This window comes from Lissotriton vulgaris, chromosome 3_2 (genome assembly GCF_964263255.1).
Source record: "Lissotriton vulgaris chromosome 3_2, aLisVul1.2, whole genome shotgun sequence".
Classification (NCBI taxonomy): domain Eukaryota; kingdom Metazoa; phylum Chordata; class Amphibia; order Caudata; family Salamandridae; genus Lissotriton; species Lissotriton vulgaris.
The window spans coordinates 62,525,556-62,597,644 of NC_141690.1; positions in this window are offsets into that span (position 1 = coordinate 62,525,556).

Genomic DNA, 72,089 nt, shown 5'->3' on the forward strand with positions numbered 1-72,089 from the left:
CTGAGGCCTGCGCGCAAGGTGCAGCGCAAACGCAGAGGGCGAACCACGCAGCAATCACTCCCATGTGCCCAGATGGCGGATAATACTTTGAAAATCCTTACATTGAATGGGTCTCAACAACCCCATCAAGTGGCGAGCTGTCCTGTCATATCTAGAGAACTCGGGCGCCGCGATCTGCTTACTTCAAGAAACACATTTACTTTCTAAAGATTGGCGCAGGATGAGGTCCTTGGCGTTCCCTCAACAGTTCTTCTCCTCCACTCCTAACAAAAAGCGGGGGTAGCGATTCTGGTTGCAAGGCCCTTCCATGGGCAGGTTGGAGACAGAACTGGGGAGATCAAAGGCAGACTTCTGGCCCAAAGTATCACAGTGGGAAACATGACAATGACGATGAGATCCCTTTATGCCCCTAACACGGGTCAGGAGCCCTTTCTAAAAAATGCCTTGTCAGAGGCCTTGTGCTCCCTCGATCCCTTCCTACTCCTAGGGGGGACCTCAACTTAGTGATGGCTAAAGAGAAGGATAGATTGGGCCATCGCTATGGCAGTGCAGGCGCTATCTCGGCAGCAGGGAAAGAGTGGTTGACGCAAAGAGGGCGGAGGGACATGTGGCAGGCTAAGCATCCTAAAGCATCACATTACACCTTCTATTCCCCGGTGCACCACACATATGCTAGATTCGACCACTTCATAGGCTCCTCTGAGCTGGGGACCCGGGTGGTGGATGTGGACATTAGCCCGGCGGCCATTTCTGACAACGAAGCAGTGGAACTTACACTCAGAGACCCTAGCATCAAGAGATTGCCTGGTCGATGGATGTTGAGGGAACCCCTCTTGCAGCGTAGAGAGATAGTCCAGCAACTCCGTAAACGCATCACCGATTACATTGATGTTAATGACCAACCAGTTACGCCTACGACAGCAGTGTGGGGGGCGCTAAAAGCGACCAACAAATAGCCATAACAGAGGCGGAGGTCAAGGACCGCAAAACCAAATGAGAATCCCTAACTGCCAAGGTAATGGAGCTGGAACGAGTGCACAGCCGTACGGGATCCCCAAGAATCTGGAAACAATTAAAGGTCGCCAGAGCACAATTAGCGAGTCTGGACACAGATCGGGCCGAATATGCGCCTCTCCGCCTACGACACACGTATTAAGTATGGGGAAACAGAGCGGGACGCCTCCTAGAAAGCACGCTGCGAGCCTAGGTTCAACACTCAAAAAAGTTAACCTTACGCAACGAGGTGGGGGATGAGATACACGATGAGGCACAAATAGCGGGGGCGTTTAGGTACTATTATGCATCCCTCTACAAAGAAGATCCCACACCAGTAGATAGTGCCGACACTTACCTGCGTGGCGCGGCCACTACCGCGCTGAACTCAGCGAACACAAACGCCTAGGATGCACCTATCCAAATTGAAGAGGTGGTCAGTGCCATCTCCCGCCTCAAATCCCTAAAGTCACCAGGAGCAGACGGTTTTTCCGCCGGTTTTTGTAAAGGTTTTAGCCAGCTGCTTGCCCTGAGTCTTACTAAGCTTTTTAATTCCTTTCTGGGCCCCGGTTCCATTTCACCTGATATGCTGAAGGCTGACGTAATAGTGCTACCTAAGCCGGGCAAAGACGCTACTCAGTGCTCCGCTTACGGGCTGATTTCCCTACTTAATCTTGACCTCAAACTTTTTACGGGTGTGCTGGCCTCGAGGCTTGGACCTTGTCTCCCGGGGACCATAGATCCGGACCAATCAGGCTTTATCCCCGGCAGACAATGCAGTGACAATACCAAACGTATCCTCCACTTAATCGACAAAGCCCATTTTCAGCAATCAGACTTGGTACTCCTAACCATCGACGCTGAGAAGGCGTTCGACCGTGTCGATTGGGGCTTTCTAGGGAAGGTTCTAACACATTTTGGGGTGGGTGAGCGTTTGCAAGCATGGGTTGCAAGCTGCTACCATCGCCCGCATGTGCGGATCTGTCTCAATGGCTTATGCTCTAGTCCCTTCTAAATCCAACGCGGCACCATGCAGGGGTGCCCCCTCTCCACCCTCCTATTTGCACTCTATGTTGAGCTGCTGGCACAGAGAGTGCGCGACCACCCTGATATCCGAGGCATAAATTTCGGCTGGGAGCCACACCCAATCGGCCTGTACGCTGATGATATTTTAGCGGCTCTCGACAATCCTGAACGCTCAGTGCCAGCCTTCCTGGAGGAGATGGAGGTCTTCGGTAGGGTGCCAGGCCTCAAGATGAATAGAGGAAAATCACTGATATTACCACTGGGTAAAAACGCTCACACTCAGCATGGAGCACCCGCGTATGGAGGGGGACTGCTAACCCAGATGCAACTCCCCTACCTAGGCATTAACCTTACGCCGTCGACAGAACAGACAGTAGGTTTGAATTATGCCAATGTAACATCGCAGATCCCCAAGATACTATATATCTTTCAGACCATTCCGTGTTCCCCCTGGCCGGGACTATTAAAACACTGCAAGCTGCGATCCAGCACTTTATCTGGGGAGAAAAGAGACAGCGAATGAACAAACAGCTAGCCTTTCGAGGGATAGACGAGGAGGGTCTAGTTATTCCCAATCTACGACAATACTTTCAAGTGGCACAGCTGAGATATCTAATAGAGTGGTACAGGCCCGAATCGGAGAAGAGGTGGCTCTTCCAAGACAGAGTCATGGCCCAAACATCTTTGTGGAAAATACCATTCCTTCATCGCATACACAGACCACGCTGTCTCCAGAAATCGCCCATCACACCTGCCATACTGAGTGTGTGGGACTCTGTGGCTATCAGGCGGGAGCTCACAACTTTACCATCGCTGCTAACTCCTTTATAGGACAACCCTGAGTTCCCCCTGACACCAACGCCCGATCGTTCCCACAATGGCAAAGCTCCAGCTGTAGATTAGCCGGGCATCTCTTCGATTTAGAGGGCTTTCTACCACTCTCCTCTCTGTCCCAGGGGTATGATATCAACTCGCCACAGCTTTTTCAATATTTTCAACTAAGGCATTGGCTCACACAACCCGAGATTAGTCCCTTAGTTGGTAGGCTCATGACGGGGTTTGAGAAATGGCTGGTTACAAAGGACTCAGACGAGGCCTAATTACAGACCTTTATAAGATGCTCTCTCCTCCATCTAAGACACATCGCTCGGCCGGGCAGAGACGCTGGGAAGGGGAGTTAGGGTGAACATTGACCCTTCGGGATTGACAGTCAATATGCTACAGCGCCAATCACACAGCTAGGAATACAGCGGGTAGAGAATCAGCTGTGAAGGTAGCCACGTATTGGTACCTCACCCCTGCTAGGCTGCATAGGGGCAATCCATCCAGGAGCTCGTCCTGCTGGAGAGGGTGTGGTGAAACAGGCACTGACACACCTTCTATGGGATTGCACAGAAGTCAAGGCATATTAGACAGCAGTCCTTAACTAAATAGACAGTTCCCTAGATACTGAAATCCCACGGTTCCCAACCTACACCATTCTAGGACTCCCGAACACGCTCACTTTCCCTCTGAAATCCATTAGGGGGCGACAGATGGGTCTAGCGATGCAGGCGGCCTCCCAACACATCCTATCCCTGTTGGGGACTAGCACGAGGCCCACTCACACGGGCTGGTTGCACAAACATTGGTGTACACTAGGGATGGAACGCATCCAAGCCACACTCACACAGTCCACAGCCACATTCCACACAGTCTGGCAACCACTGCTAGTGCATTTATCTCAGGAATTTAACGAAATAACGCGCACAAGATACCTCCGCCTATTACGCCTAACAGACACAAACCACGCCACCACAGAATCTGAGACAGAAGCCCCGTGAGCACGCCGCACCCACGATACACCCTATTCACACTGATCGGCACACTGGTTGGGGAGGGGATTTCTCGGGGATGGGAGGGGGGGGGTTTGTTAATTTTGTTATTACTAACTTGGATTCATGGAAGATCGTTGTTCAGTGCCATAATTCACCATAGCGGCGCAACAGGAGAACGAAGGTGGGACCCGACGACCTTTGCAGGTTATGTGCTACCGTATACAAAGTGGCTATTCCAGCCCGTCATTTACTTTTTCTCGTGGACTCAATATTGCATTGTATTATCTATGTTTTTCTCTGAAACCAATAAAATAAATTTAAACATAAAAGTAATGCTGGGGGTGTCTCAAGTATGCCACAGGCGAGTTTGCAGGTCAAGGAGGAGGAAGACAGCATCCTGCTCCCCACAGTGAGAGATATTGAAGCAGTGAATAAAGGCTTGATAAGTTCAAGAGCTAGATAGCATTTCTTCTGACATTATCAAACTTAACCGCCACCTCTGAGCACAGACCCTGGTACTGCTATTTGGTGAAATAATTGGAGGCCAAAACTTGCTGGAAACCTGAAAACGGAGCATTAGGGCTCTTTATTTAAAAAGGGTGATAGGGCATTGTGATCTAATTATCTTATAATTACCCTGTTTGACATCCCAAATAAAAACTATACGAGGCATTTGTTGGGTCTAGTAGAAGATTGGGTGAGTGCTGCTAGAATTCTACCGCTGACCCAAATGGGCTTTCATAAAGGGTATCAACTATGGATGGCTGAATGATATTAAAGCTGTTGGTGGAGGTTTATGCCTTCAAACAGAAACAGCCCCATTATGTGTCTTACATCGACTTGTCAACTGCGTTTTACATCGTAAACAGATCTATTATATGGGAAATGATGACCACATGGAACTTCCCACTGAGGCTTTTGAAACTGGTAGTCCAATTGCCTGAGAGCTCATGGACCAGAGTGATCCATGAGCTCACAGCGGCCTTGTCAAAAAAGATCAGCAACCCAAAAGGGTTAGCCTCATAGGAGCGTCGAACGTTCAGCGCCCAGTGCTGAACGTTCGAAGAACGAATGCTGGCCCGTCGGCCAACGGTCGTGCGCAGCACTGGAAAGGTAGTGCTCGCGACGACCGTTGACCGACGGCAGCACTTAAGGGGCTAGAATAAAGCTGTATTGTGGCTCCTCACTTGTTTTCAATTTACATAGTGGATTCTATGGTAGGCCTAAGTCAGGTCAGGCCCTTTCCTCCTAAATTGGGGGTCGAAATCTATAACTGCATTATTTTATGTGGATGACACTTGTTATTAGATCTTACGCCGGTCAGGTTGGAGTGGCAACTTGACACGTTCTCACATTATTGCAATGGAAACGATCCTAAGATCAATGAGGCCAAAACAAAGATCATGGTTTTTATAAAAAGTAAGAGGCAAACCCTGAGATTTAGGTAGTGGCTGGCCGGTGCTCAAGTGGAGGTGATAAACAAATAGAGATAAAAAGGAGTGCTGTTTCGCACAACCTAGAGTTCTGAGCTCATGTCTCGCTGCAAGAATCAAGTGTCAAGTCCATCTTAGGTATCCTTCAGAGATTGGATTTTTCTAAGGGTCATAAGTCTGCAGAAATGTTGTGAGAGGTGTGTAAAGCTGAAATTGTTACTCTATTACTTTAAGGTTGCAAAGTCTTGCTAGATTAATATGTCAAGTGCTTGCAAATCATTGAAACAATCATCTGGAAAAAATGGTTAGGATTGCCCCCAGGCTCAGTGGGTAGCGCCCTGAGGTTTGAGGTGGGCATTACTAATATTCTTTTTAAATATAGCCAGAGTCTGCTCAGCTAATGGACAGGTCTTTTAAAATCCGAAGAAGGTTCCTCGAGGCATCTCATAAAACTCCCCTTACACAGGAAGCATAAAGGATGATGGGTAAACAACACAGGTTGTCACGGCTTCCCTAAATCTCTCTGCTTGGTATTCCTTCTTTAAAACGTCTGTGCGCCAACATAAATAAATGTTAAAATATTTCATAAAAGAATGCTTGTACCAAGCAACTTGGCTGATGTCCGTAAGAGAATCAACTTGAGCATTTATTCAGAGGGATATCATATTAAGAGTAGATCTGTTAGGCGATGGGCCCTGAAGGTCCGGTTGGGTCAGGTACCCACCTGTATTGGATGGACAGGGATTAATCAGGCGGCGCGGGACAAGGGGGCATATTACCAACAACTAGCGATAATTTTTGTCTCTAACTTGTTTAGAGACAAAATTTATCGCCGCACATCGGCGATTTTTATCGCAGATAAACCTTGCTATTAGCAAGGTTTATCGCAAATGCGATAAAAAACGGCCGCAATGCATGAATATCGCTGAAAAGTCCGCGATATTCATGCATTATCGAGCAAATGCTCTTAGCCATGTTATCCACCTCCCATTGGATAACATGGCTAAGAACTGCTCAGGGCAGGTGTTAGCTTTTGGAGATATTCGCGCTTAGCGCAAATATCTCCAAAAGTTGGTAATAGGAGATAGCGATGTTAGCGACTGTTTCCAGTCTCTGACATCTTGGCACGCCCACTTTGCATCTCATTAGTGATAAATATCACTGACATGCAAAGCGGGGCCCAAGATGGTCGCTATCTCCTTTTAGCTGTCACTAACTGGTGTTAGCGACAGCTTGGTAATAGGGAGATAATTTTATCTCCGCTTTCTTGGCTTTTAAAGCCAAAAAAGCGGAGATAAACCCCCTTGATAATATGCCCCAAGGATTCTTGGCCTTTTCGTCAGCATGAAGCATTGCCACTTTCGCGCATTATGGTTTTTTGTGCTTCTTTCACTTAAACAAGACACTTCCTGGTATTGACCGTTTTTAGAGAGCTGCAGGTTCATTGCATTAGTGATCTAGTGAGGATAACCCTGCTTTGTAATAATATACCAGTATGTTGACCCGTGGCCAAATTTCTGTCAGTTGTAGCCAAAAATAGTGTCATTTGCTCTTTGTACTACAGTGTTGACAGTAGGTATGTATGTACTTTATTATGTTGGTATTTCCTTTTAAATTTAAGAGGTGAATTTTTATGAGTCTTGCACATTTTACCTGTATTGCACGATTCGTTGTTATAGTCAATTCTCCTCTTTGTGATATTTTTTAACTCTACCAGAGTGACTTTTCATTCAGTTTTGCACTTTGCTGGTATTGCACAATTTGGTTTTATAGGTCACTTTTTTTATTGTCGTTTGCCTGTATAGTACATATCGGGCATTCTCAGTCCTTGATCTGTGCCGTTTGAGTAGCTACATGCCCAATATCGGGGCTGGGCTCTGTACTGTAATTATCTCTACATGTTCTATGTAAGTGCGTTTTTTTAATCCCGGCTCCAGTTTATAGCTCCTTAGTCGGGGGTTTTGAGCGGTTTGTTAATAGGAGTTGTTTTATTGTTGATTTTTTGAGATGTATATCTTGTATTGCCTAATTGCCATGAGATCAAACTAATAAAATATACGATACAGTACATATCAGTATCAGTGACATATTCTAGAGAAGATAAAACTCATTACACCAGAAAATGGCTTGAAGCAAGTAGTTTATGCTTTGATACTTTAGCAAAGATGGTGCCAGGGCCTTTTTAGCAAGTCTACCCAAGTTTTGTGCAGTACACAAAAAAATGTTGCATTTAGATGCACGGGTGGTAACTGAGGCCAAACAAAGTCAACAGTTAACTAATTTGACCCCTACTGGCTTCCATAGAAGAAACACATTTAGGATATACTATATAATACTTAAGGTCCTACATCTCTAGCACCCTCTTTAGCTCTACAATAAACATCCAATTGCAGGTGACACCAATAAAAGGAATCAGAATTGAGCCAAAGTTGAGACTGAGAAAAAAATACATCATTAGCCTATTGCTGTCATGTCCAAAATGCTATGAAACTAGTTACACAAGAATCTAATACGAACATCCTCCATACTCTCTTTCAGAACAGTCTTAACTGCAGCATACTGATATCATGTGCACTAGGACACTTGTGGTTCTGGGAAGACTCTGAACAGGAAGTACGCAATATGTGGGCAGGTGTTAGGGTGTGGTTAATAGAAAGTATGATGTAATGTGCAGTGTGTGAGTATGCTGAAGAATAAAGTAATGCTTAACTGCAGCTCCCATGTGGCGTAATTCATCTGCATGTTCCTGGGCTGGGGAAGACGCCACAATCGATGACAAGTAGGGGACACGATTGTGAAGACTGCACTTCCTGAGCGTTTGAAACTATACAACAAACTGTTCTTGCGTGCCACATGTGCCCAGGATCGATGTAGAGCAGTCTGTGGCCGGCATATGTGGAGTCAAAGCTGTGCTGCAGCCCATACACGGCCCCAGAAGAGATCAAAGGCCTTGCAGAGTAGCATTTTCAAAAAACCTGCCAAAACCACGGATGAGGTGGTCAACAGAGACGCTGCACTGTGTTACAAATACAGAACGATTATTCAGACAAAGCAAAATAAAATAACAACAGCCGCAACAAGGTACGCGAAACAGAGAACTTGCTCACCATCAAGAGCCATAGAAGCATCATTCTGCAACTCAAGTTCAAGCTCAAGCTCAAGCAAGTGCTTGCAGAAGAAGTTTTTGGTGTCACCCTGCACAGCAAAAACTGTCTGTACCGCACATCCTTTCAAAGGGGGCAGAACGGAGTGTGAAATACAATGCAGCCATGTTTCTAAGGCTGCCTTTCTACTACTTCTAAGAAGCAGAACATTGGTGACAGGTGAGCTGAATGGATCAAAATATTAGATGACTTCCTAGATGTGCTAGAGGAAGACAATGAAAAGAAGATCATTAAATATTTGAAAAACCTTGCTGGGGAAGGAGTAAAAGAAGTACTGAGGAAAATCTCACAAACTGATATAAAATTGTACCAAAAAGTAAAAGGAGTTTTGGAGGCCACGTTAAATCCAATGTCAAATGTCGACTATGAAAGGTATATCTCAACTAAGCACAGTAACAGGTTGGTTAAACAATGTCAAGTTTGTTAAAAGACTTGATGCACTCATTAAACATTGCAAGTTCGGTGACTTCACTGATGAAGAAGCCATGCGCATCAGAATCATTTATGGCTGTCTTTCATATTCGTTTAGAAGGCACATGCTGAGAGAAACACACAGTCAAGAGAAAATACTGATAGCTTTGAGAGCAGAATAAAAAGCAGACCGACAAGCTGCTGGCATGGAAGTAGGAACAGCACACAATGAATCCGCTTTGACCATAAAAAAGAAGCACAGGTATAAACAACAAACGTCATCAAAGAAAATTAAAGCTATGCTTCCAATGTGGATTTTCTTTTCTCATGAAGGTAAATGTCCAGTCCTAGAACAAGTCTGTAAAGGTTGTGAGAGAGAACACCATTTCACAACTGTGTGCCAAGCTAAAGCAACACAAAGAAATTATGGATGCAAGAACATTCCAGAAGTATTTTCCCCATGCCCCTAAAACCAAAAAGCTAAATCAGCTATGGCAAGTAGAAACCAGGCAAAATCAATAGTCATGAAGTTCATTATTCAAAGGTTCTTCAACATCACTATTGAGTACCAACGAAGAAGATGGGTGTGCACTGATGTTATCTACCAAAGGACAGCGTGCGCATGTGGGGTTAGATGCCTGTAAAGAAGACCACAGTTCCAAGAAAGCTCACCAAACAAAGTGAAAAACTTCATTTGGACAATGTCTCAAAATCACATTGAAAGTGAATGATCACCGAATAATTTTCATCATAGATAGAGGTGTGTCACTAATATCATGCCATTGGAAAGTTTTAACAGCCTATCCCCTGTGCCTCACCCTCACCTCACACCATAAGGCACAAAGGCATATTCCTGGGCCACTTCCGAGCCATTGTAAAGCCAAGGGTCATTCACAATGATAATGCAACATAAAACATCAGTGCAAGCCATCATTCATGTTCTAAAGGAACTTTTTCGAGTGCCTGTTTGCTCTGTTTTGTCACCCCTGCTGACATGGGGCTGATACCCCTCAACTACAATCTCTGTGCTCAGTCTGGGATCATGAGGCAATTCCTTTTGTTGTTCCATGGCCTAGAAAAACTTAAGAAAATGAAAGTCCAGTTTCGTATCAATGAAGACATTTGCACTGTTGCTCAGCGGCACTGAGCACAGAGATTGCAGTTGTGAGTTCACTGTGGGTGAAACCACAGTGAACTCAGCCTCTGGAAGACTGGGGGACCACAATAACATTGTTGGCCCACTTCAACTCTGGCTTGGAGCGACAGATACAGTGGTGTCTTTAGGTTTCTGGGTTCTGCAGTCACAAAGTCCTCACAGAAGCCTCTGGATGCCTGCAGGATCCAGGGAAGCAGGTCCGCTACTTCTCGGAGGTCTTGGTTCCTGGGTGAAGTGCTGGCAGGTCTCCTGGGGTTTGGGGACTCAGCGGCTGCAAGACAAGTCTTTTGATGCAATTGTCTAAGTCAGAAGGCAGGCCGGCAGGGTTGGCGCCAAGTCAGTTGCTGGGTCTTGAGTTTTTGCAGGGTGCAACTCTTCACGTCCTTCTTGGTCTTTTAGGTTGGCTGGATCAGATTTTATAGTGCCAGGGGCTCCCCTGAATACTGAATTTAGAGGCATTAGGCATGTGTAGGGTGGTAGCCAATGACCTATTCACCCCTGGGGTCACTACACACACTATATTATCAGTTCCTGTGGGTAGTGAACATAACCATGGGAAGTGAACATAACCATGTCCCAGAGTTCGTAAGTATGCCAACACAGAGATGGCCACTTGAGAAAATTTGTATCCACATCAGTTTAGGCCATTTTAGGGGTGGTACTAGCCTGAAGTTGGGCACGGCTACCTGGCTAGCTAAGTTCCTACCTGTCCAGGTGCCAAAGGCTCTGGAGAAAAGGGATTGGCCTCTTCTCCTGAGAAGGGGAGCCAGACTCGCATTTCAAAAGTAGGAGCATCTTTGCAGCGCGCTGGCTTGGAGTGCTAATCATCAGGTCATCCTAAGGGAGGGGGTTTGAACACCCTCTTCCCATGCAGACTTTGTTTCTGACCTCCTGAGACCTAAGGCCCTCACTCTGGGAGGACAGCAATCTGTCTCAGGCAGCAGACTGGCAGAGACCAGCGAGCCAAAATATCAGAGGCTGGGAGGTTTCCAGGGGCCACCTCTAAGGTGTGCTCTGGGTGCATGTATCAATAAATCTAACTGGAATCAGTGTGGGTTTATGAATACAAGATGTTTGATACCAAAAATCCACATCTTCAGTGAAGCCATCATGTAGCTGGGTATCTCGTTTTCACCAGTGTCCAGCACATGTTCTAAAATGGCTTCCCTGTTCACTGGCACTGGCAGTAATGGAACTGACCAGCATAGAGACATATCTGCTCATGCAGATATGCCCTCACATGTAGTATTAGGCACCCTGGCTTAGGGCATTAAGGCCTACTCTAGGGGTGACTTACAAATACTACATGCTGTGTTAGGGGACATGCCACAAAGAAATGTGTGGTATGTCGTGTTTTCACCTAGGACTGCATGTGTTTGGTGAAGGGTCCTTTAGGGTGCCAACATTCATGCTGCAGCCCCTGGGGAACCCTATTTAATACATCAGGCCATAGGTAGCATGGGTACCCTTTACTATGAGGGTGCTAAAGGTATTGCTAATTTGGGAAACAATTGTACAATTTTAGGAAAAGAACAATGGTACTGGGGACTTGGTTAGCAAGAATGCAGAACACTTCAGTCAAAGTTGCATCAGGCAAAAAGTGGGGGGTGGTGCAGCAACAAAAACCCAGTTTCCTTCAGCATACTTAACTTACCTAACTGTCCCTCGTATATGGTGTCAAAGTGTACCCAGGGCCTGTTCATTAAACCTGGACTTTACATGTCTCAATTGGACTGCAGCACATATAGTGCCACCTCTAAAGTAACAATACAGAGCATGTCTCCGGGCCTGCCCCTCCAGCTTGGGGAGGCTTTTTAAAACTGTTAATTTAATTTGGCAAATACACCATTTACCAGGCCTAAACCTTCCTTTTTAAAACTTGCAAGTCACTCTTAAAGTAGACACTATATGATTAGGGCTCCCTGTTATCCGTTTTTATTGATTTTTACAGATAAATACAAGCAGAAAACTATTGGTTTTCCTGTCTGTATTTATTTTTAAATACAGAAAAATATAGAAAATAGGTCTTCTTTGGATGAATTTTTCTACAGTAAATCATGAGTAACAGGTCAGTAGGAGTACAGATTGAGAATGGAGATCATATCGGAACCATCAGTGAGTTTTCCCCATTCAGAATGATTGGAAATTATGAAGTCATATTCGGAATTCCAAGTTGGCCGCCATCCCTGAAATCAGGCTAGCGGTCTAGTGGTTTTGCAGTCTGCAGGTGTTGGAGTTGAGGTGAAGCGTGCGAGCCCAAACGGTTGCCCACTTCACCTAAAGATTTCCCGGAGTCGGTAGAGTGTTCTTGAGCCCTCAAAAAAATATCTTTCATGAGCTGTTTAGCGCATTTGAGTTTCCAGAGAATATGAGTAGTTGGAGTATAAAGCTATCTCGCGCGGGCACAAGAAGCAGTTACTACTTGCCCGTCAAGTCAAGACGTCCAGAATCTTTCTCAGAGGTCTCCACCGGCAGCTCTATCTCCGAGGACGACGCCAGAGAGACAGAGAGAACTCAGAAGAAAAGAGATAAGTCAAAGAACAGTTAGAATTGTAACTCGAATGTTTTAGAAAAGACTGTTAAGAATTGAGCAAGAGTTCAATGGTAAAGAGAACTGTACTTACCTGAGTGCAAACAGCTACAGAGTCTTGAGAAATACAAGAGAAAGATATGAGTATAGATGTTAGTGATAACTAGGTTAGAGCTACATACATAGAGCTACATACATAGAGTAGGCATAGCAATTAGTAAGACATAAATAGAATTTAATTAGACTTAGGCGGGTTACACATAGGTACATATAAAATTAGAATTTAGGCAATTAGATAAATTGGTGTTATCTACAAGGAAATACAGAAGAAGATTTACAACTGATAACTAATGAGAGATGGTAAGAGACTAATGCAGATACAATTAATTAGAGTTAAGGATAGGCAGAGTAACTAAAGTCCTAACCTTGTTTAACAGGTTTCCCTCATTACCAGAAGATAGGTGAATCACTAAAACGAAATAAGAGAAGAGAAGCAACACCTCTGGGCAATTAAGTAAAGAAAGTTAAGAGTAGAATTGGATAGAAGGTTAGAGTAGAATAGGAAATGTGATTAATTTCTTGTCACTATAATTTAGGTTTCTCTGAATACGAACGACGGACTACACAAGAGAAGCAGAGGAAGAGTTCCAGAGCAGTCTCTTCAATATTTGTTTGTTATTTTATCCACTCCCCCTTCCCCGTTCGGGGTTTCAGAGAGCCAAGTTTCCTAATGGGCTCTAGGGAATCCTTGAGAGGGAGTTGGGAACTATCGACTTCTGCTCCTGTTCAAGATCCAGCGGTAAGAACTCACTTTAGTCTCTGACAGCTGTGATGTAACAGCATATATTGTGTATATTTCCGTTACGTCATTTGACAAATCTGACTCCAGGTCAAATATCAGTTCAACCCTTGTGAGTGCAAAAAGGGGTTCAGGATTTCCTTTCTGCAAAGTACCTCTTTCCTCATTTCAAGGGACTGCAGTACAGCGCTTGCAAGTGGTGAGTGTGACATGACAACCGTTTTGTATAATTGATCCTGGTTATGTTTTTTTCTCTACTCCCTGGCTTCCTATCTCCTATACCTATAATAGAACATCCTACGCTTCCATGCTGATGTGTTCTTTCTGAAGAGAAAAGCAGGATTGGGAAGAGCTGTTTTGTCTGCAGTGTTTATTGTTTTATCCCCTTCCCTTTTCCCCGGGGTGCATTTGTTCATAGTAGTGTCGATTTCGCTCTATGTGGGGTTGCACCCAGGGGAATAGTGAGGCTTATCATCGTGCCATCGCTCCTGCTGATTATCTTCAGAGGTTAGTGGCGTTATATTATCTTGAGCTACTGCTACACTGACAGATTGTCAAACTGACGACTTTTGTCAGCCTGAGCGATGGATACCAATCAGGTCTTAGCCCCGCTGTTGGAGAGCCTTTCCGCTCTTCAGCAGGAAGTACATACCTCACGTCAGGAAACCCAGGAGTTGAGGAATGAGATGGGAAAACTATGTTGGGAGGTAGCGGGCATCTCCAAGTGGCAAGAGCTACGCTTTTGGGAAGGGCTCATATATTAAGGAGTCGACTCTTCCCCCACCTACATCTTCCACAGGGGGTGGTTCACCAGGTACAGGTTTCTTCTCTACACCTGCAGCCACTCTTGCTTCCCAGGGAATTCCTCCCACAGTCCATGTTATACAGAACCCTGACATACCTTTGGCTCCTCCTGAGCGTTTTTATGGGGATCCGAAAAAATGTGAAACCTTCCTGAATCAAATGCAGGCTCCACCTTCTTTGTAAAATAGCCATATTTCAAGAGGACGCATCCAAGACATCCTTCATGATGTCATACATGGGAGGCAATGCAGCCAGCTGGACTATTCCCTTGATGGAACGGAATGACCCCATCCTCCATAATTTTCCGAATTTCTGTATAGACATGCGGAACCATATGGGTCACCGCCGCTACTCCCCTTATTGTGTCCGCTTTACTCGATTCTGGAGCCACTGGGAACTTCATCAACCAGCAGTGCGCTTGGAACATTGGAGTCCCTTATGAGAGCAAGAAAATCCCTGAAATAGTGAAGGCAGTAGACGGGACTGAGCTGACTTCTGGACCCGTCAGATATCACAAAGTTCCTCTATCAATGAGGTTTGGGAAAGACCATTCCGAAACCATCCAATTCGACCTCATTGATGCGCTCCACTTTCGCCTGATCCTTGGAATGCCCTGGTTGACATTGACGGATCCTGTTATTCGGTGGACGGAACACACTGTTTCATTGTCGTCCCCATTTTGTAAGGAACATTGTACCAAGCGGTTCTTGATCCAGGAAGGCGCAATGGAAACACAGGCAGAGCTGCTGGCCACAGGACCTGAAGAGGATGGATACTGCTGCGCTATCTTACTGTCTGAAGTGTATGGTGACAATCAATCAGTTTTTGATAAACAAAAAGCCACCCAACTACCACCCCATCGACCCTACGGCTGTTGCATTGATCTTATCCCAGGAGCCGATATCCCCTGCAGTAGGGTATATGCACTCACAGAACCAGAGACACACTACCTCAAGACTTACCTGGAATAAAACCTTGCTTCTGGATTTATCAGACACTCCACCTCTCCAGCTTCATCACCACTCTTCTTCATTTCGAAGAAGGACTGCGATGAGTTAAGGACATGCATTGACTACAGAGCGATAAACAAGGTAACTGTAAAAAAACAGATACCCTTTACCCCTAATACCAGTGTTGTTGGACCAATTGAAGGGGGCACGAATCTTCACCAAACTAGACCGGCGAGGCCCCTATCACCTGGTACGAGTCAAAACAGGCGACGAGTGGAAAGCGGCCTTCAGGACCAAATTTGGGCTTTATGATTACCAGGTGATGCCTTTCGGGTTGTATAACGCCCCTGCGGCATTTCAATTCTTTATGGATGAAGTGTTACGTGGGCTTGCTGCGACCCATACCTATACCTCCTTTTCCATGGCACACAGTATCTATGGATTTCATAGTTGAAATGCCCCCCTGTGAAGGATACACTAGTATCCTGGTAATCATCAACCACTTGACCAAGATGGGGCATTTCATTCCACGAAAAAGACTACCTACCTCTTCCGAACTGGCAGCGGTTTTCTTACAGCATGTGGTGAGAGCACATGGAATTCCAAGAATCCTTATTATGGACCGGGGAGCACAGTTTACTTCCCGTTTCTGGAGAGCACTATGCACTACAATGAATATATCGACGCTCATTTATCTACTAGCTACCATCCCCAGACTGACGGGAAAACAGGAAGGCTCAATCAAACCTTGGAGCAATACCTACGTTGTTTCATTCTCCAAAACACATCAGACTGGTATCCCCTTCTCTGGATGGCAGTATTTACGTACAACAATGCGGAACAGTCCACATTGGGTTGTTCAACCTTCTTTTGTCTTTATGGGCTACATCCAAACATGCTTCCCTTCGACTGGCCCGTTGTGTCCAAACACCCCTCCATACAGGAACACCATGCCCATCTAAGAGCAGTACTCATAGATGCTGAACATCAGTTAGCCCTATCCCAAGCAGCACAAAAACGTTTTGCAGACACGAAAAGGGCTCTGGAACCTGTATACCAAGTGGGGGAAAAGATCTGGTTGTCCACAAAGAATCTGCATCTCAAAGGGGTAGTCAAATTGGCTCCCAAGTACATTGGGCCTTATGGGATTGAGGAAGTCATCAACCGTGTATCGCTTCCTCCCTCTTGGCACATACACCCTGTATTCCACGTATCCTTGCTACAACCTTGTCCAGTGAATATGAGATTACCAGCTAGACCCATTCCCCTTGAGAGAGACGGGCAGGAAGAATACGAAGCCAGAGAACTACTAGACACCCGATTAGTTCGAGGACATGGGCAGTACTTAGTGGACTGGAAGGGGTATGGGGTAGAGGACAGGACCCGGGAACCCACCGGCAACCTGCATTGCCCTCTCTTGTTGGACCGCTTCCATGCTCGGTATCCCGGTAAGCCGGGTCAACTGCCGAGACAGGGGGCCTCAAGGGGGGGGTTCAATTCAATTAACCAATTATCAATTCATGAAGCTTTATGCGGTACATACAAGATGACCATAAAAGCACAACAATAAATTATAAAACAGATAAAACATGATTACAATCAAGGATTAAAACATGAATCTTAAAATAACATACATTTACGTGCCCTAATAGATTGATTTAAAAATGTAGCAGTAAAAAAACAAATATCAGCAGTTTCCAGATTAAATAACAAACTCATTGCCTGGTTCCCTGTACATTTACAACAAGGGGTGGTGAGGGACAGAGTCTCTGAATTAAGCAGAAATCTCTCACCCAGTCAAGAGATCAGGGCTAGATCCAACACCGTTTTTTAGCTCACTGCACCATCCCAGTTTCAGAACCTGGCTGTATGCAAATTAGTCTGTTCCTGTCCCAGTGCATGATGGGAACAGGGCAAACCAAACTACAAAAGCCAATTCTTACACTGGGAAGGAAACAAGCTCCCGGGGACCGGTTTCTGGCATTACAGCCGTCTTCGGCCCGGTTTGCTTGAATCCTGATGGTGCAATGAGCAAGGGTCTCACATCTGAGAATACCCTTCCACGCTTAGGGTGGACAAAAATATTTACAACAAGGGGTGGTGAGGGACAGAGTCTCTGAATTAAGCAGAAATCTCTCACCCAGTCAAGAGATCAGGGCTAGATCCAACACCGTTTTTTAGCTCACTGCACCATCCCAGTTTCAGAACCTGGCTGTATGCAAATTAGTCTGTTCCTGTCCCAGTGCATGATGGGAACAGGGCAAACCAAACTACAAAAGCCAATTCTTACACTGGGAAGGAAACAAGCTCCCGGGGACCGGTTTCTGGCATTACAGCCGTCTTCGGCCCGGTTTGCTTGAATCCTGATGGTGCAATGAGCAAGGGTCTCACATCTGAGAATACCCTTCCAAGCTTAGGGTGGACAAAAATATTTACAACAAGGGGTGGTGAGGGACAGAGTCTCTGAATTAAGCAGAAATCTCTCACCCAGTCAAGAGATCAGGGCTAGATCCAACACCGTTTTTTAGCTCACTGCACCATCCCAGTTTCAGAACCTGGCTGTATGCAAATTAGTCTGTTCCTGTCCCAGTGCATGATAGGAACAGGGCAAACCAAACTACAAAAGCCAATTCTTACACTGGGAAGGAAACAAGCTCCCGGGGACCGGTTTCTGGCATTACAGCCGTCTTCGGCCCGGTTTGCTTGAATCCTGATGGTGCAATGAGCAAGGGTCTCACATCTGAGAATACCCTTCCACGCTTAGGGTGACCAAAAATATTTACAACAAGGGGTGGTGAGGGACAGAGTCTCTGAATTAAGCAGAAATCTCTCACCCAGTCAAGAGATCAGGGCTAGATCCAACACCGTTTTTTAGCTCACTGCACCATCCCAGTTTCAGAACCTGGCTGTATGCAAATTAGTCTGTTCCTGTCCCAGTGCATGATGGGAAGCTTTATGCGGTACATACAAGATGACCATAAAAGCACAACAATAAATTATAAAACAGATAAAACATGATTACAATCAAGGATTAAAACATGAATCTTAAAATAACATACATTTACGTGCCCTAATAGATTGATTTAAAAATGTAGCAGTAAAAAAACAAATATCAGCAGTTTCCAGATTAAATAACAAACTCATTGCCTGGTTCACTGTACATACACCATGTTTTACAAACAAGGGCTTCAGGTAGGCTATCCTAAAACTCATATACAATTTACAGATCAATAAAAAGTGCAAGGTGCTTTGTTTGGTGATGCCATTGCATTGACACAGCCCTGTTGGATGTTTCTTGATACTCGGCTGGGCCACTAAGTGATGTGCTACTCCAAACCTCAGTCTTGTTAGCACAAACTTGTGGGATGGTCTTGTCACCAAACATAAATATCTGAGAAAACCTTCATTGATTTTATATTTGCTAAAGAACGTGACTGTGGACAGGGAACCATTTACTGACCCCCGTTTCCCAGCCTGATGTGCCATAAAAGTTGCTTTCAACTCTGCTTTAGGGATCAAAGAAGCGGCACCCGGGTCAGTCAATACATTTAAATAAAACATTTCTGAGAAACAATCAGCCAGATATCTTAACCAAGGGATATTGCGAAATGTATCCAGAGATAAACAATCCTCAATAACTGATCTATTAAACAACTTCTCATCCTGTAGCCAAATTGACCGCCAAATCATAAGTGGCCTCAGAGATAAGACATCGGCTAGATAGTTAATATCCAGTTCCCGGTGAATCAGCTCCGTAGGGGCAGATGTTGGCAAACATAAAAGCTTTTTTAGAAAGGTATTTTCCTCCACCTGTAACGTATGATTATATGTATGGCCCCATACTCCTGCTCCATACGTTGCGATGCTGACACATCTAGATTGATAGATATGGAGCATGTCCTTGGTTCGTCAGTCCCCGACTTTTGCCGTAAATCTAAAAACACCATGTGCATTTTTAGCCATTTTATTGCTAATATTCATAAATTCGTTAGTCCACTTCCTGTCCTTTGAAAAAGTGATACCAAGATAGCAGAATTTACCTACATCTTGCACCTTTTCCCCTCTATAAAAAAGGCCTTAGAAGTCCTATTTCTGTGCCCATAGACCATAGTATGCGTTTTCCCCTTATTGATGGACAGTTTCCTATCCCTAATAAAGGTAGAAAATCTGTCCATCAGACGCTGTAGTCCAATAGGGGTTCTAGAGAGAAGAACAGCGTCATCGGCATACAATAACACTGGGACAGAATTGCCTTTAATCTTGGGTGCATCCGCATTTATAGTTTTTAAAATAGTATCTATTTAATTATTAAACAGTATAAAAAGAAGAGGGGCTAGTACACACCCCTGCCTTATCCCTCGCTTGACATTGAACTTAGGGGTGCATTCACCTTTAGTGCCGTAGCGCACACAGGTTTCTAGCTTTCCGTATAACCTAGCTAGAAAAAACGATTATACCCTCCGGTGCTCCAAGCAGTAGCAGTGTTGGCCATAGTATAGAACGGTCCACCATATCAAAGGCACTACTAAGGTCGGCGAAACAAAGATATAATGAACCCTCCTTAGCTTCCGTATATTTGCCAATCATTAATTCAAGGTTAATGCACTGGTCGAGAGTACCCCCGACCCTTCCTAAATCCGTCTGCCAGGATACCTTCTTGTTCAACCCATTCTTCTAATCTAACCAACATAACTCGACTCATGATCTTTACTGACGAGTCAAGGAGAGAGATTGGGAGATAGTTTTTTGCGACTGCCCTTTTTATATATTGGTATTATGATGGATTCCCCCCACATATTTGGCGCCTCTGCACACACAGCCGCATTAAATACTTTGGTCAGCACAGGGCTCCACATCGTTGGGGCGGCTTTATAAACATCAATCGGTACCCCATCGGGTCCCTGGGCCTTGCCCCCTTACTAGCTCTAATGCCGGATTCAACCTCTTGGACAGAGATATCCAATGAAATGAAAGGCCAGACATTATTACTGCTAGCATCGCAGTTGGCAGAACCAAAAATCTGAGAAAAATGGGTAACCCAACCCTCACTAGATACATTTGATGTTAATTCGGGTATATTATCCTCTTTAAGGAAGGCAGAGTTTACCGTTGCCCAAAACAGTGTATTATCGGATAGCTCTGCGGCCTGGTTAAGTGAATCCCAGGCCTGCTGCTGTAGTTCACCCTTTCTCCTTTTTAAAGCATGCTTGTACTCTAACCTTATTTTGATAATATGATCAGGGTCCCTAGGCTTTTTTGTAAGAGCCTGTTTTAACATATTTAGCAGGCTAGTAAATGCATGGTCAAACCAACCCGGCCTTTTCCACAGTGGGCATTTTTAGGTCTAGTAAACTTGGCATTAATAGATTTGTTAATGGATTTAAAAGCAGCTAAAACCCGCTCGTTGTCAGTGCCGTGATCCAATATGAGGGTAATATCTGTCAGACTCTCATTGACAATGGAGTTTAGCAGTTCACTGGCTTTCTCCCCTATCCATCTAATCCTTACACCATTTATTCTATGGGGCTCTACATTGGTAAGTATGTTACCTACTTTAACAGTGCTACTCCCCCATAAAGTACAATCTAGGACTACATACTTATGGTCACTTAGGGAGCTGACCTCTATCCTGGGAGAGGCACAGTGAGGGATGATATGATGAGACAATCACATGGTCTATAACTGAACTACTCAGCCTATTTTTAAAGGTAGGGATAGTCTGGCCAAATTCATCTTTAACAAAATCCAAAATTTCCAGGTTATGACATCCATAAACTTGTTCAGTATTTCGCCATAACTATTATGTCTAAAATGTAAATCATCCACACCATCATTATTAAGAACCCCACAGACTTTCTGGGTAGACAATTCACATAAAGATTGGTTGAAATCACCCACCCAGATAAACTCAAAAACGACATTAAGTTCTGTAATGAAATTCTCGATAGCACTGGCCAAGTTATGGACTACTGTCGTCCTAGAGTTATCAAACAGATTATTATAGTAGTTAACCAGTAGTACATTACGGCCCTGGTCTGCAATTAGCCAAAGGATCTGTACATGTGCTCCCACACACCAATACCTTTTCACTATAATCTGTCGCCTGATAGAGACCAAGATCAGGAGACCGCCCTTGGCTCTCCCCGAGGTAGAATCTTGTGCCGACAGATTGTATGAGACAAAACCATCATAATAAACTTCCTCCCTGCACCAAGTTTCCTGAAAACAAAGTATATCATAGCTATTGATAAAATCCTTCCAACCCAAAACATTCCCCTTGGACTTAGGTCCAGCAAGATTCAAAATGACAATTTTAATACCATTGGTATGCGTTATATTATGCATTGTGCTAGGAGCAACTGGGGCGGCTATTACCATAGGACTATCCCTCACCATTACATTCCCCTTTGCTATACCCCCACATCTATTAGTCTCAGATCGTTCACCCGGTTGGATTAGCTCCACATCTAAATTTTTATTATTTAATTCAGTCTCCGGGCTTATAGAGCTTGCCCTTTTAGATAACCCCGGGCCTTCGGTATGTCAATCATTAGAATCCAACGAACTTAAGGCCTGGAATCTGTTGTGCGTAGAGATTTCAAAGTCAGTATGTTGTAAAGGTAAATTGCGTCTGTAGTGTCTGCTCCCATCATTATTGGGGGTGCGTTGATAAATTGACTATAAAAGTAGCCTAGTGGGCATACACAAACACTATTCTCAGCATAAACTAGAGAAGCTGCCCTTAACAAGACGGTAGCTACATGTTGAGGATATTTAAAATTTACTATAACGCAATCACCCCTACAGGTCTTTCTAGACTGACCTATCCAATTCGTCCTTCTCGTGGATAAAATGAGGTCAGAAAATTTTATCGGGAAGCCACATTGCTTATTCAGCCACGAAACTGTCTTGTTTTTAACTGAACTGTGGGTTTCCTGATGGGGCTGGGTTGAATGACTATCTAGGGGGGGACGTTTGTCAAGACAACCACATATGGGGCACAATCAGGTGGCAGAATGGTGGGGCGATTATTCCTTTTTTCTCTTATGGGTGGAGTGTTCTCTGGAACTACGGAGCTCTGTGGGTTCGGACACATCAGTGGTCTCGAGTCAGGCATAGCAGGTTCAATTTCCGTTGTTCGGTTACTAAGTGGCTTAGGTACGACTTTGGAAGTGCCCTGATTAATTTCAGCTGTACCCTTGGTGCCACATTTAGGTCTTTCAGTCCTGGCCAGATATGTGTCCATAAGACCGCCTAGTCTTTTAACTTCAGCAGAGATGGAATCAAATTTGGACACTAGAGGTTCAATGAGCCCTTCCAATTTTGCATCAATAATACTGGCTAGAAGTTCCATTTGATCAACATTAATATTAATTGAGCCTTTACTTCCCAACGGCTCAGGATCCCCCAATGGGCGTTTCGGTGGAGTCTCCAATCTCTTTTTACTACGATTTCCCCCTCGTTTGACTTGTGTCTTCCTACATGCCCTTATAGCCCTGGAAGCTCTAGGGGGGGGGGGGGGGGGGGGGGGGGGGTGAATACTGCTCCTGAATATCATTGTTTGAGGTGTCATGAATTTCATTATTGGATGTGACTGAGGTGTCCTGAACATTTTCTGCATGGACCAGAACATCCACGGATACCCCTGCCTGGTTCCCCGGGCCACAACTATCCAAAATATTGGTGCGCCCACTGGTGTAGATGAAGTTGGGATAGTGACAGGAGAACTCCCCTGCCCTAATGGTGCTCTCCTATCACTATTAATTTTGTTAACCATTTTCACCAAATAGTTGTCTAATGTGGCTAGAGAAGTAGGAGTCTTATCAGCGTTATGCTTAGACATGGTTGATACTTATAGTTAAAACCACAAAATTTAAACTTTAAAAAATATAGACTATCATGAATTAGCAGATACTTGGGTATGATACTTAGATAACTCTCCTATTAGCATAGTATTTTGAATTCCTAAAGATAAAAACAATGACCCAAGTCAATAGATATATAAAGAAAGAGTCTCACTTCCGAGGGTTTTAGACTTCAGCAGCAGGATCAAAATATGTGGCCCAGCCCAGCCTCGTTCAGCCACGGACTGCCCGCCCTTTGCCCGGGTTTCGCCAGGCGTCCCACGGTGCGGAGTGCTCGCTGGTTAAATGCACCTCCTGGCGCTGAACTCGTGTCTCTGGTGCACGCCGCCGCTTGGCCTGCCGGGGAATGTAGTCCCAGGGTGGCGACGCGAAAGGAATGCACCCGGTGACTCCTGGCGGTGTCGGCGAAGCAGCCCTCTCTCTCGCTGCCTCCCAGCTTAGGCGGCGTCCGCTATTGCCAGGTAAGGCACCCAAGGGGGGGTTCTGTAGCACTCACTGGCCATGTACAAGGTCGTAGAGTGTTGGGAACACATCCCTCTTCCATCCTGACCAAAGGAATGCATGGGTATGAAAGCGCTGTGTTTATAAGGTCAATCGGGGGCACACAGAAAACGAGGGACTACAACTCCCATAATCCTTGAGCTCGGAGCACCGGAAACAGACTCCGTTGTTACCGCCCATGCAGAAACTACAAAGCCCCTCCTCTAGAGAGGATCGGGGCTTGACAAACTTCCCGTTCCTGTCTGGAGTCCAAGCAAGCGGAATGTATTCCCGCGGATTGCTGGAGACTCAGTGCCCTGTTGCAAGCTGTTTCCCAGAGCTGTCGTACCTTTGTTCTCGCTTTTGTCTTCCTTCCGTTCCGAGTGGTGTCTGGTTGCGGAGCTCGGCATAGCGGAAGGTATTTCCCCACTGGATTTTGCCGAGGCTTCGTGTTAATTCACTCGAGCGCCTTTATCCAAGTATTGTTGGGAGGAGAGAGTATTTCTGCCGCATTTCCAAGGCGCCTTCAGCTCGCGACACATTCAGGTATTTAGGTGTACACACTGTAGGAGAGCGCAGGAGCGCCCTCCTGTGGTTATTGATCTTTTTTCCGTACATTATAGTATGTGCTGTGATGTAACAGCATATAAGTGTATATTTCCGTTACGTCATTTGACTAATCTGACTCCAGGTGAAATATCATTTCAACCCTTGTGAGTGCAAACAGGGGTTCAGGATTTCCTTTCCGCAAAGTACCTCTTTCCTGATTTCAAGGGACTGCAGTACAGCGCTTGTAAGTGGTGAGAGTGACATGACAACAGTTTTGTATAATTGATCCTGGTTATGTTTTTTCTATAATCCCTATCTTCCTATCTCCTATAGCTATATAGAACCTCCTACGCTTCCATGCTGATGTGGTCTCTCTGAAGAGAGAAGCAGGATTGGGAAGAGCTGTTCTGTCTGCAGTGTTTATTGTTTTAAACCCTTCCCTTTTCCCCGGGGTGCATTTGTGCATAGTAGTGTCTACTTTGCTCTATGTGGGGTTGTACCCAGGGGACTAGTGTGGCTTATCAGCGTGCCATCGCTCCTGCTGACGATCTTCAGAGGTTAGTGGCATTATCTTATCTTGAGCTACTGATACCCGACAACTATTACATACATCTTCCTTCCCCTTTACCAATTCATATTTGTTAACCCAAAAAGGTTCCACAGCCGTATTTGGTACTCTCCCATGAAAAAGCAAAAATGGGCTTTTCTCCGTTGTAGAATGAGGGGTAAGCCTGTATTCTTCTACCTTTACCATGACACTTTTTTTTCCAATCTAAAGACATACTCTTTGCTAATCCAATAGTTTCCTTAATTACTTTATTGAATCTCTCGACCATGCCATTGGCCTCTGGGTGGTAAAGAGAAGAAGTTTTATGAACTAGTCCTTTAGAAGATAAAAATTGTTCCATTTCTTTAGAAACGAGATGAGCCCCGTAGTCAGACAAAATTGTAGCAATCCTTCTCTGGAAAAACAGTTCTTTCAAGCACTAAATCACTCTATTGGCATCCACCCCAGAGAAAAAGAAAACTTCTGGCCATCTAGAATGCATGTCAATAACCACTAATAAGAAAACTTGTGATTCCTTGACATGTATTGGCCCAACCAAATCAAGAGATATATCTTGCCAAGGACCACTAGGACGTCTCCTCAAAAGCATGGCTTGTACACATGTGGAATACGACTTGTCACTAATGTTACAAGGAACACAATCTCTTACAACACGCTCTATCATCTTGTCCATCCCAGGCCACCAGTAAGACATGCGCAGCCTTACCTTGCTTTTAGATAGACCTGAGTGTGAAACATGCACTAAATCGATCAATTCTTTCCTAAGACTAGTCGGTGGAACTAATCTAATGCCACAAAATAATAAGTCATTCTCCACTGATAGCTCATTCTGTATAACCCAAAATGATTTAGTTAATACAGACCCATCCTTATTGTTTTTCCATCCATTCTTAACTAAAGACATCACTCCGCATAACAGTTCATCATTTTTTAACTCTTCTGACCAAATTTTTCAGATATAAACTCATAACCCACAACACATACCAAATCCTCATCACGTCAGTAACATCATCTTCCATTTGCTCTCTAGAGCCTAAAAGTGAAAGCACATCTGCAACACCATTCTCAATACCAGGAATGTATTTAATTTCACAATTATTTTCTTGTAATCCAATAATCCATTTGATTATCCTCCCAGAGACCAAATCTAATCCTTTCTTGCTAAAAATCTCTATCAAAGGTTTATGATCCGTATGAACATCAAAATCTAAACCCCAAAGAATTTTTTTTATTTCTTTAGTGCCCAAAAAAAAGCTAGGCTTCTCTCTCAACAACTGAGTACCGAGTCTCAGCATCTCTTAAACTACTAGACAAGAACATAATAGTTTGCATCCCATTTGGACAATTTTGTTTCAGCACGGCACCCAACCCTTTTTCACTTGCATCAGTGAGTAAAATGGACTTATTTCTAGGGTTGAAACTTTTCAGAGAAGGAGCTTGACTTAACTTCTCCTTAATGGCAATAAATTCTTTCTCACAGAGACTAGACCACCAAAAATAAACACCTCATATTGACAGTTAAATCTGCAAATCCCTTTACAAATTTTGCATAGTACTCAATCATTCCTAAGAATTTCATCAATTCTGCCTTATTTTCAGGAGAACTCATTTTAGTTATAGTATCAATGAAATCTATCTTAGGTCTCACACCATGAACTGAAATGTTATGCCCCAAGTAATTTATTGAGCTAGACCTAAATCTACAATTCCCCACTTTCACAGTAAGATTATGTTTACTAAATCTTTCCAATACCCTCTTTATTCTTTAATCATGTTCCAAATCATCCTTTGCAAAAATTAAAACATCATCCCGATATATATATATATATATGCATACACCAGGAACATATTTTAAAACTCTTTCCATCACCCGTTGAAAAACGGAAGAGGCAGATACTACGCCAAAAGGCATCCTCTTGAACCTAAAAGTGCTGAATGGTGTGATAAAAGATGGATAATCCCTGCATAACTCCTCTAACTCAATCTGATGATACGCAGATGTGAGGTCAATCGTGCTAAATACCTTCGCATCATCAAGTAACACCAACAATTCAGCATTGTTGGGCAAAGGATATCTGTCAACAACCACACATCTGTTAAGTTGTCTCAGGTCAATGCAGAGGCACAAATCGCCATTCGGTTTTCATGCTGCGACGACCGGAGCAATCCACTCACAACCTTCAGTCTCTTCAATTATTCCACTATCTTTTAATTTTTCAATTTCCTTTTTCATATCATCTTTGACAGATAAAGGCACATTTCGCAACTTGCAACTCACTGGAGCAGCATGACTTTTTAATTGGATCTTATGTTGATATCTCCTTAGACACCCTAGACTTTCTATAAATACATTGGGAAACTCCTTCTTCAGTTTTGATACACATTTGTCCTCATCAATTCTTTCAACAGTTTGTACTTTATCTCTTAATTGGATAGGTGGATTAGCATTGGGATCTAAAAATACACCTATATCTCCTTGGTGTATCCAGCTGATAATGCTATCTCCCTTTTTTGAGACATATACTTTACCAGATACTATTCAACTTTTATACTCTATAAGTCCCATGAAATCCCCATGCAACTTTATAGTCTCTCCACCATACGCTAATGGAATGATGTCCGCTTTTAAAAGAGACCTTTCCCTTCAATTTAGAGTTGTAAAATTCGTCTGAAATAATAGTGATCTTAGCGCCAGAGTCAAATAATACTCTGGTCTTTTTTCCTTCAACTAAAATTTCATCTATAGGACTGGATTTTTTGTTTGAACTGTTCTGTATCTGAATAATTGTTTGAACACATTCTAAATCATCACCAAACCCTACTGTGGATTCTTCATAAATATCCACTTCCTTGACTGGATTTAAGTTTAGTTTTGCACTGTGCTGTGAAATCTCCTTTTAATTTGCACCTAGAACACGTTTGGCTGAGAGCTGAACGCTTTTTATCATTAGCAAGATGTCCAGACTTGCCACACTTAAAACACTTTCTCTCTGTCCATGTCTTAACAGTATCTTTTTTTTCTGTCAATACATTTTTGTCAGGTTTATCTTTTATGGTTTGGATTTTAGTATCTTTTTCTGCGTCCTTTTTTATAATCGCTACACACTTGAGTGAATGTTCAATACATTTTACAACAGTCAAAACCTCATCAAGAGATGGCTCATCTTCTAACCACAATTCATCCCTGACTTTTTCTATACAACATCCAAACATAAACTGATCTCGAATACGTTCATCAGTGAGATTTCCGAATTTGCACGATGATGCAAGTTTCCTTAGGCGAGTTACAAAAGTTTCTATCGCCTTGTCTGTGCTTTGCATGCATTTTGTAAATTGACATCCTTCTAGAATCGTACTGATTTTAGGTAGATAATGTTTATCCAATTTTCTTATACATATTTCATAATCATTCAAAATATCTGGCTCTGAGGAAGGTAAGTCAGGCAAGTTGTCAAAAACATCCTGAACTTTAGATCCTAAGCAATGGAGTGATAAAGAACACTTGCTCTCAACACTAAGGGAGGGACCACAGACTCTGGCATATCGTTCAAACACGACCTTCCACTTTTTCCATTTTATTGGAGGGTCAGCCGGGCAAGATAAGAAGAATGGTGCATCTGTAACGTTTTGCATTTTTAAATACTATGAACACAGAAGTATAATTTATTAAGTTGAATAAAAACAGACCAATGCCAATAACAGAATGATCAGAAATTGAATGCTGCGTATTCTGCACTAAATTGTGACTAAATATGCCAGATGAGCGAATATCGATGGGCACAAAAGAATTTATAAAACTAGTTCTAAAATAAACACCTAGCATACAGATATAAATAAAAGAGTACCTGACACTGTTGTACACTGTTGTTTACAGTGTGTGTAATATCCGTTGTTCTTCACGATGAACATTGATTTTGTACACACAAGTTAACTCTCTTCAAAAATGTTGGTATCACTGCTGCTGAATCTCTTCAAAAGTGTGCATATCACTGCTAACCTCTTGTGACACGCAATGTTAAAGATGACACGGTATATCAATCACACGATGTGCCACGCTGAGTTTCAAGTGTGTGTATCACTGCCGGTGTGAAACGCTGTGTTGCGGGTGAGAACAGGGTTTCAAGTGTGCGTATCACTGCCGGTGTGACACGCTGTGTTTCAAGTGAGCACTGGGTTTCAAGTGTGCATATCACTGCCGGTGTGGGTATCATTGCCGGTGTGGCACGCAGTGTTCGAGTGTGCATATCACTGAAGCAACATAAGAAACTGGCGTTGCTAGGTGACACACAACGGCTTCTTTATTTCACGCCTCCTGCGTCCAACGTCAGAGTTAATGATGAAGAAACAAAGGAATCTTGATGTCGAAAGATGGAGCCTCACAACGGTTAAGAATTCTCCTGACTCCGGCAAGTAGATTCGTAAGCTCGAAGGTTTCAGCGATTTGTATGTTTTTAAAATTGCTCACCACCTTGACGAATGACACGATCCATCTACCTTCAAACAGAACGAGGATTCGGTTAATCAGCTCGACAGTTAGTCGTGATCTGTTTACTTTTAACTTCACATAGACATACATCAGAAATACTAAGGAAACTGACGCAACTACTTGTTAAAAGTAATTATTTTATCCCAGAAAAGTGCTGCTTGAAGCTATTCGTATGTCTTCTTAGATAAAGTAAAAAAAAATACAATTAATCTCTTCTTCCAGTTAATGACTAATTCATAAAGTTCAAACGCTTTATAATTAACACAGTCACAGTCTTTGAAGGCGTTTGAGAAGAAGATCCAAAATAAATAGTTGAGTTTATCCCACAATATTCTGTTGTAGATCCAAAATAAATAGTAGAGTGTATCCCACAATATTATGTTGTAGATTAATAACCTAAAAGGTCTTTGCTTGCTAGTTAAGTGAGGGATAAATATGGAGAACTCTCACCTAGAACTTATGTTGGTATCCTTTTTTCTTTGGTTCTTCAACAAAAAAAATTATCTTAAAATCCTTTCTCTCTTGGTTCCTCAATGTTTCTCTGCTGACTATGCCACTAAAGTATCCTCAATAATGATTCCAGGACACAGGAAAGTCTTCAAATGAAGTTTAATCCAAGAGTAAAAGATACCATCCATGAACAAGCAGACAATAAATAAACTGACCCAAAATAGAATGTTTCTATGCAAAGATCTACAATTACATACTTAAGATTCTACATCTATAAGTATTAAAGCCACAGTACAATGAATACATATTACAAGGAGCTAACCCAGAACCAGTTTTTAGTAACCACAAACAAGAGTTTACCCATTATTATATTTACACCTGTGGGTGGGCAGAGGGAGTTCTGCATAGGGGAAGGTAGGTTCTGTCATATTGGTATTAGGTAGAGTAAAACACACAAGAAGTGCTGCAAAAGTGGTTAAGGTCACCCTTGGGAACTTATACTTTATTGGTTACGGCATGGTCAGGAGTTTCCCCCATGCATAGGCTAGAACTGGACATAAAAGTAGCACCCCAGGTATACTCTTCAGAACACCTTTGGACCTGTGGAAGACAGACAGCACCTGCTGTTATGACCTGTGAGGATATATTACAAATAGTAATTTTCACATCAGGAGACCTCACCTCAATTTAGGAGTAATCCTAAAACAAATTAGAAATGTAGTTCTATTTCAACTAAATTGTACAAAAGAAAACAAATCTGGATTTCTGTTGCACTTGTATTAAAACAATCATTGTGCAGTACAATATAATACATGGTGAAATAAGTGAATCAATCACAGACAACACAGTGCTCATTCAGTAATAATATTTACAACATATAGCATACAAACAACAAGACACCCTACACATGCTTCCTGTAGCAAGGGCCAAAATTATTTTGATGATCTTCTTTACAAGTTACTAATTGATGAAAATGTGCTAACCATTAAAACTCAATTGCACTGTTCCTCCCTCTGTTTAGGCACGAGTAGACTCTCTCTAGGGCAAAACAATGCTCGTTTGATTCCTCCTGAGATAATGTTCTTAGAGTAACTCTTATCCAGGAGTTTGCTTTTGAGAAATTCTGCTTCCTTAAATAAGTCTTCCTTGCTTAGATAACTTCTGCATGATAGTTGTGTATTGCCATGTTTGTCCAAAGACCAATGATGCAACCTTCCATCTTGTATCCCTATGGTGGTTTTGGCATATGCAGTCGGTTAGACCTTACAGCAGTAGTTTCCAAACTGTGCACCGTAGTATCCCGGTGCGCAGCTGCTGAGCAGAGTCCCTAATCTATGCGTCTCTATTGGCCATGGCTCCCCATTGCATTCCATTTTTTGACGGGTGATGTAAGCCAGGTCTCAGTAGTACTTCCATTTTAATCCCTGAAAATAATCATGATAAAGGTATGGAGAATAGTGTGTGCAAAGCAAGGACATGTCTACTCTCTCTTTTCATAATATTTGTGCGCTTTTGGGCCGTGCAGTGACTGCATCTGTTTGCTGTTAGTGCACGCTCAGCCTGAAGCAGGACACATCCAGCCAAAAGCGGTCAGGGGCACCAGGGTGCTGTGTGCCCAGTTTGGCAACCACTGCTTTCTGGCAATTGGCACCTGGAGATGGGCACTGCCAGTTAACACATTGTTGAGTATGACTAATTGAGGCACAGCATTTTTCCAGAATCGCCCTTTCTAAATTGGAGAAGGTTATAATGCCTACCTGGTCCACAGGAGACCGGGTGTTTTTTTACATGACTGAAGACTTTAAAGTTCAATTTACTGACTTTGGAAGAAGGAAAAACTAAGTCAGTCACGCCAGGACTCAAATTTGTGACCTACAGATTACCATGCACTTCAAGGGTGAGAGCTGAATTCAATAAACAGTCCTGCCTCTGATACATTACCACTGCATGACAGTATGTTATAAAAACACACACAGTTAAGATTAACTGAATCCATTTTGGGAAAACTATCAATGGAAGTTTAAAAAATGCAACTTATAAAGTTTGTGACCCATGATCAAAAATACGAATAGGTTTGCATAAGTTGCACAGAGATGCTAATTTAAAATATACAAGAAGGGAGCGATAAACGAGTCAGCCTTGTACTGTATTTTCATAATTGCCATGCGATTTTATAGTCTTTTGTAAAACATATACATATTTATTGCCAAATGCATAACATTCAAACTCTCTAACCTAGACTACTCAGACGGTTTGGGAGTAATACAATGGCTTTTCTAATCAGCACCTTCTGTTTACTGGCTCTGACTGGAAAGGCATTTGGCCTTTGATTTGTAAAATAGTACAATTACCTCTGAAATGTAATGAACATTCTGGCCTTAAAAATGTTTTGCTTGAGTAAGGAGAGCAATTCTTTACGCGTGTGCTCTTACTGGCATCTAGTGGCTATTATAAGTACTGCAGGTTGTTGGAAGGATCTGCTAAAGTTTCACTGTTGAAAAATAAGGTGTGCAGCATTGAACACACTGACCTGATGAGCCGCGTAGACTATAGACTCTGCTCAGCATCTGAGACCGCAGCGGCCCTGGCTGGTTTTGGCTAAGCCTTAGGGTGCAGAGGCACACAGTTTGGGAATTACTGTGCTAGATGATATTTGTTTTCCAGGGCTGTGTCAACACCTGGTTGATAGCAAGCTGACTGACCCCAGAAATCCTGCGGAGGGGGTAGACATCTGGGTCAGCACCAGAGTGTCCAGGAAGACATCTGGGGGGACTCCCAAAAGGGTGGTCAGTGTTCCCACCAGAAGAAGGGGGAGAAAAGGAAGGAGATCTCTTAGGGCTAACCAAAGTAGTGGCGGACAACCATGAGGGTCACTATCTTTTGACCTTTGTTCCATTTGAGTGTGGGTGGGCTCAGGTCTTTTGAAAGTTGCTGTGAGCTGGTGGACTGTTTGTTTTAGGGAATGATCTAGAGCACACTACCTGGAAGGAAGTAGAGCTCATGTCACACCTAGAAATGTTAGGTTTGCCTTAGTGGATATGTGCTATCATCATGTCCATGGCTGCCCAGGAAGGAAGCCAAGGAGGTCTGGATCCTGCAAGAATGGCTAAACAGCTGTCAAAAGAGGGATTAGCAAGGGGCATGGGAAACCAGCCCCTGAATGTCTTCCAGCTAAGGTGGATGGAGTACCAGAGGAGGCTACCCCGGAGCCCACTGAGAAGGTTGCCTCCCTTGGGGACCTGCCTGAACTTGCTGGTTGGCAAGTAGAGGGAGGACTCACCAAGAAGGAGTTCTGCAAGACACAGAAAGAGTGCCCAATCTGGAAGGCATGAGTCAACAGGTCAAATCCCAGAAAGCAGGCGATGCCTCTTTGGAATGACCACATTCACTGGGGGGAAAACCTCCTGTATAGTGAGCCTAAGGCATCTGTGCACGGAGCAACAAGAGCACTGGTCATTCTCCAATGCTACAGGGCCTTCCTGCTCAAGCTGGCTCATGCCAAGTTTGTCCACTATTTTATTAGCCCCGGATGAAGATTTCTCAGATACTTTCTGCAGGACTTGCTTGATCTACTAAGCAGGTGAGAAGACAGGGCAGAGGCTGAAAGCCCCCCTTAATTCATTACCTGTCATTGGAACCCCTTTGAAAAGGTGGGCATTGACTTTGTAGGGCATATGGATCACCATCCAGCCTCTGGCAAAAGGCTTATCCTGTACTGGTGGCCATATCTGTGAGCACTGCAACTGCACCTGCAGTGGCTAAGGCCCTAACGGGGAGTTTTACCAGAGTGGGTTTCCCCGGGAAGTGGTGTCTTATAGGGGCACCAACTTCATTTCTGCTTATATGCAGTCAATGTGGAAGGACTGTAGAGTTACTCAAGTTCTCCACCCCTTACCATCCAAAACCCAATGCGCTGGTTGAGAGATTCAACAAGACTTTCAAAGGTATGATGAAGGGATTGCCTGGGGCATAAGTGGGATGTCCTCTTGCCTTTCGTTCTCTTTGCTTACAGAGGGGTACCACAGAAGGAGGTTGGATTAAGCCCCTTTGAGCTTCTGTATGGTTATCTGTAAGGGGACCTCTCAGTCTGGTGAAGAAAGGGTGGGAGCAAGATTCCAAGAAACTTCCCCAGGATGCAGTTAGCTACATATTTGCCTTCAAGAGCCAGATTGTCAAGTAGTGGAAACAAGCATCTGACAAGTTAGAGGCCATTCAAAAAGTGATGAAACAGTGGTATGACCAAACCGCTACGCTTGTGGAATTACAGCCTAGTCAGAAGGTGTGAGTGATAGAACATGTGGAGCCCAGGGCCCTTCAAGACTGTTGGACTGGGCCCTAGGATATAGTTGAGAGGAAGGGGAAGGTCACCTACCTGGTGGATCTCAAAACCCCCAGGCACCCCCAAAGAGTGCTCTATATCAATCGTCTCAAACTACACTTCAAGAGGTTTGAGGTCACCATATTGCTGGTGACAGATGGAGGGGATGAAGAGGAGAGTGAACCTCTCCCTGATCTATTAGCCTCCAAAGAAAAGAAAGGGTTAGTGGAAAGTGTGAACCTCTCCCCTGCCATGACTTCGGGCAGCGGAGAGACTGTCGCCATTTGCTGGGATATTTCTTCTCTCTGTTTTTACTCACTCCAGGGGCTACCCACCTATGTACCCATGATGTGAACAAAGGAGACAACCTCTCTGATAAAGTGAGGGCCAGCATCAAAGATGAGGTTTCTAAGTGGCTGGGGTTGTGTGTGATTGAACCCTCCAGTAGGCCCTAGTCTCTGGTACCAAATGTTGGCCCAAAAGGATCTACACCAGAACTCGGGTTCTGTGTAGATTACAGGGGGCTCAATTCCGTCACTAAGTCTGATGCTCAACCCATCCCCCAGGCTGATGAGCTGATTGATAGGTTGGAGACTTCCCAGTTCATGAGTACCTTTGACCTTACTTCAGGGTACTGGTAGATTGCCCTAACCAAACAAGCCGAGGAGAGGTCAGCCTTCTCCACTCCAGAGGGCCACTACCAAATCAGAATGGGGCCCTTTGGATTACAGAATGCACCTGCCACCTTCCAGATGCTGGTGAACCAGATTTGGCTGGTATGGAGGCCTTTAATGCTGCTTATTTGGATGACATAGCGGTCTTCATTAGCAGCTGGAAGGACCACCTTTTTCACCTGAAGGAAGTGTGCCAGGCCCTGCAACAGGCCTGACTATCAAGGCCAGTAAATGCCATAGGTAAGGGGTCTGTGGTATACTTAGGACACCTGGTGGGCAGGGGTAAGGTGCAGCCCCTCATGCCAAGATAGGCAATCATGGCCTGGGAGCCCCCCAAAGTGAGCGGATAGTTTAATAGGTTTGACAGAATACTACAGGAGGTTTGTCAAGGGATACACCATTGTTGGCCCTTTAACAGAGATGACTTCAAAGAAGCAGGCCAGAAATGTGGTTTGGATAGAGCCATGCCAAAAACCATTCTACTCCCTAAAGCAGGCCAAGTGCACAGCCCTGTGCTCAAGCTCCTTGACTTTTTACCAGGGAATTCATTGTACAGATGATGCCCCCGAACATGGCGTAGGGGCAGTTCTATCCCAGCTAAATTATGAGGGCCTAGACGAACCTGTAGCTTTCACCTCTAGGAGGTTACATCTCAGGGAACAGAGGTGGAGTGCTCCAGTCTTTGCTGTATGTAAAAGAAACAATTGATGGATGGAATTCTGGACAATGCAAACATTCACCCCAGTCACAAAGATATGGGTTAAACCCATCATTCTTTTTCTCACCACACACCCCCAGTTTGTACCCAGCCATATGCAAATCAGTCTTGACCCTGTTCCTTGTGGGAACAGTCCAACCCGAACTGCCAAGGCAGGTCCTCCTTGGTCTGGAAACAAGCCTCCTGGGACCGGTTTCAGAGCATCATCCTTCAACAGCCAGGTTATCTTCAATCCAGTGGTGTAGTGAGCATGGTACCCACGTCTGGGCATACCCTTCCCACTTTTGAAAATGCCACTTTCAGAAAGACTGCATTTTTCAGCTCTTAGACCTGTGTGCCTGCACTATGTCTCCAGTACACGTTTGGGGTAGGTGACAGCTGGACTTTCTGCATTCCCTCTAGGAAGCCACACACAAGGAGTTTAGGCATGACTGAGTGGCCATCCACATCCCGATTGGCCATCCTGGGCAGAATGAGACGGCTGATAGCCAGAAACCAGTCCTAGGATGCTTGATTCCGGTCCAGGAAAGACATGGCTTGGTAGTTCGGGCTGGACTGTTCCCATGAGGCACAGGGTCAAGGCTGATTTGCATATGGCCCTGTCTGAACTGGGGTGGTGTGGAGTGCAAAAAAACGATGGATTTAGGCCCAGATCTGTGTACTGGGGTGAATGTATGACATTGTTCTGCATTCTGTCCATCAATTGTTGTTTTGCAGAATGAGAGGGAGACACACCTGAATAGGCTGTGTCCTGTCCCCACACAAAGGGATGCATACCCCCCTGTAGTGAGTATGGAGCCATAGCCATGAGGGGGGACCTCCATGCACTTCAAAGCCCCTCTTTGAAGTCACCTCCACTTCAAAGGCACAACTGGGGAGAAGTACTGGGTCACTGACCCCACCAAATCAGAGACTACTAGACCAGAGAAAAAAACTCTACCCCAGTAGGAAGGGCTGCTGTGCTGCTACAAGGACTGCCACTCTCCTGCCCTGCTACTCTGGAAGAACTGCTTTTCTGCTGTACTGCCTGCTACCCTCTGCTGAAGAAGGACTGGGCCCAACTCCCTTGAACCCAGAGTGACTCTAAGGGCATGCTGGCTTGCCCCCGTTCCAAGACTCAGGTATATCAGAGACTTTGCCTCCACCTGCAATAGCACCTAGACTCTGCTTGCAGCAAGTCTTGCCCTGCTAAGTGATGCCAATGTAGCCCTAGAGCCTTGGAAGTGGGTATAAAGTGCTGCAACTGCTAATAATGTACACATCAATGACGTTGCACCAACCAAAACCGGCGCATCTACCTCAACACTGATGCATCACTGCTGATGCACAGACAGTGGACCTCGCATCACCAAATGTGTGGTGCATCACCTCCAGTTCCCGATAAATCACTTACATCCTGCGGCTCGACGACGACGCATCTCTGATTTGCGCAGCTTGATGGCAATGCATCGCCTTTGATCCAACGCAGACCCGTAGCTTCTTTCTTTCTCATATCTCAACGGATGCATCCCAAGTACTTTTCAGTGGGCCAAAGCTGGTCTCTGTATTCAACTGTGCTCCAATGCTGTTAGCCTGAAATTTTGGGATTTAGCCTGGTCAAGCACGACCAGGTGTCCCCGGTTGGTGTTTTAAACGTTTAAGCACTATATTTCCATTTATTCTTTTAATATTCATAATTATAGGTATACTCATTGAATTTCTGTTGTTTTGGTCTGATGGTTCATAGAAATATAAGCTATTTTACAAAACTGGTGTTGAGTCGTTTTGTGGTGTTTTCACTGTGTTGCAGTTTAAAGTATTGCACACATACTTTACACTTTGCCTCTCAAGTGAAGCCTGCCTGCTCTGTGCAAGTAACCAGAGGGTAAGCACAGGCTATTTCATGGTGTGTTTCTGACTTACCCTCACTAGAATTGTGGTTCCTGCTTGGACAGGGTGCATATCTCTGCCAACCAGAAACTCAATTTCTAACACACTTTACAACACTTCACACTAACACATGGCTGTTGTGAATATTGATACCAGTGATTTTTGAGGCATAATAATGATGGTGTTTCCTTTTTTGCAACCATCATGATATGGTCATGGCTTTATTCCGCTTGGCTATAGTTAATATTGGGTTCTGGAGGTTGTGTTTCATGTCTGATACACTGCAAGAAGATTTTTGAATAACAGTATTTAGGTACCAGAATTTATTTATATAAGTAGGGTCGGATAATATTGGCAAAGCATATGGAATAGACGTTGCTACAATGTATCAGGTGGTGGAATAGTCCTATTGGTATACAGAATTAACATCCTCCGCAACATCCCCAACATGGCTGACTGATTGTTAGTGGTCTAGTCAGATGCAGGACACCAGGGTAGATAACTGATGACTGTCTGCCGAGTCTTCAGTTGTGAGTGCGTGGTTAGGATGAGCCGCGTCAGCAAGAAGCGCAGATTGTCCCTGCTCGTGCTAAGTGGCATTGACCATATGAGTAAGTTGTTCTTTAGTTCCGCATATTGTTGTATTCACGCGTTGATATTATGACCCTTTTATCATGATTTATAGAGCACGGGAAGCGTGTAATTCAAAATCCAGAACTTGTTCACATTGAGACCAACATACTTTGTGATGACGTGTTAGAGTCCTTCAGAACTCATGCAAGCAGTAAGACCTGTTCTTCTTTATATTCAACTACTGGTGTTAATAGTATTGGCATGGACACTGTTAGAAATGGGGATCTCTAGTTGGCAGCGGCTGGCGCCGAGGTCCAAATAGGGATCCTTCTTCCTAAGTCAGAGTAAGGGGGCTACACCCTTTGATAACCACTGCTCAACCCTGTGGTAACGTAGCACAAGCAGACAGGCCTATCTCAGAGCCACTGTGTGAAGTATTTATGACTATAAACAATAATGTAGTGAAGACACTACAAAGGGACACCACACAAATAACCATAGAAAAATAAGTATCTTTATATAGACTTAACACAAGGCTCAAAGCGATCAAGAAACCACAATGCACATAATTACAGATTCACTTCAAAAGCAATAGAGGACTAAAAAACATGTGGAACGAGCTTAGTTCGAGGCCGGGGGCCACGCGACCCGGTGATGCACAATGCACCTGAGATTTAAAGGGGCACGGCACACAGCCTCACAAGGAAGACGCAGTGATGACAGGCGGACTCGCAACACCACAGCTCCCAGCTGTAGCGGTCCGCGGTGGGCAGTCATGATAATCCTGGGATGGGACTTAAAGATGGGCACCCAGCGGCACATGCAGGTGATAACAAGGTCCTCGAAATGGTGACTATTGCGGGCACTCAGCGGCACCGCTCCTCAGCTGCAGCGGCCCACAATAGCTAAGAAGTCAGCTCAGTTAAGGGTGCAACAATCTTGCCATACCCCTTGACAAACCTCCTGTAATAGCCACAGAACCCTGCCCAATCTGGCACTCACTTGCTTTGATTGTGAGGCCTGCCTTTCGCAGTGGTGGTGCAGGTGGTCCTCCAATGAGGAACTAAACACTGCAATGTCATCCAGGTAGGCAGCACTGAAATCTTCCAGCCTAACCAACACCCTGTTGACCAACCTCTGAAAGGTGGCAGGGGCATTCTTCATCCCAAATGGAATCACTCAGAACTGGTAGTGCCCATCTGGTGTGGAGAATGCTGACCTCTCCTTTGCCCCATCAGTCAAGGCGATCTGCCAATACCCAGACGTAAAATCAAACGTACTGAGGTACCGTGCAGCCCCTAGCCAATCTATGAGCTCATCAGCTCCGGGGATGGGGTGCGCGTCAGTCTTCATGACTGAATTGAGACCTTGGTAGTCCATTCAAAACCAAAGTTCTGGGGTGGCAGCAGGCGCTGCAGCTTTTGGTACCAGGACCATAGGACTCAATCACCCCTAAAGCAATCATTTTGGAGACCTCCTCCTTAAGGTATGCCCTGACCCGGTCAGTCACTCTGTAAGCCTTGTGCTTGGCAGGAGGACTGTCCCCAGTGTTTATGTCATGGACGCACCAATCAGTGACACTAGGCACCTGGGAGAACAGATTACTGAATTGCCCCAACGGTTTGTGACAATCGCTCTGCTGTTCAGGAGTCAGTGTGGCGGAGAGAACCACACCCTCCACTGACCCATCTTGTTCCTCTGCACACAGGAGGTTCGGAAGAGGCTCACTCTCCTCCTCCATTAAGGCATATGTGGCAAGAAGCATGCCCACTTCAGACCTCTCAAAGTGGCGCTTCAGGTGGTTGACATGCAAGACCCGCAAGGGGTTCATGGGAGACCGCAAGTCCACCATGTAGGTAACAGGACACCTGCGCTCCACCACCTCAAAGAGGCCGGTCCACTTATCCTGGAATGCACAGGGCTCCACTGCAGCCATGACCCAAACCTTTTAACCAGGCTGAAACTCAATCAGAGTGGCATTCTGATCATGCCAGTGTTTCATCTCTTCCTGGCTGGCTTCCAGATTTGCCTTAGCAAGTTTTCTGAAATGCAGAGTCTGGTTCCTAAAGGACAACATGTAACTAAACACGTCCTGGGGAGGTTTCCTGGGAGATTGCTCCCAGCCTTCCTTGACCAGACTCAGAGGCCCTTTTAACGTGTGACCATAGGGCAGTTCAAAGGGACTGAACCCTAAAGACTTCTGTGGCACCTCACGGTAAGCAAACAGCAGGCATGGCAGGAGGACGTCCCACTTATGCCTCATGGGCACCTCTAAGCCCATAATCGTGCCCTTAAGGGACCGTTTGAATCTCTCAAACAGGCCGTTACCTTGAGGGTGGTAAGGATTCGTAAACTTGTACGTTACCCCACACTCCTCCCACAGGGACTTCATATATTTGGAAATGAAGTTAGTACCCCTATCAGACACCACCTCTCTGGGGAACCCCACACAGGAGAAAATTCCCATCAGTGCATGTCCCACTACGGGGGCTGTCACTGTCCTGAGTCGGATGGCTTCTGGGTCCTGGGTGGCATGGTCCACCAAGACCAGGATGAACCTGTTGCCCATGGCTGTTTTGGAGCCAGGGGCCCCACAATGTCAATGCCCACTCGCTCGAATGGGGTACTGACAACTGGAAAGGGCGGGAATGGGGCCTTGATCTTCCCCCCACTCTCCCCACTTGCCTGGCAAGTTTCACATGTCCTACAGTGAGCGTCTGAGCTCTTGCACATCTGGGGCCAATGAAAGTGGGTGACCAGCCTCTCAAAGGTCTTGGTCTGCCCCAGTTGTCCACCCAATGGCACATCTTGAGCCAACCCCAGTAGGAAGGCTCTGAAGCACTTGGGTACCAACAGCACACGGGCTGACCCAGGCTCAGCAACCTTAGACTTGCTGTAAAGGAGGTCATACTCCCAATAGATCAGATGTGACCCTGACTGATCACCTGCTGCCTGGGCTGCAGCCTGTCGCAGCAGCCCCTCAAGAGAAAGGCACGTTCTCTGCTGTTCACAAAATTCCTCCCTGGTGGCCCCCCTTCCTGCTACTAATGGGTCAGCTCAGGCAGGTCCCCCAGTTCGGCAGCTTGTTCTCCTGTTGGCTCCAGGGCATCTTCCTAAAGGTCTGCTCCATCCTGGACCGTGGGAACCATGGGGACCTGTTTCCCGTGCCCCCTACCCCTTCTCTTTAAGGCAGGGGCCTGGACCATCCTTTCAGGCTCCAGGTCCTTCTGAACGTCCAGACTGGCTGCCACGGACCGAGTGATCGCGCACACCCACTCAGGTAGACCCAACATTTCCAAGTGAGATTTCCTCCCCACCGTCGCCCACGGGGAGTTCTCTAAATCTTTGCCCAACAGACAGTCTAATGGCATGGCTGGCCTCACAGCTACTTGAAGAGTTCCTGAGACCCCCCCCGCCCCCCAACACTCAAAGGGAACTTGAGCCACCTCACACTGGCTCTCAGAGTTCTCTGCGGACACTACTGGGTAGAATGCATGAGGAACAACCTGCTCATTGGACACCAACCGGAAGCTGACATCAGTTACACTAGCTCCTGTATCCCTCAGAGCCTCCATCCTATGGCCATTGATGGTCACCCACTGCCTGTACGTCTTAGTGTTAGCAGGCAGTGTAGGGTTAGGGACCGTCTCAAAGTCTCCAAACGAGACGGGTCAATTCTACGGTATCCCACCAACCTTGGGCATCCATCTCCTCCCCTCCCAGGACTACGCTGGCAATCTTGTGGGGGTGGCCCCCTCTAAAGAGGCCTACCTGTCAGGGGCACTGGCTTCTTCTCAGGGGGAGGCTGGGACACCACTCATTGGTTCCCTGGGAAATTACTTTGGGGCCCTCTCTGGAACTCTGGAAACCTGCCCACCCTTGGCAAACCCGGGTGCTCACCCAGCTTTCCACCTCCTCAGCAAACTTCCAGGGGTTAGTTAGCTTGCTATCAACAAGGCGCTGGCGTAGCTCTGGAAAACAGATACTAGATAAATGCTCCCAAGCAAACAAATCATGCAATTGTTCAAAAGTTCCACTTTGCTATCCTTTAGCCAGCGATCCATTGCATATTCAACCCAAGTGGTACCCTCTAACTTCTTACAGGTTCCAAATCTCTGCCTGTACATTTCCGGGGTCAAACCATATTGCATCAAGGCCTCTTTCATATGGGCATACACCATCCTGCTCTCTTCAGACAGATCCAACAGGGTATCCCTCCCATTACTCACAAAGCGTCCCCACAACACCACTCCCCAATCCTTCCCAGGGACCCGGTGGGACACCATGGCTATCTCATATGTGGCAAACCATTGCCCAATATACTCACTCCTATGGAAATCCTGGATGACATCCTTGGGTGTGTAAGCTCTACTGTAGGGTACTAAAGGTATGCTGCCACCAGAGGGGGAGATCTCTAAACTCTTAGCCTTTGATCTCCAACCCTCAATACTCTCTGATGCTAAAGTTTCATTTTCTCAAGTTCAAATTGAAAAGTGCTCTACCTCCCACTAAATTCACTTCGTCATCCTGCTGCCCTCCAGCATTCTCCCCCTCATTCCTAGATGACTCTCTTGCTTCTAACCAAGTCTTAGGGGCCTTCTGATACTCCTCCTTCCAAGACAGACCTGCAACAGGGACTGTGAATCGCTTGCAAAAAGACTTAGCTGTTTGGCAGTGTAGGTTTCTAACCTGTCTTCTGCAAAGATGAGATCCTCCGAAGCATTGGACGTTGGCCTAACCATTGTAGACATAACTGGCAATTACAATCAACAATAGAACAAAATCAAACCGTATGTGGTTGCGCCTAGGCCTACACTCACAAGTAGCCTACACCAGTTATTGTATGTCGATCATAAATGCAAGTCCTGATCCCACCGCTGCCACCAATGTTAGAAATGGGGATCTCTAGTTGGCAGTGGCTGGCGCCGAGGTCCAAATAGGGATCCTTCTTACTAAGTCAGAGTAAGGGGGCCACACCCTTTGATAACCCCTGCTCAACGCTGTGGTAACATAGCACGAGCAGACAGGCCTATCTCAGAGGCAGTGTGTGAAGCATTTATGATCATACACAATAACGCAGTGAAGACATTACAAAGGGACACCACACAAGTAGCTATAGAAAAATAAGTATCTTTATATAGGCTTAACACAAGGCTCAAAAGCAATCAGGAAACCACAATGCACATAACTACAGATTCACTTTAAACGCAATAGAGGACTCAAAAACATGTGCAACAAACTTAGTTTGTGGCCGGGGTCCACACGACCCAGTGATGCACAATGTACCTGAGATTTAAAGGGGCACGCCACGTAGCCTCACAAGGAAACTGCAGTGATGACAGGCAGACTCGCAACGGCTACAGCTCCCAGCTGTAGCAGTCCGAGGCGTGCAGTCACGATAATCCCGGGATGGGACTTAAAGGAGGGCACCCAGTGGCACATGCAGGTGATAACAAGATCCTCGAAGTGGTGACTAGTGTGGGCGCTCAGCGGCACAGCTCCTCAGCTGCAGCGGCTCGAAATAGCGATAGCAATGATTCTCGCAGCACAGCAAATGTGGGCACTCAGCGGCACAGCTCCTCAGCTACAGCGGCCCACAATAGCGGTTGCCATGATTCTCGTAGGACGGCAAATGCGGGTACTCAGCGGCACAGCTCCTCAACTGCAGCAGCCCACAATAGCGATAGCAATGATTCTCGTAGGACAGCAAATGCACGTCCTCAGCGGCACAGCTCCTCAGCTGCAGCGGCCCACAATAGCAATAGCAATGATTCTCGTAGCTCAGCAAATGCGGGCAATCAGCGGCGCAGCGGCCCACACTAGCGATAGCAATGATCATCGTAGCACAGCAAGTGCGGGCCCTCAGCGGCACAGCTCCTCAGCTGCAGAGGCCCACAATGGAGATAACGATGATTCTCATAGCACAGCAAATGCGGGCACTCAGCGACACCGTTCTCAGCTGCAGCAGCCCACACGAGTGATAGCGATGATTTCCACAGCACAGCAAATGCGGGCACTCAGCGGCACAGCTCCTCAGCTGCAGCAGCCCACACGAGCGATAGCGATGATTCTTGTAGCCCAGCAAATGCGGGCACTCAGCAGCACAGCTCCTCAGCTGCAGCGGTCCACACTAGCAATAGCGTTGATTCCCAGTTCGCGTTCCCTGCAGTAGGACCAAAGGCTCTGGAATTCTCAACAGAGGCCTCAACTGCGGGTAGGATGCCCCTCAGATAGGAATCCGGACGGCTGATAGGTGAAGTTTAATGTCCCAGAGACTTCAGCAGGAGGCAAGCTCAAATCAAGCCCTTGGGTAGTTGCTTCAGCAAGATGGATGAAAGTTTCAGAGTCCTGGAGAACCGTAGCCTTAAGGCTCGGCGGCGCAGGGTACGCCTGAAATCCCCGGAAATCACCTGCCTTGTCAAATACAGAGACACGGACTCTTCGTCTGGGGTAGAAGATCGTATTTATTAGCTGCAGCTAGTTCAGTGGTCTTAGAAGTCATTGATATAACGAGGTTCAAAAGAGACTGCCACTTAACTCCGTGGCGCACAGGCTTATATATGGTAAAATACAATGCAAAATACAAACACACAAGAGCATGAGGCATAGGCAAATGTTATAGACAAAGCTTTAAGTCTTAAGTAACCCAAGTTCCCATGGTTATGTTTGTCACTCGACCCCTTAAGTAAATTACAAACGAATCCACACAATCCAGTTTACGAGTAGAGGAAACACAGTCATATGCTCTAGAAGGACAGTCGTGAAACAGGAGAATGCATGAGACGTGTAGCAAAGGACAGCAGATAAGATAACCTACAGAAAAGAATGACGTGAACCAACAAATGGTCCGGACGGGGATTAATCAGCTTAGACAGGAATTAGTGTACTCGGCCAGACCCTGACACTCGTTAGTAAACAAGAGAGAAGAAGCCACCTGACACGTAAATGCAGAAACGTCAAAAACATCGCGCTCACCGTGCTGCCTGAGTGAGGGCAACACAAAATGGCGGTGGCTACAAAATGGAGGCTTAGCACGAACGAATTCGCAATTCACAGAACCTCAGTCCTTTCCCTCTAGTTACATGGAGACAGAGGTTCGTCTTGACATCCAGCAGTAACACCACGTGCTGGGGTTTCAGCACAGATCTTCATACCACAAAAGTCTTTGTTCTCAGAAAAGTCACAAATCACTGAACCCAGACAGAACAAGTTTGGTGTCGTCCTGGAGCACTTTATTTACGATGCTCATCCTGCCTTTCAGGGAGAGGGGGTCAGCCCGCAGACACACAGTGGGAGGTGGAACCATCATTCACCTTGCCAGGCAAGGCCCTGCTTTGGTCAAAGGGTCACCTCCTCCCCATACTCCAACTACAGATCTCTCCATTTAATCCATGTCGGTCTCAGCCTGCCCTGACCCTCCAAAACAAGACGGCCAATACACATAACAGCAGAGCATATGGCAGGGCTGAAGCCAGAAAATACCTACTTCCCAAAAGTGGTAGTGTTAAACGCGGAAGATAAAAATAATCATCACTAAAAGATGCACATTCATATTTGGAGCTCAGGCATACTAAATTCGACTTTCCTATCATGTTCCTTGGGTCAATTAGGATTATACCAATTCATACAGTCAATTTACAATAGGGAGCATTCGCGCTGTGGCACTGAAAGGCAGTGGAACAGCGCCCAGAGCATCCAACACCGGCAAATACAGAGGAGACAAAAGTGAAAAATGGAAGGAAGACCCACGCTTATGGTGCCAGGTCTAACAGACACCATTCCCATTATCAACGGTGTATGATACACTATGTGGTGTCTTGAGTCAGTGGTTGTGTCATATTCACCTTGTTACCAGGACCACAGTTTGTTGAGCCTACTTTAACCTTGATACTAGATTAGTGGTGCTGTGATCACTTATGTAAATATGTACAATTATCAGTGTGTGTAGTCTGGCCTCTTTTTCTATATACTGCTGTTGTCTATATGGAAGCATTAATGGTATTGGATTGATTTGGTCATAGGACATTTAGAACATGTGGATGAATGAGATAATTTACCAACCTTTACTTTTCAGTACAATGTGTCAAGTAACTGGCTAGTGCTGACTACCATTTTTGGTCTTTTTTACTTAGGTTTTTTCTGTTTTTTGTTTCAACATGTGCAGGTGTATTAGGAAGAAGACTACGTCCTGTTCAGACCCAGTGAATTGTTTTGGGCCAAAACACTGACAATTCCCCTAATCGATTGTTGTCTGCTCTTGATTCACTTGTATTAATGTGTATTAAATCGTACTGGATAATAATTGAAATACAATTGCAACATTTCTAATTTGAGGATTCCTCTTCAATTGAGGTGAGGTCTCCTGATACGAACGAGTCTCACATGACTTTTTGTTTGTACTATATACTTTGTCCCCATGTCCTGTGTGCATAAAGGAGTGCCCTTGTCGGATATACACATTACCTGGGGAGAAACACTCAAAGGCTGGACCTGCCCCCACTTGTATTCAGGACTGAGAAGTGGACTCTATGTGTCATTTGGCTGACCTCCTGTTAGGCTACAGGGACACAAAATCTATAAGAAGCCCAATTTCCTGAAGAAGCTCGTTGAGCAAATCCAAGTGGATATTTCAGGGACCGTGCTAGAGGCTTCTACTTAAGTGAGTCCTGACTCCTAAGTTGTATCCCTAAGGTAATGGGGCCCTAAGTTAAGTGTACAGGGTACTCAAAATGTCCTCCTCCTGTCTAATCCTAAAGGTTGGGAATTAGAAACTCTGTCAAGAATTGCTGCCTGGAGAAGGGGTTGGAGACCAGGACCAACCTACCAAGTTAGTCTGCTTTAGATGCTGCTGCTGGGCCAAAGATTTAGGCTGCTCCAATTTAGAGCGTACCGCACCAGCTAAACCATTTCAGTGGGATGTGACACGAAGAAGGTATTCAGTCTCACTGAGCCCTGTTCGACTACAGCTTAAAGCCTTGCACCACTGGAGGAGTCCAAGCCCCAAAAAAGTGACTAAGTCCAAAGGTAGAAATCTTTACTATGTGAAGGTTCCTACAGTATAGGGCAGATGAGAGACCTTCATTGGGTGCAAATTCTGAATTTCTCCTGCTCAGTGCTTTCCCACTGAAAGTCAACGGCTACACCAGGTTTTCATCCAATGGCTATCCAAACTTGTGGAACCTATCTCGGCCTGAGACTTCTGCCTTACCGGGACATATCTGGTTTCTGTAACTGGCCTGCGCTCCATTGGGGTCGGCCTGAAAGCTTACCCTTGTGTCTGTGTAGCACAACCAGTTGCCTGTGGTCAGCACTTTGCGCTTTTTGGCACAATTTTTATATAAAAATGTAATCATTCATATCCCCATTTCCCCTTATTGGATATTTGTCATTTTGACGTCATTCTGTTCATTAAAGCACAAGTTACTACTTGTGTAACGATATATCTGTAAGAGACATTAGTTAGTGATAGATTCCTTACCTTAGAATATCCCCAGGCGTCAGACTGGATCCGGAAATTTTTTGCGTAGCAATACCCCTGCGCGCTGTTAGGCGTCGTCTGCGGCTCCGCGTCCGTCGTCGGCGTCGTGAGCGCCGGGATGACGTCATCGGAGTATATAGACGGCGCCCATGCGCGCTGACGTCAGTTCAGATAACACAGCTTTTCCGCGCCAGATACGCAGAGCCATGATAGAACTAACACTGGTGCCATGAAACTAGGGCCCTGAAAGGGGATGACCTTAACCCTAAATATCGGTTCGCAGAACGGGGAGGATGGGAGGGCGGTAAGGAATCTATCACTAACTAATGTCTCTTACAGATATATCGTTACACAAGTAGTAACTTGTGCATCTGAAAGAGACACGTTAGTGATAGATTCCTTACCTTAGAATAGATACCCCAGCAATACCAACCCCGTGGTGGTGGGTCTGCGAACCAATATCACACCAGAAAGTCCTGGAGGACGGAACGGCCAAAGAAGCCATCCCTCCGGACTTGACTGTCCAGGCAGTAGTGTCTTGCGAACGTGTGCAGCGAGGCCCACGTGGCTGCCTGACAGATGTCCTGCAGGGGGACACCGCGGCCCAAGGCAGTTGTCGTTGCCGTGGCCCGAGTGGAGTGAGCCCGCAATCCAGCCGGGGGCTCCTTCCTCGCCATGGAGTAGCATGCTTGGATGCACAAGATGATCCACCTGGAGATGGTCCTCTTGTGTACAGCCTTTCCCTTCTTCGCGCCCACGTAACCAACGAAGAGTTGGTCATCCACCCGGAATTGGCGAGTGCGGTCCAAGTAGTAGGAGAGCGCACGTTTTGGATCCAGACGGTGGAGCCTCTCCTCCTCTTTCGAGGGGTGCGGAGGCGGAAAGAAGGTGGGCAAGGTGATGGACTGCCCGATGTGGAAGGCCGTGACAACCTTGGGCAGAAAGGAAGGTCGTGTACGCAACACCACCTTATCAGGGTGAACAGACAGGAAAGGCGGAGAAGAAGAAAGAGCCTGGAGCTCACTCACTCTCCTGGCAGAGGTGATGGCAACCAGGAAGGCCGTCTTCAGCGTAAGGAGGCGAAGAGGACAGTTATGAAGTGGCTCAAAGGGAGCACACATCAGATAGGTGAGAACAAGGTTCAAGTCCCACTGGGGCATCACGAAAGGAACAGGAGGGAACATGTGTGTGATGCCCTTCAGAAATCTACTCACTATAGGGGACTTGAACAAAGAAGGCTGATCAGGTAGCCTCAAGAAGGCTGAAAGAGCAGAGAGATACCCTTTAAGAGTGCCCAGAGCAGAGCCCTGCTGGGCAAGGGAAAGAAGAAAGAGCAGCACTTCCGAAAGGGGTGCAGAGAGGGGATCCACAGCCTTTGCTGCGCACCATGCCACAAATCTATTCCACCGGCAGGCGTATACCGACTTAGTGGAGGGACGCCTGGCTGCCAGAATGATGTCACAGACTTCGGGAGGCAAGTCAAATGGCCTCAACTGCCGCCGCTCAATCTCCAAGCTTGTAGGTGGAGACTGGACAGGTTCGGGTGCAGGACCGTCCCCTGCTGCTGCGACAGAAGGTCCTCCCGAAGAGGCAGACGAATCGGGGGATCGACTGACATGCTGAGTAGCTCGGGATACCAGTATCTTCGAGCCCAGTCCGGAGCCACAAGGATAACCTGGGCCCGGTCGCGCTTGATCTTCTTCAGCACTCTGGGCAGAAGTGGTATAGGCGGAAAGGCGTACAACAGGCCGCAGCTCCACTCGCGACGAAAAGCGTCTCCGAGCGAGTGCCGCCTTGGAAACTCCAACGCGCAGAACTGCTGACATTGCGCGTTCTCTTCTGTGGCGAATAGATCTAACCAAGGCTCTCCCCACTGTCGAAAGAGACCTTGCGCCACGTCCGAGTTCAGACGCCATTCGTGATCCATCATGCACCGGCGGCTGAGTTCGTCCGCCCTGGCATTCAGAGAACCTGCCAGGTGTTGAACCACCAGAGTCACGCCCTGATGTTCCAGCCACTGCCAGAGGCGCAGAGCCTCCTGGCAAAGGGTCCACGACCCCACACCGCCCTGTTTGTTGCAGTACCACATGGCGGTGGTGTTGTCGGTGAACACTTGCACCACGCTCCCCCTGACAGAGGGGAGGAATGCCTTCAGTGCAAGACGAATCGCCCGCAGCTCCAGAAGGTTGATGTGGAGCCGGGACTCCGCCGGAGACCAGAGGCCTCTGATCTCCGCCTCTCCCATGTGGCCTCCCCAGCCCTGGAGGGACGCGTCCGTCACAACTACGTGCTCCGGCTGGGGTAGAGAGAGGGGTCTGCCACTGACCCAGTCGCGGTCCGTGAGCCACCACTGCAGTTGTCTCGCAGTGCCCTCCGAGATCAGGACAAGATCGGATAGGTTGCCCTGATGCTGGGCCCACTGAAACTTCAGGTCCCACTGCAGAGCCCGCATCCGCCACCTGGCGTGACGCACCAGAAGGATGCAGGAGGCCATCAGTCCCAGAAGCCGCAGCGTCAACCTGACCGAGACCCGGGATAACGGCCCGAAGACAGGAATCAGAGCCTGAATATCCCGAACCCGCTGCTCGGGTGGGTAAACCCGAAACTGCGCCGAGTCGAGAACCGCTCCGATGAAAAGGAGCTTCTGAGAGGGACACAGGTGTGACTTCGGCACATTGATGGAGAACCCCAGCAAGTGCAGGAGGTCGGCCGTAGTCTGGAGGTGGCTGACGACTGTCTGGGGCGAGCCCGCCTTCAACAACCAGTCGTCGAGGTAGGGGAAGACTGACACCCCTTGCCTGCGCAGATGGGCTGCGACCACCGCCATCACCTTCGTGAACACCCGTGGGGCGCTGGTAAGGCCGAAGGGGAGCACGGTAAACTGAAAGTGCTCGTGGCCTACCGTGAACCGCAGGTAACGCCGGTGGGCCGGCAGGACGGGGATGTGGAAATAGGCGTCCTGCAAGTCCAACGCTACCATCCAGTCTCCTGGGTCCAGGGCAGCCAGGACCTGAGCCAAAGTGAGCATCTTGAACTTCTCCGTACGGAGGAAGCCGTTCACGTTCCGCAGATCCAAGATAGGGCGTAGGCCCCCTTTGCCCTTCTTGGGTACCAGAAAGTAGTGGGAGTAACAGCCACGTCCTACTTCTGGCCCAGGAACGCGCTCGATGGCCCTCTTGGCCAAGAGGGCCGAAACTTCCTCTTGCAGAAGTCGCAAGTGATCCCCCGACACACGGTGGCATTGAGGTGGCATGGATGGAGGGGAAGACTCGAAGGGGAGGGAGAAACCCCTTCGGACAATTTGCAGCACCCACCTGTCCGAAGTGACTGTATGCCAGTGGGAGAGGTGATGGCGAACCCTGCCTCCCACAGGCGTCACATGGGCCTGAAAACTCGGACTAGGAAGGTTTTGAGGCGGGGGCTGCTGAGGGAGGTGTGGACTGGCCTCGCCGCTGACCCCGACCACCGCCACGGCGGTTCCCACGGCCGCCACCGCGTTGCTGAACATTCTGCGGCGCGTGGCTGACGGTCCGTGGTGGGGCGCCCCTTCCGTGGCCACGAAAGGAGCGAAAGGCACCCGATTGCTGGCGTGGGGCCGCAAGGCCCAAGGACTTGGCCGTGGCCCTGGAGTCCTTAAAACGTTCCAGCGCATGGTCTGCCTTGTCGCCGAAGAGGCGACGGCCATCAAACGGCATGTCCAGGAGAGTGGCCTGGACATCGGCCGAGAAATTGGCGGACCTCAACCAGGCGTGGCGTCGAACCGCCACCGTCGTTGCCATCGCCCTGCCCAGTGAGTCCGTGGTATCCAGCCCACACCGGATGGAAAATCGTGCCGCATCTCGGCCGTCCGCAAGGGTTTGGCTGAGTTTAGCTCTGACCTCCTCAGAGCATTGTGGCAGCACCTCCGCAACCGTGTCCCACAGAGTGTGGGTGTAGCGGCCCAAGAGACAGTTGGTGTTGACTGACCGGAGCCCTAGGCTCACAGACGAGAAGACCTTCTTCCCGAACTGCTCATATCTCTTGGATTCCCGATCGGGCGGGGCCGTCGGGAATGCGGTCTGGGAAGTGGAGGCCTGGATGACCAGGCTCTCGGGGGTGGGGTGGGTGGACAAAAAGCAAGGGTCGCCCGGTGCCGGGCGGTAGCGTCTGGCCACGTTCCTATCCACAGGGGGACCTGTGGCGGGCTTGGACCAAGTGCCCAGCAGAACGTCACACAAGGCCTCATTGAACGGCAGAAGGGGCTCCGCGGAGCCGGACTGCTGTTTGAGCACCTCAGTGAGGAGATTAGTCCTCACGGCCGCGACGGGGAGCTCAAGGTTTAGGGCCTTAGCTGCCTTCGTCAACACTACGCTGTAAGCAGAACCCGCCTCCGAAGCCACAGTCGGGGGCGATGTAAATCCAGTGTCTGGCGAGGTGTCAATACCACTGGCCTCCTCAAGCTCATATGTCCAGTCCTGATGTGACTGGCAATCACGTGCCAGAGGGTCCTCGGACCCCTCCCATTGCTCCTCGTCACCCAGCTCCTGGAGACCAGGATGAACAGCCAGGGCCTCCTCGTGGAGATAGAATTCTCCGACGGCCGACGGAATCGGCGCCCAGCGGCGCCCCTCCGACGCCTGAGGCGGACCGTAGGAAGCATTGGGGTCGGCAACCACTACGGCTGCCGGGGACGACACCTGAAGGGACGGCGCCGGTGAGGTCGTAAGGTCGACCGGCGAGGTCCCGGATCCGGAGCCGGATCCAGCGAGGTCGCGCGGCGCCGGGACCGAAGTCGCCAGCGGCGCCGGGCCCGAAGCACCCGACGTCGTCGGGGCCGAAGCGCCCGACCCGGAAGGACCTCCAGACGGAGCCGATCGGCCCGAAGGCGCCACGGGAACCGACTGAGGAGGGAGGGCCCTCATGGCCATGAGGTACCTCTCGACCTCCTCCTGCGACGCGCCGTGCCCAGGGACCCGAAGGTGTGGGGCAGGCGGCGACGCTTGCGACTCCCGCGGAGCCGCGTGGGCGGTGTCGCCCGAACCCCCGGCCGCATCGAGCGAGCGTCGGGGCGGGTCGGAGGACCGATGGTGTCGCTCCGACCTCTCATGCCTCTTACCTGAGGACTTGGATCCAGACGATCGGTGACCACTCCCGGAGCGTCGATGACTCCGACCTCGCGACCTGTCCCTCGACCTCCCGTGGGACCGGGACCGGGACCTGGAGCGGCGCGGGGCCGACTGCCTCAGCTCGAGACGCTTGCGGGACCGCTCCCGCCTAGCCTTCGACGTCAGGGCCCGGCAGTCGTCACAGGTTCGATCGTCGTGGTCGAGGCCTAAGCACTTCAGGCACCGGCGATGGGGGTCCGTGACCGACATGAGTCGGCCGCACTTCGAGCAAGGCTTGAACCCGGGCATCCCTGGCACCGATAGTCGAGAATCGACGAATTAGAGGATCAAAAAGATCAAAAAGTTTTCAGTCAAAAAGTGACTGGGGGTAGAGCTTCTTCCGGATCTGCGCTAGCTGGCGCGGAAAAAAGAAGAACTGACGTCAGCGCGCATGGGCGCCGTCTATATACTCCGATGACGTCATCCCGGCGCTCACGACGCCGACGACGGACGCGGAGCCGCAGACGACGCCTAACAGCGCGCAGGGGTATTGCTACGCAAAAAATTTCCGGATCCAGTCTGACGCCTGGGGATATTCTAAGGTAAGGAATCTATCACTAACGTGTCTCTTTCAGATATATGCATTGTTTATATAAATTGGAATAGGATTTTATTGTACCATGTTTTCAACTTTTTAATAGCTTTTTGTACTTCTAAATGCTTTACACATTTTCTTAAGGTAAACCTGCCTGCTCTGTGCCATAGCTATTCGGGGTTGAGCTCGGGTTTAAATTACTGAAACCTACCAAGAATAGTGACATTACTTGTGTTCCACAACAGTCCACTTTCTCACATTGGTGTTCTGCGGTAAGATACAGAACTTGTGTTTAGCAGTGCCACTCAGCTAGTATGTTGAAAATTAAAATTCTCTAAATGGAAGTCGGAGTAAATATTGATTTTTATTTTTAAATTGGCATCAGGTCTTTATTTGGATCATTTCTGATTTTCCCAAATTATTTTTGATTCCAATTGTTGCACCTATTAGCATCCTAGGGAACATGGAGTTAGATCTGGCTGCCTTGGCAACTCTCACAGTGGTGGAGATGAAGGCCCTATGCAGATAAAGAAAGCTGAACCACACTGCCAAGAAGGTGGATTTCAAGAGAGCCCTCAGGTACTGCGGGGAAGCCAGCCAAGCACAGATCCCTTCTGAGGAAGAGGCAGCTTCAGTGAATGAAGAAGAAGGGGACAAATTGTCCCAACATGGGCTCTGTGGTGCACCATGTAGGGCTGGAAGCCTAGCCTCCCTGGAAATCCCTCTGCCAGTTGGAGATCTGGGACAAGAAATCAAAGGGAGCTGTAGGCCAAACTGGCAGCCATACCCAGGAGGAATAGAAAGTGGTACTGGAGGAGAAAAAGTTGGCCTTGTAGGAAAAGAACACCTGGCTGAGTTTCATGCCCAGTGAAGATGGTGGCAGCAATGGTGAGGTGACTATAAGATGGGATACCCCTCGCTTGCCCAAGGAAATTGTGCCTTCTTTAGGGTGGGGGATATTGTAAGGTAGGAAGTCCAGGTAAGATCCACAACTGTGAATTTATTGGTATTCAGAACAAGAACTAATGTTCCTGCCTCAGCAACCGCCCTCGCTGGAATGACCAGAACCTAGAACTACATTAATTCCAGTACATGATTCCAGGTTTCAATACATCCCCGCTCTAGACAGAAGCTGACAGAAGCAAATAGTAAATATAACATATCTTCTTTTCTTATGGAAACAAAAGAAACAACAAGAAACAACAAGAAATGAAAAACACAGCTCATTACAGCATAACAAAGAAATAAGAGTTGAAACATATAATAATGTAGCGAGTAGAACCTGCAAAATATAATTGGCATTTTACAATCAGAGATGATAGAATCACTAGAAAGGAAAAAAAGGAAAAGAAAACTAATACATCATAAAATCATCATACTTCCTGGGCACACAACGCTGCCGTACAGAGCGTGTGCTCTCTTGAACAGTTTTACTAGAAAGATCATTCTTAGAACCAACAGGACTTGAAGCAGTCTTACTTGAAACAGTCTTACTTGAAAGCGCCTTCCTTAATAGCAACAGAACAAGAATCACAACCACTACCTCCTTTCGAATACAAAGCAATCCTTCTAAAGTTCCAACTTTGTCCATTCTCCAATACGACGTGCCACCTATGCACTTCTTTGACCTTAAAAGGTTCAGAAAACTTGTTTACACCAAATTCTTTCCTACCCAACTTAATCTTGACAAAATCACCAACATCAACTCTACCTACCTTACCTTTTCAACAACTGGAAGACTTCACAAATCTACCACTAGAATTACTAACATCACAAAACTTCTCACCAAATAACCTCTGAGGAACCATTTTGGTCTTTGGAACCCTACCACGCATACGCTCAAACGGAATGGCATTGGTGACGCTATGAACAGTGGTATTATATTACCAAACTACCTCCTCTACAGCACTGCGAACATCACGTTGACCTTGCACAGACAGTTGAATCGTCCCCTTGACCATTCTATTCATACGCTCCACTATACCGTTACCTTGCGGATTGTACAAAGATGTACACATATGTTTGATCCCATGATTAGACAAAAACAACTGCATAGAACAAGAGGTCAATTGAGTACCATTATCTGTTAACAAAATACAAGGAAAACTTTCTTTCAAGAAAATAGATTTGAGTTGCCTAATAACACTTTCGGTAGTAATGTTTTTCATGAACTCAACACACATCCAACGTGAACACACATCCACCAAAACCATGGCAAAACGACAATCTCCAGATAAATAGTCCATTGGACCAATAAAGTCCAAACATACCTTGCTTCTCGGCAAATCATCATCACAAGCAATGGAACCTTGAGTACGTGAATCAATCTTTAACCTCTTCTCACTCTCTCTGCATAAAGAACAGTTCTCAACCCATCTTCTAACATCTTCATCCATTCCAGGCCACCAGAAATTAACTTTCAGACATTTGATAGTCATACTCTGACCAAGGTGACCTTCATGTGCCAACATAAAAAGTCTTTTCCTAAGAGAATTGGGAGGTATGAATCACTCACCTCTCATTACCAAGTCATCAGAACTACTAAGTTCTTCTTGTAACTTCACAAAGTTACGTAAAGAAGGCTTCACATCACCCTCCCGTTTCCAACCAAGGCGTATGGCACTAATGAATTCACCAAAATCAAGGTCTTCAATAACAGCTTTATGCCACTCATCTTTTGAAATAGAACTGAAAATACCTGAGCTAACATCATCAAAGTCAGCAACTAAACACACATTCTCATCATTAAAGTCAACACACTCCTCAGATTGAATAGGTAGACGGGTCAAGATATCCGCTTGTACATTTGTCCAGCCAGAGATGTGTTGCAAGGTATAAGTATATTCCTGCAATTTAGCAGCAAATCTCATTAGACGAGGAGAATCGATATTGGCTTCTCCAGGTGACAGGATCCTAATGAGCGGCTTATGATCAGTTCGCAAAGAGAAATGGGTGCCCCATACATACGTGCGAAAATGAGACACTCCCCAAACAGCAGCCAACGCTTCACGCTCAATCACAGCATAATTGCGTTCTGAAGCACTAAGAGTTCGTGAAGCGAAGGCAACTGTTTTCTCCAATCCATTTTTCCTTTGTGACAAAATAGCACTGATACCATAAGCACTGGCATCAACGGTCACAAAAGTATCTTTGCCCAGTTCAAAAGTGGTAAGAATGCCAGCATTGACAATATCAAGTTTCATCTTCGCAAAAGCATCAGATTGCTGAGAACCCAATCAAATTGTACTCCTTTTCTAAGTAGTAATCTCAAAGCCTCGGTCTTATGAGCAAAATCTGAAACAAACTTAGAGTAGTACTCTACTAAACCTAAAAAAGATTTCAACTGATCTTTGCTTAACCGAACTGGAGCACACCTAATGGCTTTCAACAGGTCTTCTTTTGGCTTCACCCCAGATTGGGAAATGGTTTACCCCAAGTAATCTATCTCAGTTAATAGAAACTGACACTTATCTTTTCTAAGAGTAAGGCCACCGTTTGTAAAAACATGCAAAACTTTAGCTAAGTTAGCATTATGTTCCGATTCATCAATACCAGTAATTAATACATCATCTTGAAAAAAATGAACATGCTTTATATCCTTTAACAAAAAATGCATCATGCATTGAAACACGCTGGCCGCTGAGGCCAGCCCAAATGGTAACCTTTTAAATTGGAAAACCCCCTCAACAGTTACAAAAGCAGTAAGCTCTCTGGAATTAGGATGTAAGACAACCTGATGGTAGGCAGATCTAAGGTCAAGCTTACTAAAGAACTTAGCCTTGTCCATCAAAAGTACCATTTCAGAGATGTTTGGGAGGGGAAACTTATCAACAATAATATTCTGGTTGAGGGACCTGAGATCCACACAAAAGCGAAGTTTGCCATCTTTTTTTTGGGTGACCACGACAGGGGAAAGCCATTCTGAGGCTTCAACAGGCTCAATGATATCTTGTTTCTGCATGTCATCCAGCATTTCTTTGACTTCATTCCGAATAGCAATAGGAATTCTTCTAAGAGTATGTCTCACAGGAGAAGCATTTTTCTTAAGTTTTATCTCATGCATATAGCCCTCTAATTTGCCTAAATTTGACCAAAAAACATCACTGTATTTAGGAAGAACGGCATCAACATCAGGAAAATCATCAACAACAAGAACCTTGTCTACAAACCTGGGATCTAAAATGATGTGTAAGTCATATTGCTGTATCCAGCCCAGAATACCCGGCCATCATCAGAAACATACATTTTCCCAGACGAAAATCTGCCCTTGAATTCAAACGAAGCATCCATAATGCCCTAATATTGATAATTTGGCCTCCATAGCCCTTCGGAGTGATGTCACTTTTGTGTAGTGAAAAACGGGGCCAGCATTCATTAAACAAACGAAAAGGAATAATAGAAAACATGGATCCAGGGTCAACTAAGAGCGTTACAGCAAATCAGTTCACAACAAAGACAGCTTTAGGCCTTTGAAGACCAATGCACAAACAATTCTCTATACAAGAAGAATCTTCTATGCATAAAGACATTCGGAATTGTGTCATCTTCAACATAAGCAACCCTGTTGACTGAAGGATTTCTACAAGCCTTACTGATGCGACCCCTTTTCCCACATTTCATGCAAGTTTTGTCTCTAGCAAAACAACCCACACAATCCGCTGCATGAGACATGCTCCCACAGCGAAAACAACCCACAAATGTACTTTTCCCTGCGGGAACAAAACCCCTAGGTTTTGGCTTAAAAGTGGAAAGTTTAGGCTTAACATCAGCAGAAACCAAGTTTTTATCCAGTTTGTTCACAACATTAATTGAATCTTCCTTTTTTAATTCCAGAATATGCATTTCGTCCATGCATTTATCCGACTCTTCCACCACTTTGGCAATAGAAATAGCTTCCATTAAGCTTGGATTCTTGGCTGCCCAAAGTTTTTGTTGCATTCTCTTATTCCTGCACTGAATGATCAACTGATCTCTAATCATCTGATCCGTCATGGGATCAAAGTCACATTTCAACTAAAGTTCCCTTAAACGAGTGACAATTTGATCAACAGTTTCTTTTTCTTTTTGTGGCACAGTATAAAATTTGTGTCTTTGCATGACAATGTTTACTTGTTTGCCAAAGTATTTTTCAAGTCTAATTTTTGCTTTATTATATGGATTATCCACAGGTTGCCCATCTGCACCAAGTAATTCTGGTAGAAATTTAAAAGCATGTTGGCCTCCTTTGCCAAGAGAATTTAATAAAATTGCTTTTTTGCGTGACACAGGGAACCTAAGTCCATCGATGGCTTCCAAGTAGTTTTAAAAAATCCCTAGCCATTCTTCCCATTCAATGATAGGAGTATCACCATCAATTAAAAATGGAGGTGGCGGTGCAATTGTAGAATTGGCTGTAGGAGCCATTTTAATTAAAACGACAAAAAAAAATATTGTATGCGGAATTAAGCTGAGGCAGGAGGGGAAGAAATAATAAATATAAGTGCTTATGATGGCAGAAAAAGCAGTCTGTAAAATGTAGAAAGAACACAATGCAAGAAACAATCGTTTTTTGTTTTTTTTATTTCGAAAAAATAAGTTAAAACGAGTTAAACAAGCATGTTAGTTCAATGTTACTAAGAATATGATTGTCCAAAAATGGTAATTGACCGTAGAAAACAGGTATAAATCAAGTGCAGTGCAAAAACACGATTGCTCCGTGTAATGCGCTGAGTGATTGGCAATCAATGGTTGGCAAAATGTCAAGATGGCGCCGAGCGTCAAAACGTGATGACGCGATGAAGAGCACGTCACTGCCTGCGCGTAAAGAATACAGAGAGAGTCTTGAGTGTCTCGAGGGACAGCGCGCGAGGTAGTAACGGCTTCCAATGAAGAATAATGCCAAAAATTACCCAAAATCGCCGGAGGTTACCTGTAGCCACAGCGAGTGAATGAACAAGTCAATTACCAGACAACAGGATCTTCAAACGCCGAGCAGGATGATTAAACGCCGAGTTTCTGCCGAGTCCTGCAGCAAGTGAAGAGAAGTCTTTTCAGGACGAAGGTGGTCGAAGTACAGGATCGTCGCGATATATTGTAAGGTAGGAAGTTCAGGAGTCCAGGTAAGATGCACGAATGTGAATTTATTGGTACTCAGAACAAGCACTAATGTTCCTGCCACAGCAACCGCCCTCGCTGGAATGACCAGAACCTAGAACCACATTAATTCCAGTACATGATTCCAGGTTCCAATACATCCCCGCTCGTGACAGAAGCAAATAGTAAATATAACAGGGGACAAAATTGCTAAATGGTTTGCCTCCAACAGAAGGGCATTGGAAATGCACAGGGAGGGAGACCAGCACTGGGGAGCCTCTCTGTGGGAGTTAGTACCAAGATGCTCTGTGGGAGTTAGTACCAACATGGGGCAGATATAGTCATGATTCTAGAATATGGGATAGCTGACTACTACACACACATAAAAGATGAAGAAATGTGCTCTCAAACCTGAGCAGTACCTGAAGAAGTTAAGGAACATAACAATCCGGAATGAATTTGTAGATGTCTCACTAAAGGCACTAGAAGGTTGGATGAAAGGCAATACAGTCACTACCTATGACTGCTTATACAATCCGATAATGAAGGAGCACATCTTGAGTAATTATCATTCACAGCTACACCAGCCTCTACTAGATTCCAAGTTGTCTGACCCTAGGCAGTTTGGTAATGCAGGTCACGTCTGGGTGTGAACTAGGATGTCTAAGAAGTCTGAGGGATGTGATCCTAAGAAAGGGAGTTCAGCCCCTCAGAGGAAAGAGGGGAGCAACAGGAAAGAAGGAGTTCTCACAAGTACCCAAAAACATCTACTCAAGAGGAGGAGTCCCATGCCTTTTCCAAATGGGGAGGGTACAAGGGGAAGAAACATTTTGACCCCATGAAGGCTGGGGTGTGCCTGGACTGTCACAAGCCATGTCATAAGAAGACTCAGTCTAATCCAAAAAGTCCCCCACTGTGGGCAGTCTCAAGGTATTGCTAGTATAGTAATTGGAATAGAGGTTTGTCCAAGGTAAACCAAGCGTTATACTGAGGCCACCATAGACTCCCTGGGTGGGATGGATATTGAAGCCCTGGCCACTTTACATCCCAGCATGGTGAAGGACAGGCAATGGTCAATCATCAACAGGACTAAGGTAGTGGCTCTGAGGGATACATAAGCCAGGATAACCACAGTAGAGGACAAGCTGGTTTATCCAGTACAGATTTTTCCCAGATACCCTGCATAGAGTTGTCAACACTGACAGTGAGGTGAAGTTTCATCCCATGGAAATGATCACATTTGAGTGTTGGTGGGGGTGTTACTGCTCTGAAGAAAGTAGCTATGAGCTCTGTCTTTCCAGTGTCTGCTAGGAAACAATCTACACACCTCTGCCTGGGCTGAAGGGGAAAGGAAGACTCATGTAGAAATGTTGGGTCTGCCTGAGTGGGTGTCTAAAACAATGGCACAGGTTCCCAAAACCCCACAAACAAGAGGAAGGGGAAGAGGCATGGGAAACAACCTCTCAAAACTTACCATGGCCCAGTGGGAATCTGACCCCAGGGAGAGGGTCGTGTGGAGAGATTCAACTAACTCTGTATAAATTGGAATGTCCTACACCCATTCCTTCGATTTACCTATAGGGAGGTACCACAAAAGGGAGTGGGCTTCTCCCACTTGGATCTTTTGAATATGCACCCTATCAAATATACCTCAAGTCTTGTCTGAGGTAGGAATAACCTCTGCAAGGAAACCTAACATGGCAATGTGCTGGGGTCTGCGCTCCCAGAAGACTGAGTACATGACCATGCCCATGGCTACTGATGGAGGGGAGGAAGAGGAGATTTAGCCTTTTCCAGAACTCCTATCCATCAATGAATATGATGGTTCGAAGAAGGGAGTAGTGCTGTCCTGACCACTGCTGGCCAGGTTGTTTTCAGGAAGTCTTAACCCCTTTGCCTAATGCTACTCCCTCTACACTATGTGTCCATCTCATCCTCTACTCCACTTCCGGTATGCTGGCTACCCACCTCCTCATCCTTGTTAGCAGCCACTCTCCTTCCATGCTCTTGCATGCCTCTCCAATCTCAGAGTGACTCACAGATGGGCCATAACCCCGCTGCACTAAGCGTTTGAGATCTTAGAAGATTTCAGCATGCTTGCTTGCTGAAGAGGCCATCTTGGGAGCACAGTTACTAATACCACTTCCCAAGCTCAGAAACTTCCTTGGCTTCGTCAAAGAGCTTTGTTCCCCTGCAGCTTTGGAGTCCTTTTTATGCTATGCTTGCCCAGAGTGGTCTGGCACTGAATGCATGGACTTTGTGGGGCCATAATTGTTCATATGAAAGAAAAAAACTAGCTCAAAGACAGCCTGGAATAGAAGTTGCACTCTTCCACACCTGATCAGGTTAGTGCACTGACCCTTGCTTGATATTGCCAGTAAATCCTTGTGGATGTTTAGTGAGTGGAGATCGCCCAAAGCCTAGAATTCATCATCATGTTAAAATACTTTGGAGCAATGCATAGACAATAATGAGATACATCATAATTGGATAATTCCCCCAGTATATGACTTGTGGGAGAAGGAGTGAAACCCTTTTGTACGATTTAAAGGACTAAGTTGTGTTTAAATCCTTGAGAAGGATCAAGAAGGGAACTTCTTAAACCCAACTGGCCCACTTTGGAGACCTCGATCAGTTGCACAGAATAGCATTAAGGAGGAAGTCTCCAAAATGTAGTCCCTTGGGGCGATAGAGCTCTCCAGTAATCCCTAGGTCAACCCTAGAGTGTTGGTGTCCAAGGCCAACACAAAAGGGGGGGGAATTGGTAGGCAGAACCCTGTATGGATAGAGGACTGAATGCTGTCACTAAGACTAACACACATTCTATTCCTAGCGCTAATTAGCTCATTGATAGGCGATGTATATCAGAACATTCAATTAAACTTCTGGGTACTGGCAGATTGCTCTTAACTGAGGGAGCAAAGGCGATATCCGCATTTTCAAATCCTGAGGGCCTCTTCCAGTTCAAGGTAATACCACTTGGATTGTAAAGGGCTCCTGCCACCTGCCAGGGGCTGGTTAACATGTACTGTCTTTGATGGAGACCTTTAGTGTAGCACATCTAGATGATATTGCTATCTTTAGCTACACCTAGTAGGACCACTTGACTCGTCTAAGAGAAGTGTTTAGGCTCTGTATCAGGCAGGCCAGGCTATCAAGGCCAGCAAGTGCTAGATAGGGTAGGGGTTCTATACTGTACCTGGGTCCTCAAGTTGGCTCAGGAGACATGCAGCCTCTCCAGTTCAAGATCCAAATGATTATGGTTTGGGAGCCTCCCAAAACCCAAACTCACGTCAGAGCTTTCCTGGCTTTGACAGGTTACTCCAGAAAGTTCATCAAGGGATCTGGTACTATTAAAGCCCTTCTGACAGAGCTAATCTCAAAGGAGCAGCCAAAGAAAGTCCCCTGCACTTAGGAGTGTCTGAATGCCTTTGACAGCCTGAAAGAGATGCTGTGCACATCACCTTTTGTCAAGTCACCTGATTTCAGCAAGCTGTATGTGGTCAAAACAGATCCTTCAGAACATGTGTTAGTGTTCCCTGGGAATTCCCTGGGAATTAGTGTTATCACAGCTAAATAATGAGGGTGAGGATCAACCAGTTAACTTTATTAGCTGGTGACTACTCCCCAGAGAGCAGCATTGGAGAACCACAGAGAGGATAGCATTTGCTGTGGTTTGGTCACAGCAGAAGCTGAGACCCTAATTGTTTGGGACTCACTTCAGGGTTGAAAGTGACCACTGGTCTCTGAGATAGATCATGCACATGAGCGCGGAAACCCCCTAACTGTTGAGCTGGTCCTATTTCCTACAGGGAATGGACATTACAATGGAGCACAGACTTCGTACTGACTATGCTAATTCAGATGGCTTTTTCAGGTTCTTCTGCTTGAGGAGAACTGCCTAGGGAATGGCTGAGTTGCTCTTCAGCTTTCATCTGAGGGATGAGAGTGTAAATGTAGAAAAATATGTTATTTTGTTTGGTCACCCCCGTAGGAAACTGTGCTATTAATTGAGAGGCGTGAGAGCACCCACTCAAGTAATAAACACAATCCTTGTCAGGGTGAATCACAAATGTCACTAAATAATCCTATCCTTAACTCTCTGGTAGCATGGCACAAAAGCAGTCATGCTTAATTTAGAGGAAAAGTGTACATTTTTAGGCGGCTGTTGGACTTAGTCCTTTTTGCAGGGTCATCCCTGAAATTTGTGCCTTACTCCTGTATTTTGTCTGACCTGTTTTTGTTGGTTTTATGACTCTGGGCACTTTACCACTGCTGATCAGTGCTAAAGTGCATATGCACTCCCTATGGTAAATTGATATATGGATTAGTGACTCCATGATTGGCTGGTTTCGTTTACTTGTCAGACCCTAGTACAGTGCACTGCCTGTGACCAGGGCTTGTAAATCAAACGCTGCTGGTGGACTTGCAGCACGGGTTAGCCTCCCACAGAAGCAGCCTGTAAAAGAGAGTCTCAGGTCTTCCATTGCAGAGCCTGTGTGCAGTCTGATACCGCCATGCTGACTGGGCAAGTGCACCCACTTGCCAGTCCCTAAACCTTCCCTTTCCTGCATATTAGTCACCCCTATGGAAGGCCCAGGGGCAGGCTGCATTGTGGGTAAAAGGTCGGATATGCTCTGGTGTGTGTGGCATGTCCTAATAGTGTGCTAAAAGTGCCCAGGACTGACCAGAACTGGTGTGGACTAGGCAAAGGCCTCTCTGCCTTCAGAGAACAAAGATAAACTATGTATAAAAAGGGGGACCCAGACCCCAGAATTTTAGATCACTTTGGGAAACAAGAAGAAAACTTTTCTGAGGAAAGGAACCAGAATAAACAGAGGAGAGACTGTCCATAAGCTGAAGTGCTGCTTGGGGGTTTGGCCTCCAGTTGGTGCCTGACTGTCAAAAAAAGGAGAAAGGAACTTTGTATGTACTTTATTCAACTTGCGGAGGATCTCCAAGGGCTTGAGAGAAGAGCTTGCCTCCTGTTGAAGTCTCAGGGACATCACACTTCAGCCACCAGCTCCCCAAGAGTTCTTTAGAAGTGCCTGCAACTGTGATGTACTTCCAGAGGAACTGGGTGTTGCAAGGAGCTGGAAGCGTGACTCAAGAATAGGAAACGTGTCGCCGAACTGCCGCTGCCGCTCCACAACCCGAAGAGCCTCGCATCACCGGAGAAGAGGATTGACGTCACAGCAGACGCTGGCGCATCTCCGGTAAGCGTGTTTCAGAAGAATTGCTCATCGCAGGGCCACAGAAGCGTCTCGCATCACCAGGGTAGCGGCTCAATGTCGCAGCAGACGCTGCCACATCCCTGGGAAGCATGTCGCAGGGCCTGTCGCAGCTCATCGCCGGAGAAGAGGATTGACGTCACAGCAGACGCTGCTGGATCACCGAAAAGTGTAACATGGCCTGTTGTGGCTCGCATTGTTGGTGAAGCAACTCGCATCGCAAGGAGAGAGAATCAACGTCGCAGCAGATGCAGCCGCATCCCTGGGAAGCGTGTTGGAGGGCCTGTCGCGGCCCACATTGTAGGAAGCATCCCGCATTGCTGGAGAAGAGGATCAACGTCGCAGCAGATGCTGCTGCATCACCAGGAAGCCGGTCGCATTCAGAAGAAAGCGACATCTTTTTTCTTTGAACCAGATCTTCAACGCATCACCGTCCTTGCGCGTAAGGGAACGCTTCACCTTCCCTGCCACACTTCCGTAGTCTTGCGTTACGCATGTTAAGGTACATTGAACTCAGAGTGTCACATTTACCATCTTAAGAGAACTAAGCTAATTCTAACATTTTGAGTACAGTATTGTGGTTTTTTGTCGTTTGTGGTCTTGTGTTGAATCTATATAAAAAATACTTATTTTTATACTACAACTTGTGTGGTGTCCATCTGTAGTGTTGTCACTGGGTTACTATATGTGTTCACAAATGCTTTACACACTGCCTCTGAGATAAGCCTGTCTGCTTGTGCCAAGCTATCAAGTGGGTGAGCAAGGGTTATTTTATGAGTTTACCCCCTTACCCTGACTAGACGCAAGGGTCCCTATTTGTCAAAGGTACCTACCTCTGCCAACTAGAGACCCCCAAATCTAACATTGGTGGTCAGTGGTGTGATTCTGGACTTGCATTTGTGACTCATGTACAGTGATTATTGAACACTACTACTGAGTGCAGACCAAAACGCGACTACATACTTTTTGTAGATTGTTTTTCCTGGGATTTCCCATTTTTGCAAAGAACTGCCAAGTTTAACCACCAAAGAGAAAGCAGCGTCCATAGCATCTGTTGATTGTGATTGGGAAGAGGAGAAACTGGAATGCTACAGTGTAAAACAGCTAAAGTACTTCTGCAGGAAATTTAAAGTTGCAATGACCGGTCTCTCCAAGAAGGATGAGTTCCATAAAGCGCTGAGGGCCTGGGTTGAAGCAAGGAATACCCCTGAGAATGATGAGGGGACTAAGAATGCAGATGAGCAGCTGGATGGGGCATTGGGTCCAGGGGGGAGGAGAGCAACCTCCCCAGTAGGTAGCAGTGTTTCTGCCAAAGGCCTATCCCCAGAAGAGTTAGAGGACAGGAAGGAATGTAGGATGCATGAGATGGAGCTGGCCAAGTTCAAGTTGGGTGGGCAACTGGAGTTAAAGAATAGGAAATTGGCGCTAGAGGAAAAGAGGATGCAGTTGAGCATGAGTTGAGACTGAGGGAGCTTGATTTGGAGCTCAAGCGGCTTGAAATGAGTGACTCAGCCAGAGAAAAGGAATGTGTGTAGCTCAGGAAGTGAGCTTTGCTGAGTTGGAGGTGGAATCCAGCTCAGATGGTGGCAGCAAAATATGGTTATCTAGTGCTGAGGGAGCAGTAAACACACCCAGAGATGTGGCGCATGATTTAAAGGAGGGGGCTAACATACATCGGGAGGTTCAAGGACATGAGGTAGCTCCAGTAGTGCATAGTGTCCCTAGGGAAACTGACGCAGGGGTTCATGGTCCTAGTGGTGGGAGGGACACTCTACTGACTCTAGATGAGAGGTGCATGGAGAGGGGTTCCCCAAGGTTGAAGTCCTGGTATGCGAGCGTGAAGACCACCCAGAAGAGTGTGGGTTGAGTGACAAACAGTCAGATACTGTCTTGCCAATCTCAAGAGAGTGGTGTAGAGAACGTGTGCGAGGCACTGGATAGACAGGTGAAGGATAGTTTGGTTAATACTTGCAGGGGGCTGTGTAATCCAATCGTGAGAGAGCATATTGTAAGTCCCTGTTTTCCAGAGCTATGTGAGGTGGGGTCGTAGAAATAGACAGCACGCCAGCAGGATAGCAGTACAAGGAGTTTATTTATGTACTTAATTTATTTATTTATTTAACACGTTTTATATAGCGCTGCTGGACCCAAGAGTATCAGAGCACTTTACATAGTGATGACACAAGAACAGAACACATACATATTAAGTAAAATATACAATTGGAAGTGCACAGGAGAATTAATAAAATGGAAGGGGGAGAGGGTTGGGTGACAGAGCGACAGTGATAGAAGGGTGATGAGCAAGTTCAAGATCGATAAATATTAGGAACCCCAGTATTTATTGAGGAGAAGAGCTTTAAGTCTCTTTTTGAAAAGAGGGTAGGAGGGGTTGCAGCGAAGGTCTTTGTTTAGTGCATCCCAGATTGTGGGGGCATTACCAGAGAATGCACAAGATTGGGTCTTTTTTGCATTTAAGTTTAGGAGGGATAAGGACAAGGGAGTTTGTAGTTGTCAGGGATCTAGTGCTCCCTGCTTTTAGTAGTTTGCTTGAAAGGTAAGAGGGGGTGTCTTAGTGAAGAGCTTTGTGGGTAATGCAAGCAATCTTGTTGGTGGATCGACCTTCGATTGGGAGCCAGTTCAGGTTTTTGAGGACAGGGGAGGTGTGGTCAAATTTTCGACAGTCAGAAATCAGTCTAGCGGCTATGTTGAGGACAGATTTAATTGGTGCCAGGTGGACTTAGGGGGTGCCGGCCAGAGTGGCATTACCATAGTCAATCCTGGATAAGACAAGAGATTGGACGACGATTTTGAAATCATCAGCTGGAATGAAAGGTTTAACTTTTTTGAGGTGGTGTAGGGTGGAGAGAGCACTTCTTGCTGTATTTTTAATGTGGGGGATGAGACTAAGGTTCTGATCGATGCTGATACCAAGGGATTTGACGGAATTGGAGGTGGAATTGGAGGTGGAGGGGGAGCAATTAAGGGCTTTGATGTCTTTAATCCAGAGTTGAATAGGAAGGGAATTGAATTTGGGGGTGAAAGGGATGATTTCGTTTTTTTAGGATTGAGTTTGAGATAATTACGATGGAACCAGGCTTGGACTTTCAACAGAGTGTCATTGAGGTGAAGGATGTCATTGTCATTAATCTTGTAGTATAGTTGGGTATCATCGGCATATAGGTGGTAACTGATTTTGGCTTGTTTGAGAATAAGAGTGAGGGGTTCCATAAAGAAGTTGAAAAGGGTTGGAGAGAGGATAGACCCTTGGGGGACCCCGAGAGTGACAGGTTGAGGTTTAGACAGGCAGTGACTGAGTTTAATTTGTTGTGATCTGTTCTGGAGGAAGGAGGTGAACCATTTGAGTACAATGCCTTCAAAACCAAAGCGATCTTTTAGGGTGTTCAACAGGGTGGAATGGTGTACCGTATCAAAGGCAGCCGAGAGATCAAGGGGGATTAGCAGTGAGGATTCGCCCTTGTCAAGAGAGCGATGAATGTCATCGGTAATATTGAGCATGGCTGTTTCTGTGCTGCATCCCTTTCTAAAGCCAGATTGGAAGGTGTTGAGTAGGTCGAAGGAAGAGATATGGTTGTCAAGCTGAGACAGAACACATTTTTCAAGGGCTTTAGAGAGGAAGGGAAGGTTGGAGATAGGGCGCAGATTGTTCAGATCATTAGGGTCGGCAGTGGGGTTTTTAAGAATGGGGGAGATTTGACCTAGATGAAGGGAGGCAGGAACGCAGTAAGAAGAAAGTGAGGAGTTGATGATAGCGGTCCAAATTGGGACAATGATGAATTTGAATGCTTGAACTAAATGGGCGGGGAGGGGGTCGTTAGAATGTGAGGACGGTTTGAGTTTGGAGATGATGTTGATGATAGTGGTTTCAGAGGTTGGATTAAATACACTCCATGAAGGGTTATTTTTAGGAAGGGAGAAGGTAGAGGATGGATCAGGCATGGCGAGAGTAGGGAGGGGTTGGGTGGAGACGGGGTGCGGGGGGAGGAGGAAATAAGTGAATTGGGAGTGCTAGGGAGGGAGATTCGGATGGGGTTGTTGACGGGGGGAGGAGGGAGAAGGTGAGTTGCGAATATTAGGTATGGTGGATTGGATGGAGGGAGGTTGGAGAGAGAGAGAGGAGGAGAAGAGAAGGATAGTTCATTGGAATTCGAAAAGAAACTGGCAATTTCTTTGCATCTATCTACAGAGGTTGCAAGTTTAGGAGGGCCAGAGGAAGTTTGTTTTTTAACAATGTTAAACAGTTCTCTGGGACGGTTTCTGGCCTGGTCAAGTTGAGACCTGAGGAAGGTGGCTTTTTTGTTAAAGATATGTTTTTTGTAATGTGCTCTGTTGGTTCTGAGTAGGGCCAGGTTTTAAGAGGAGGGAGGATTCCTCCAGGCGCGTTCAGATTGTCTGAGGGCCCGTCTTTCGTTATTGAGGTCCACGTTAAACCAGGACTTGGGAGTGATGTTTTTTTGTTTTTTGAGTTTAATAGGGGGCAATTAAGTCAAGGGCATCAAGAATGGAATTGTTATAATGATCAGTGAGATCATTGGTGCTAAGAGAAGAGGGGGGAGGAGTAGGTGAGTTTTAATTGAGGATTCCAGTTCGTCAGGTGGGATGAGGTGAAGGTTGCGAGTGGGTTTCATGGGAAGAGTGCTGATAGGGGCGGGGGTAGTGGAGGGGCTGTTCAAGGTGAAGAGGATGAGGTGGTGATCAGACCAATCTACATGTATTATATTAGAGAGAGGCCATATCCTTGTTCGTCAGGATAGCATCCGGGGTGGCGCCTTTGCTGTGAGTGGGGGCTAGGCAGAGTTGGGTCAGGTCAGTGATGTCTAGGGTTTCATTAAAAAGGGAGACCGCAGGGTCATCTTTTTTGTTCCAGTGGATGTTGTAGTCACCCAGGAAAAGATTCTTGGGGTGAGAGATCAAAGCTTGGATAATAAGATCAGTCATCTCTTCTGTGAAGGGGAGGCAATTTCCAGGGGGGTGGTAGATGGTGTGTAGCCGAGTGGTGGGAAAGCCAGGAAAAGAGAGGTCGGCGCAAAGGTATTCAAAGGACGAAGGGTCATGGAGCAGGACGGGTGATATGTCGAGTTTCTCCTTAATGATAAGGGCAAGGCCTCCTCCTAGTTGCTCGATTCTGTCCTTCCTGATAATAGAGAAGCCTGGAGGGATAAGCAGGTTGAGGATAGGGGTGGAGTGGGCGGTGAGCCGGGTTTCAGTAAGGAATGCAATGTCAATGTTTCCACTGAGAATGGTTCTGAAATCTCAGTTGCGTGACAGGAGGCGGATCTACAGTTTATCAACATGCAGCGGAGGGGAGAGGGGCCAGGAGGAGGGGTGGGGGACAGGGGAGGGATAGGTCTAAGTAGTTGGGGGGCTCTAGGAGATGTCGGTTGGGGGCGGGGGGGTCTTTTTGTGCTTAAGATAACAGGTATTGTGGATGAACAGGGGATGGTAGGCGACGATGGAGAAGGGGAGTCAGGGGAGTTAATAAAAGAGTTGATTCTCGAGATTAAGATGCGAGTATCACGATGAGGCGGAGAGGATGTGTTAGAGTTGCTGGGTGGGGTGCTTATGGAGTAATCATTATGCTTAGTTCGGGCAGTGGGTTTACAGGGGAGGAGAGGGGTGTCGGTGAAGGTCGATACAATAGGAGGTCTGTTAGGGGGTGGATTGAGAAGAGTGTCGTATTGCGACGGGACGGCGCAATCTGACATCGTAGTGGTGTGGTCAGGATCAGACGGGTGGGCTTTAAGAAGGAGAGAGATATCATTTCTGAGTGAAGAGAGTTCTAAGACGAGAGACGAAAGAAAAAGTTTGACTTTAAGGAGTGATTGGGATGGAATTGAGGCGTAAAGTGTATCGGTTAAATTAAAGAGATTGGTAGAGTACGGGTTATCAAGGTGGGGGAAATCATGGGGCGGAAGGGGGAGAAAGCCTGGAGGGGGGAGGGGAATATAGTGAGGTGGTCGAACATTAATAGGGGTAGGGGAAATATCGGAAGTAGGCGTAAGGGAGGTATTCAATTTATTAAGATTGTTAATAGTGGTAGTGGGTATATTGGAGGTAGGCATAAGAGGATCAACTTTAAGAGGACCAATAGGTGAGTGAGGTGGAAAGTCAGTAAGGAGTGGTGTGCATGGAAAGTAGTGGGATGAAAGAGGGGACAAAGGAGGGTGCAAGGTGGATGTTGTTGGGGGAGGAAGTAAGGAGGTCAGGGAGGGCTTTGGGGGGAAAGGTGATGAGGCGCATCAAAGGGTGAGGGAGAGTGGGAGTTGGGGGGAGGGAGGGAGGGTGGAGGGGAGAGCGAAATATTGGAAAAGGGGGATAATAGAGGGTAGGTAGGCGAAACGAGGATTCGCAGCGGGGTTGGATAGGGTTGAGGATGTGGGGGGAATGGTTGAGAGGAGATCGTCAGGTGGAGCGGGAGTAGTTGTGCAGAGGAAGTTAGGGGTTAGGGAGAGAGCCTGAGTAGGTGTGGGGGTATTAGCGGATATAAGCAAGTTTGGGGATCAAGGGGTGAGTCGGAAGTAGGGGGTAGGGTAGAGGAGAGAGCATTGTTTGAGAAGGGGGTTAAAGGGGGTCGGTAGGTGATATTGGGGGTGTGGCTGAGGTGTTGGAGAGAGAGGAGGTTGCGGGTGGATTAATCGAGAGGAGATAGTCAGGTGGTGAGCGAGTGGCCATGAATTGGAAATTTGAAATTAGGGAGGAGGCCTGAGAAGGTGTGGAGGAATCAGGAGGTAAAGGCGATTTAGGGGAAGTCAAGGGTGTGGAGGGGGGACAAGAGTTGAGGGGGGCAAGAGTTGAGGGGGAGAACGGGGGACACGTACATTGGAGGGCTGGGAGACATTCGAAGATTGGGAGAAAGTAGGGAAAACTGACTGAGTTTAAGACCAAACATTCTAACACAAAGAGATTCTACAATAGAACAGTAGCAGAGAGCATGAGCCATGGAATGCAATCATGACAGCAAGCATGTCCTCAGACAAGGACACTACATCACCTCCCTCTTCTCATAAACACATAAGAAAAATGGAGAATGAACATAATACAGTAAGTAAATTAAACAAAATCCTGAAGGAGAGAAGGAGTTGATGTTTTCCTGTCAAATCTCCTCACTCCAGTCTCTGGTGCAGAGCTAGAGGGTAAAGAAGTGCTTAGATCATCATGATTTGGAAGACATTTAGCAACCCTATTAAGGTTCCAAACCTTATAGTCTTGTGTGCTAACAGATTTACCCAAGAGCTTAATAATTCTGGTTGTCTGACTAAATTTTGACACACCAAATTTTCTTTCAGGTTGCATTATTCTGACTAAATCTCCAACAATCGCCATCGTTTTTTACAGCTTTTCTCGCATCATACAACCTCTTCCTTCCTTCCATTTTTTCTAATTCTCTATCCTTCCAACCGAGAGTATTGCTATCAACACCACCAGAAGCAGATAGTGTTTTAGACACCCAGGAAGGCTTAAGATGCGAAGACGCTGTTCTCCCCTTAAACAAAGCGAATGGGGTTACTCCTGTAGAGGAATGCGGAGTGAACCTGTACTCAAACTTTCTTTTTAATAGCTTCTTCCCAGTAGGCGTGGGCGGAAAATCCGTTCCGCTCGCGGATTTTGCGGATTTTCGGGAAATCCGCAATCCGCGAGATTTGCGAATTTCCTGCAAAATCCGCAAATCCGCGAGCAGCGGATTTTGCTCGCACTGCTCGCACTGTTCGCGTGAGTTCGCGCCCCGCGAATAAGTGCGAAATTGCAGAAATACGATCTAAGCAAAACTGAAAGTAACTACTTACCAGGTTCAAAAGTTCAGGCACATCATTAGTAGCCATTTCCTGTAGTGCTTCCTGAGGGGCCCCTCCAGAGTTCAGTTGCCAGTTGAAACTATTATGTGACCCTGCTCTGAACCTCAGAATAGTTACACATATGCCACAAAGGTCCTGAATTACAGCTAAGGGAGACAAGCAGGAGCCAGGCTGGAAGTTAAAAT